Source organism: Telmatherina bonti (assembly GCF_933228915.1).
Source record: "Telmatherina bonti genome assembly, chromosome: 23".
Taxonomy (NCBI): domain Eukaryota; kingdom Metazoa; phylum Chordata; class Actinopteri; order Atheriniformes; family Telmatherinidae; genus Telmatherina; species Telmatherina bonti.
The window spans coordinates 6,885,800-6,957,704 of record NC_136632.1 but is presented as its reverse complement, the minus strand read 5'-3'; the positions used below and the strand labels follow the sequence as shown (position 1 = coordinate 6,957,704).

The 71,905-nt window shown below is 39.2% G+C and overlaps 6 protein-coding genes across 6 annotated transcripts in view; 1 reads left to right on the top strand and 5 right to left on the bottom strand.

The window, feature by feature from the left end:
* The window catches only part of mcat (malonyl CoA:ACP acyltransferase (mitochondrial)), a 4,414-nt gene extending 893 nt beyond the window's left edge, over positions 1-3,521 (bottom strand). Inside the window, exons 1-4 of the mRNA XM_079263559.1 lie at positions 2,959-3,521; positions 1,437-1,524; positions 1,144-1,361; positions 933-1,070 (exon numbers count right to left, since the gene is read on the bottom strand). Of these exons, the coding sequence (XP_079119685.1) occupies positions 933-1,070; positions 1,144-1,361; positions 1,437-1,524; positions 2,959-3,369 (855 nt within the window). The 5' untranslated portion in view covers positions 3,370-3,521. The remainder of the gene's footprint in view (positions 1-932; positions 1,071-1,143; positions 1,362-1,436; positions 1,525-2,958) is intronic.
* Positions 3,522-5,068: 1,547 nt separating this feature from the next.
* LOC306773419 (differentially expressed in FDCP 6 homolog) lies at positions 5,069-21,704 on the bottom strand (the record flags this gene model as incomplete). The annotated part of the gene is made up of 12 exons (XM_079263221.1): positions 5,069-5,360; positions 6,663-6,753; positions 6,827-7,016; positions 7,107-7,273; positions 8,094-8,201; positions 8,286-8,536; positions 13,020-13,128; positions 13,225-13,371; positions 13,475-13,705; positions 16,852-17,034; positions 20,779-20,919; positions 21,609-21,704. The coding sequence occupies 12 exons, from the start codon at positions 21,702-21,704 to the stop codon at positions 5,149-5,151; spliced, it is 1,926 nt and encodes a 641-aa protein (XP_079119347.1). The 3' UTR covers positions 5,069-5,148.
* Positions 21,705-25,058: 3,354 nt separating this feature from the next.
* On the bottom strand, positions 25,059-26,144 carry LOC306773191 (tetraspanin-7-like; the record flags this gene model as incomplete). The annotated part of the gene is made up of 1 exon (XM_079262936.1): positions 25,059-26,144. One exon carries the CDS (start codon positions 26,142-26,144, stop codon positions 25,059-25,061), a length of 1,086 nt encoding a protein of 361 aa, XP_079119062.1.
* Positions 26,145-29,850: 3,706 nt separating this feature from the next.
* On the bottom strand, positions 29,851-35,470 carry LOC306773328 (uncharacterized protein; the record flags this gene model as incomplete). The annotated part of the gene is made up of 9 exons (XM_079263118.1): positions 35,334-35,470; positions 34,645-34,847; positions 34,454-34,555; positions 34,268-34,363; positions 34,078-34,188; positions 33,890-34,007; positions 33,021-33,759; positions 31,435-31,493; positions 29,851-31,355 (listed from the first exon to the last, which is right to left on the bottom strand). The coding sequence occupies exons 1-9, from the start codon at positions 35,365-35,367 to the stop codon at positions 29,851-29,853; spliced, it is 2,967 nt and encodes a 988-aa protein (XP_079119244.1). The 5' UTR covers positions 35,368-35,470.
* A 68-nt stretch (positions 35,471-35,538) lies between these two features.
* Positions 35,539-60,366, top strand: washc3 (WASH complex subunit 3). Its single transcript, XM_079262966.1, has 7 exons — positions 35,539-35,717; positions 36,780-36,878; positions 37,580-37,645; positions 37,753-37,890; positions 58,617-58,727; positions 58,811-58,875; positions 58,969-60,366. The coding sequence occupies exons 1-7, from the start codon at positions 35,667-35,669 to the stop codon at positions 59,066-59,068; spliced, it is 630 nt and encodes a 209-aa protein (XP_079119092.1). The 5' UTR covers positions 35,539-35,666; the 3' UTR covers positions 59,069-60,366.
* Positions 60,367-62,822: 2,456 nt separating this feature from the next.
* dram1 (DNA-damage regulated autophagy modulator 1) lies at positions 62,823-67,331 on the bottom strand (the record flags this gene model as incomplete). Its single annotated transcript, XM_079263117.1, has 7 exons — positions 62,823-62,867; positions 62,951-63,043; positions 65,499-65,557; positions 65,674-65,851; positions 65,950-66,092; positions 66,278-66,345; positions 67,204-67,331. 7 exons carry the CDS (start codon positions 67,329-67,331, stop codon positions 62,823-62,825), a joined length of 714 nt encoding a protein of 237 aa, XP_079119243.1.
* Between the last annotated feature and the right edge of the window lie 4,574 nt (positions 67,332-71,905).

Sequence of the window (71,905 nt, the reverse complement as noted above, 5' to 3'; positions counted from 1 at the left end):
AGCTTTTTACCTTCATATATATATATATATATATATATATATATATATATTAGGAGTGGGAAACTTGAATCGAAAAATCAAAAATCGGGATTTTTTGTTTCACAATTTTAAAATCGATTTTTCTAATTCAATTAAATACAATGAATCCACTATAATAGTTTTGTCATATTTATTGGTTTTATTTATCTTTTTTACTTGTCTTCTTGGGTATTGTAGCTGCAGAATGATGGTCTGGCTACTGTGTTGTTTTTTTTAACTGAAATCAAGAAAAATTACTAGCAAAAAAAGTTTATAATTTTTCTTTGTTTGTATCCACAAAACTCAGCAAAATCGAAGAATTTTGAGAATCACAATTTAAAAAGAATGGGCACCCAAAAAATCGAGACAAAAGCCTATCGTCACAGCCCTAATATTTATATATATATATCTATATATATATATAGATATATATAGATAGATAGATAGATAAATAAAAGTAGAAATGAAACCTACATGGACAAATAACTTATTTATCGAGAAAATTGCCATTTATATTTGAGGATAAATAAAGTTTAAATTAAATTAAATTAAATCGAATTAAATTAAAAAATTAAATCAAAATAAAATTTTTGCTCATGAAATTAAATAAAAAAAAAACAAATTATTAATTTGCCAATAAATAAATTATTATTAATTTTTGAGAGAAATTTGAAAGTTTTGGAACTGTTTTTATGCCATTTAATTGAGTCATTTTTCAAAAATTTTAATAACCTTTTTTTCCCCCCCACAGATTTTTCTTTCCTTTTATTTCTGGTGCATTTTCAACTGTGTTTATTATTATGAACTATTTCTGTGAAATGAACAAGATGAAAACTAAATCTCATTTATCTTATTCATTTAAATTGCTGTCTTGAAGAGTAAACACTCCCCGTCTGATGTGGCGTTGGACTGACCTCCACCTGCCTGAGAACTTCTCTGAGAGGCTCGGCAGCTGATGCCATCAGCTCGGTGTGGAAAGCCCCGCTGACAGGGAGAGGTTTGGTCCTAATGAAATGTAGACGTCGTGAGTTCTGCTGGAGGAAGTCCAAAGCCTGAGAACAAGACACAGCTAGATCATTGAACTTGTAAATGGGATGAATGAGCCGATGTGGCCATGCTCTGTACCTGCTGGTGCCCTGCGATGACTCTGCCATCAGGGAACAGGTAGTTGGCCACAGAACAAACAGGATCTTGCACCCCCAGACTTTTGCAGTGCTCTTTGGCCTGCACACATGCATGTTTGTACTGAGCCTGAGGTTTACCGATCACCGACAGCATCCCACTGGGAACCAGCTCGGACGCCTTCTGCATGGCTTCTGCACGCACCTTTACTGCATACAGAGCTTGGACATAAAGTAAAGACCATTAAACCCCTCTGTCCACCCAGGGACTCCCAGCATAAAACAATTCATCTTTACCTTCAGCAAAGTTTATGGCACCAGAAAAGACGAGAGCTGCAAATTCTCCAACACTAAAACCTGCAGCAGCCACACAAGTCTCGATGGCCTGCGGAGAGGAGTTAAACAAGTCAGAGTTAATGCATCAGCCATGACTGCATTCTAGCAACCAAATAAAACTAAAATACTTCAAGATCTACATTGGAGCAACTAAATATCTGTGCTCTATTATATCCAAAAAGGTCAGTTTACTACGAGTCAACATTTAATAGTGCTATAGACTATGTTATGGGCTGCAAATGAGAGCATATTGAACTAATACAAAGTAATAAGAGGTAAAAATTAGATTTGGGAAAATCGAATAAGTAAAACAAAAATCAGGATTTTTTTGTTTCACAATTTTAAAATTGATTTTTTTGTATTAAAAAAAAACTCTTTTTTTTCCCCCAAGCAAATAAATATAATCCATGATAAAATCTTTGTCATTTTTATTGTTTTTATTGATCTTTTTTACTTGTCTTCTTGGGCATTATAGCAGTAGAATGATGGTCTGGCTACTGGGTTGTTTTTTCGGAATCGGGACAAAAGCATTTCGTCACAGCCCTAGTAAAAATTGCTACTCAGAAAGGCTTAAATAGCAGGGGTGGGAAAATCAAATCGAAAAATTGAGTATCGGGATTTTTTGCTTCACAATTTTAAATTAGATTTTTTTTTTTTTTTTTGTTAATAAAAAAAAACAAAAACAAAAAAAAAAAAAACAACGATTTCCCCCCCCCCAAATATATAAAAATAATCCATGATCCAATTTTAGTCATTTTTATTGTTTTTTTACTCGTCTCATTGGACATTATAGCAGCAAAATGATTGTCTGACCGCTGTTTTGTTTTTTTCCTAATTAAAAGGAAAAAAAAAACCAAAAAAAAACAAAACGAACAAAATAAGTTTTGTACAGTTTTTTTCTTTTATTTTTAATCTACAAACATTAGCAATATCGAAAAATCGTGAGAATTGCAATTTAAATCGAATCGGTCCCCCCAAAAATCAGAATCGAACCGGGAGAAAAGCGTATCGTTACAGCCCTAATCTCTGTTATAACTACCATCATGAGAGTCAATATCTGAACTTCACACAAAAGGTTAAGATGCAAAACTATGAAGACAGAAAAACAACACATCTTCATGTTGTGAAAAATGCAATCTAGCGTCAAAGATCAAGCTAACATTTCCCCCTTTTGGGATAGTTAGTGTTCTATATTTGGCCTTTTATGACTCAAAAAGGCTTAAACAGCTTTTGTTCAGCAGGATGTCCAGCTTGTGAAGTTTGGTAAATTTAAAATGCCTAAATATTAGGAAACTGTCCAGTGGAGAAGCTGGAATAACAAATTATTTGCGCCTTGTCTCAATGTAGCCTTCACACGCTGTTGTGTTTGTTTTTATCATAGACTGTATGTATGTTTGTGTTTGTATGTTTGTATGTGTGTGCGTTCGTATGTTTGTGTATTTGTGTTTGTATGTTTGTATGTGTGTGTGTTTGTGTGGGCAACCTTCGGGTTTTCATGGTGCAGCTTCTCCACCGCAGCCAGCGACGTGACGAACACCGCCGGCTGACAGTGAACCGTCTTCTGCAGCTCCTCCTCTGGACCCTCCAGACACAGAGACAGCAGGTCGTAACCCAGGATCTTCTGCGCCACGGAGAACATTTCCTTCACGTTGGGATATTTCCACAGTCCTCTCCCCATGCCCACAAACTGGCTCCCCTGTCCGGGGAAGAGGAGCACAGAGAAGCCGCTAGGCTCCTTCCTGGTTCTCCGAGCCCGCACCACAGGAGACTGGATGCCAGAAGAGGACTCCGGCTCGCCGAACTGGGTGGTGGACAGTCTCCGGCTCGGAGTGACCAGAGACCTAACCTTCCTGCACGCGGCTGCTGCCATGTTAACTATCTGTGATGCTAGCATGGGCTAGCTCCTGTTAGCAATGCCGTAACGGGTTACAACAAACACGCAACCTGCCTGGAAAAAGACTTGGAAGAAAGGAGGAAAATAGTCAGTTAATGTCAGGATGAATGACTCTCTCCAGTCGGCATGACAGCCGAACGGGTGCCGCCATGATGCGTGACGTATTCCGTTTGTTTTGTTTTACTTCCGGTTGACGTCATGGTGCTGCCATGCTACAGCGCCACCTCTGACCAGCATGATTTAATTTCGAAAGTTTCTTTTTACTGGTTTCTTTTTATTTAGGAAGCAACTACAATGAATTAATGAATGGTTAATATAATATTTTAATATGCTATTCCATGCCAAATCAAAGAATAGAAAATATGAGGAAGGCATAAGCTGATACACGTTGGTGTAATTTTATGATTCTTGCCAATTTTTAATAAAGGCTTTTTATTCAGTCCACTTTGAGTGCCTGGACCTGGATTTTCTCCATCTTTTGGATTCAGTCCTTTCTCTATGCTAATAGAAAACAAATTTTTATTTTTTCTAAATAAATAAATGAATAAATCCTGTGATGGCCTGGCGAGCTGTCCAGGGTGTACCCTGCCTGCCGGGATAGGGTCCATCTTCCCCGCGACCCTTCATCAAAATAATTGTTTAGGAAAATGGATGAATGAATATATGAATGAATGAACGAATAAATAAATAAAACAAAAAAATCCAAAACGTAATTTTTAGACACATTGAAACATTGGCATATCTTAAGAAAAATCTATATTCTAAAAATGTTCCATATATATCGGCAAACTCATAAAATTTGATATAACCATTTGATCATTTTCCTGATATTTTTATTTCTAAACTATTTAAGCTCAATAATTGAAAGAAGGTAAATAAATAGTCTCTTTAATTTTTGTTTACATAAGATTGTTAATGGATTTCCAAAAATATCACAGACTAAATAAATGTGATGTGAATAAACAATCTATATATTTAAAAGTTCCAGTGAAAGACATTTATTGCTCTATAATTACTCATAAGCTTTATTAATTATCAGTTGTTATCAGATCAGATTATGTCGTCAGATCTAAAATAAATGTTAGCATTTCTCAGCTGGATAAAAATAACTTTGTTTTTAAATTATTTCAACTAGTTATTATTGCTGATCTACGTAGATATACATGTGAAAAGTTAATACCAATATCTGTCTTCATATTAACTGCTCTGTCTTTACTTCACATTATGCATCAAAAGGAAAGTTTGGAACAAATTACGTATCTCATAACATTCGTCATGTTATTTCCTGTTTGCTTGATCATCAGTGAACAATAGAAACCCTACAATAAAACACAGCTAAATATCAACTCTGAGTTGATATTTAAGTAACTATTTTTGATCACTTCGTTTTCCTTCATATTGAGCATGAAACTATTTTATTTTGTTAAAGTAATAACAGAATGGAGGTCTTGGTACACACCAGAAGGACAATTTTTTTCTAATTTCAAGATATTTCATAGAGTGCGCTATAAAGGGTTAACTGTATAACAACAAAAATAACAAACATCATGCACAAAGTTTAAACCAGTAAACTTTATTAACAAAACTGTAAATCTCAGTGGATCTTGGATGTGTTTTCATTAAATCCTGATCTCTTTCCAACTTAGCGTGCAGCTTAAAATATAAATATGATAAATGTTTTACGTCAAATTGTCTTATTTTTCCCTGCTTCATTCTTAGTCATCCATCAACAAATGATTTCCTCTATCTCTTTTATACATCTAACTATCGTCATGGTGATCAGATTTGTCCGTTGGGTTTTCCATGTGATTCATCTGAGTCGTCTGACAGGTGGGTGGCCTCCATCTGCTCCTCCAGTCTCTCATGTTCGTGTCTTTGTATCTGGCTGTCCTCATCCACTTTAATCTTAAATCTGGAGATGAATTCGTTGCTGGCCAAAGCCCCCTCCTTTTTTGGACATGTGGTTTTTGACGTCAGTCTTTCTACACGGTCTACAAAGGAAACAAACAGAAACAAATAACCAAAAAAATAAAAACAATGCAAATATTATTAAGTTTTGTTTATGGGTCAGTTTGTGAGCAGAAAATAAGGAGAAAACAAAAACCATGAATAAGTTCAGAAGCATTTTAAATAGGTTTAGGATTCAGACACTTAAAAAAAGTGATTATTAAAGAGTCTTTCCCTTTTTATTACTGTTAAAATATCTTTGCTTAAAAAAAAAGCAAAAAAAAAAAAAAAAAAAGACTAGTTCTTTACAAAGTTATAAAATCAATATTTTTTCAGATTATAGAAAAATAATAAATTATTAATTTGATTGCTTCATAAACAGTGACATCTTGGTCTTAAAAGTTTGAAATAGAAAGAAAAGTAAATATTATTAAAAAGAAACAGATGGAGAACATGTTCAAACTTATTTGTAATTTTAGTTACATGACTGGGTTTGAAAAGAGCACCTTGGAGAAGAAGAGTCTCTCAGAAGTAAAAATCTGAGCTTCAAAAATCATAAATAAATACATAAATAAATTACTTAATTAAAATAGGTAACAAACAAGAACCAGCTAATCATCAGTTGTTGTTACTTTATGTTGGATCATTGTTAATATGGTCCAACAAGGATGGTGGTAGCTCAAGAGGAAGAGGAGTCATCTTTCAACCAGAAGGTCTGGAGACCTTCCAGGCTTCCCCCTGAAGTCCATTTATCACCATAATGCAGGTGCTTAGTTTAATTACGAATGAAAAGGAAAATGCAGCATTATTATTATTATTATTATTATTATTATTATTATTTTTATTTTTTTATCACCAGTGATTTCTGTGTCCTGACGTACAAAAGATATTCTTATCTAAACTATTTTATGGTCTGATCTTATAGTTCAACTTTTCTTATTTTCTTTTTCATTATTATTTTTGCAAGTATTTTTTTTTCATCATTTTATATTATCAAAAAATTAAAATAAAAAATATTTTTAAAAATTAACTTAAAAAATGTATACTCTGTATATTTGCAAGTTGAAGAAATTTTAACCTTTTTACTGAGTTTTCTGTAACAATTTCAGACATAAAACATTCTTGATGCTTTCCTTGTGGTGTTTTCCTAACACTAATCATGAATTTCAGAGTATCAAAGAGAATGCAGTGAAGGAGAAATTTCATTGCTTTTCTGAGGAAATAGCAAGAATTTGTTTTATCGTTGATATATCTGACATATGGCAACCTTGGCAAGGTCTCCATGATAAAAGTTTTAAACTCAATAGACTTCCTGCTTAAATAAAGGTGAATAAATAAATCAGCACCTCCAGGAGTTATAGGTGTCATCAGGCGGTTCAGCTGGACGTTCCAGTGCCGAACATACTGACTGGCATTCCTAAGCCTCTCCTGCACCTCCTGGAAAATCAAACAATTAGTGTCATTTTATTAGAAAAAACCTAAATGTCAAGCTGCACAGTTTCTCTGTCACCTCAAGGTGCTGATGACTCCTCTGGCGCGATGCCTGCAGATCCTGCAGCTCCTGAGAGGCTGAGTGGAGAGCTGAAGGAGCTTCCTCATCTGTGGAGACCTCCTGTGGAGGACTGAGTCTCTGCAGGACCCTCTGCTGCTCCTGGAGAAACTGAAACTGCTTCCTCTTCTCCTCTTCAGCTTCCAGCAACCTGGAGAAGGGATAAAAAAAAACAAAAAAAACAAAACTCAACTAAATTTAAATTCCTCAAATAAAATGAGCTTAAACCGTCTCGTGTTACCTCTCCAGCTCCTGTCTGGCTCTCTCCTCCTCCAGCCGAGCCTGGATCTCCATATTGAGTGCAGCTTCCAGTTTCTCCTGTGTCAGCTCCAGCTCCTGGATCCTTCTCTTCTGCTGCTCAGCTTTCCTTTCCTTCTCCTGCATCTCTGCCTCCATGCTCTCTCTCAACTGAACACGTACAAACACACACCGAGTAGAAAGAAGGAGCCATTTCTCCAACTTGTTTTATTTCAAAACACGTTGTCAGAGATCAGAGTTCATGAGATGGACGCCAAAAACCAATATCACAAGAGTTAGGAACACATGTTGCCATTTGTTCGTAGACTGCAGGCTTACTTGTGGTTCCTAGAGTCTCAAAGAGCCGAGCAGGAGGCAGAGCCTTTGGTTATCAGGCCCCTCTCTTTAAGCTCCCAGTTAGTGTTAGGGAAGCAGACACCCTCCCCACCTTTAAGACTAGGCTGAAGACTGTCCTATAGCTAGGGATGGTTAGCATCCCTTAGTTATGCTGCTATAGGTTTAGACTGCTGAGGGACATTTCCTGATACACTGAGCTTCTTTCTTTTTCTCTTTATCTCTTTCTTTTACACCCCCCCCAATAACAGTGTTGCATCATTAACATGTATGTCTCCTGTCTCAGCAGGTCTCCCTGGCCGGGAGTAGCAGTTCCTGTTGTCTGTTGTCTTTCTGTCCTCTTCCCCCCCACACAGCAGAGGCAGATGGCTGCCTGTCCTTGAGCCGGGTTCTGCCGGAGGTTAAAAGGAAGTTTTTTCCTTCCCACTGTCGCCAGTGTGCTTGCTCAGGATGGGAGATTGAGTTGGACTCAACTCAATCTGTTGGTTTCCTTATATAGGCTGTTATGAATTGGCCTTCATTATGTTTTCCCCCTCTGTCTGTAAAGCGTCTTGAGATGGCATTGCCGTGATTTGACGCTATATACATAAAGTTGAATTGAATTGAATTGAATTGAATTTCACAAACTTTTCCATACCATCTCAGCCTCTTTCAGCTGTCTCTCAAGCTTCATCTGCACCTCCTTCTGTTTCTTCCTCTCCTTCTCCTCTGCCTCCCTCCGGCGAGTTTCTAGTTCCCGAGCGTGCTGCGAAAAAGCAGATGTTTTATGCACAACACATTAATATTAATGTATAGTAACTGCCACTCAACCTGCTGACCCATATCCTACCTGAATGATGCTTTCAATCTCTAAATCCTGTTTGTCTTTCTCCATCTTTTCCATCCTCTCCATCTCTTGGGTGTTGATGTCATCTGATTGGCTGCTCCGGCTGCTCCGGCTGCTTCGGCTGCTGCAGCTGCTGCGGGCACTCTGGCTGCGCTCCCGGTGGACGCGTTCCCGCTGGACCCGCCTTTTCAGTTTGAGTTCATGGTGAAGAGACGACTTGCCCTCGCTGAGGAGACGGAGGGCTGTTTGAATGGCTGTAGTGGTGACGAGAACACATATACCTCTGTAAGCTCTGGGTAGTCAGAGCAACCGGAGGAGCTGACATACCCCACAAAGAAGTCACACTATGATATTTAGTTAGACCGACTTTAACTGTGATTATAGCTGCATTCGCTGCAGGATTATGTAGATATGCTTCTGTAACATTCATTTATTTGCTGATTTTTTCTCCAGGATCTTGTACTGATGATGGGAGAGCCCAACGGCTGCACAAACCCTTCTCCAGCACGTCCCAAATGACGTCTCCTGTTCCCTGAACCACTCCTTCACAATCTGAGCCCCATGAATCCTGGTGATGTCATCCTGAAATATGGCCGTGCCATCAGGAAAATGGAATAACCTGCTCAGTCAGTATATTGACGACCTCATTCTTTGGACTCATAATGTTTCTGAACCTCGACATGATCCTAGACCTGATCCTAGACCTGAACCTGGACCTGAACCTGGACCTGACCAACAGCAGAAACACCCAGAGCCCTCACCAAGCATGATGTCTGTATCTCTTCATCTACCTCTCTTCTTCCCCTGATGCTCTGGAACCGTGTCAATCTGGACTCATCAGGCTGTCCTCTAGTTCCAGATCAAGGCCTTCATAACCAACGCCCACTACTCCCAGTACCCCCCTACGCTCCCTCAGATGCAGCCAACCTGGCTCCTCCCAGAGCCAGCAGCACCCTCCCTCAGCCAAGCCAGCGCAAGTCCAGGTCTACTGGACAGCACCTCCCCCCTGCCCAAACCCCCTGACAAAGCCCTGGAAATAGAGGTGTGGGAAGACCCACTCGCCACTCCTCCCCTGCTAACGAATGATTGTAAGGTGTCTGTTAATTGCAATTAAAATTGAGGGGGGTAACCCCAAGGACCGCCCCCCAAAACTTGTCCATGGGTTGTCAGTGTTGTGAGGACTAAGTGTGATTAAAACTGATAGGTGAGTCGATACCTGGTACAGTGATCAAGACACCCTAGATGGCCTTTCTCACCACCGAGCACAATGTGCCCACCTCCCAACGCCCTGCCAGTGTGTGACAGAGAGAGGGGAAGGAGAGGGGTCCGGGGATTTTGGTCCAGAGGGAAGTGAGCTTCCCTCCAGAAGGTGAGCCGCCAGCGGTGTAGGAATCGCTGCACATTCCTGGAGCCCCAGAGGACCAGGACAAGCATCCACATCTTTACACATACAAGCCCACACACAAATTTTTAGCCCATCCTCCAAAATCATCCTCCAGATGTCTACATCCCACCCATACCCCTGTCACTCAAAAGTACCCCTACCCCCAAGCCCGCATCCCTGCCCCTCTCCTCTCTCCATTCTATCTCCACTATGTATCCCTCCCATAGACTGTATATAGAAAGATAAATGTAGCCTCTGTGACGTCACCCATAGGTTTCTAGAGAACTGAATTGAAGCTCAGTGGGTGGTTCTTACCATCGCCATCTTGGCAGGGGCATGCGCGGCGTCTCACCCGGAAAATACAAATATGGGCAAAGAGGTTGGGCTGAGGAGGGGGGCTGTGAGCATCATGGTGGATGATTGACATCTAGCGAACGCCGAGACTTCTGTAGCTAAGAGCTAACCGAGCTAACCAGAAGATAACAGGAGCTAACCATCTAACAGAGGTAAGCGGGCTAAAGCTAAGTCCCGTTGTTAACCGACTAAAAACTGCGGTTGTTCTATGTTCTTCTGACTTGAAGCAGGACATCGGGGAACCTGTCAATCAAAAGGACACGCCCCTAAATATGCCGAACTTCGAGATTAAATTACTGTTAAACGGGCGAGTTAGAAAAAAGTTCCCTCCCCCCACAGTTGTCATGAAGGTAAACCTGACCTATAAAGTTAAAATGGATTTTTGAAGCAAGCTGTAAACATGTTTATTTCTGCTGTGAAGTTGGTCTTTTTAACATGGGAGTCTATGAGGATTTGCTCTGTTTTGCAGCCCCTAGTGGATGAAGGAGGAAATGCAGTTTTATGCACTTCCGCATAGGCTTCACTTTTAACCACCGGAGGTTGTCGCTTGGTCCTCCACAACTCCTCACCTCTCTCTTCCCTTCCTAACCACTACCCCTCCACCCCGCCATACACACTTATCTCATACACACACCCCTATCCCCCACATGTGTCTACACACTCCCACACACCCCACCATACATGCACCACCACATTCTCCCATACACTCATGCTCCACCACACTCTCATACACACACTCCTACCAAGCCACACACTCATGCACCATCACACTCCCCTATAACACACACACACACACACACACACACACACACACACACACACACACACACACACACACACACACACACACACACACACAGGGGACCAGAAAGAACAAAATTCATCCAGCTGATGTTTTGAGGAGGCAGACATCATCTCATTACTGATGTGGTCTAAAAGGAAGTTTCTAAACTGAGTGATGCTTAAATTCTTTTTTTCCTTCCAGTTCATGAGAATATTTTTCTTTGCGATACAAAAGGCAGTCAGGCCTGAGGCAGGTATACTGTATTTTCTAAGCCCGTTAGCATTATTAAGAGGCTTGATCCAGAGAAGGTCCAACATGTCCTGTTTGTTTAGACTAATTCACTTTCACTTTGTTTTGGGATTGAAACATTGGGAAATACTTTTGTCTCGGGCTCGTTATTACTTTGTCCACGTTGCGAAGACACCTGCAGACTTTGTGCTTGTTCAGACATAAAAACCCCATCTGATATTCTGGACGTGCACGCCACGTTTCTTCAAGATCAGTTAGTTTTATACAGCCTGCTCCATGTTGAGTCAGAAAAACAAAACTTTTTTATTTTTTCCAGGTGAATGCAAGACGCTTCCGTATCAACTTGGTGCTGCGAATACAAACAGATTTTTTTTATTTTTGGGTACATACACGGTCAGCAAAGCACCGTCACATGTGATCACCTGAGTTGAGAATTTCTTGCATCATGAAGCATCTCTGGATGGAGGTGGAACTTCCTGTCATATCTTATTCATAAAATGATTGTCACCCATGCAGTAATTACCTAACGGGAGGCATTTACTATTTGCTTAGTGAAATCCAGACGTTGGCTTTACTTTGGATGGGTAGTTTACCCTTAATTAACAATAATAGGAGACATTCCTTCATAATCCAAGCAAATACTTCTTTTTTAAGCTTGAAGCGCAAACTCTTGTTAAAACAATAACACTGACCTCAGTTATCTATAACTGTTATTAAAAAATGTGTAAGTGAAACCACATAATGTGCTGCCTTCATATATCACCTGTGGGAGTGGAAAAGTTATCTCTGCTTTACACAACAGAACACATTTCTCCTTGAAGAAGCGCTGAATCATCTCACTGTCAAAAGACTCCCATTGTTGCAGTCTGTTAAAACCAAACGCAGGTAGAAGTAAATACATATTTATGAGCAGAAACAGTGGCTACAGTTACATGATGTTTTTTAATTCCGAATTAACATATTCTCCTTCGAGTTTACATGAAAATAATAATTCCAAATGAAGGTTTACATGAAACATGTCCTCACTTAATTCCTCTTTAAAGGCGAGTTGTGAAGGGTTCTGATTGGACAGAGGGTGACGTGACGTATGACGTAAACCGGAAATAAACAAAATTGGCTCCCTACTTCTCGTCTTTTTAGTAATAACTTGTAAAAACTACATAATAAGTACTAGTTTTGCTGCTATTTTTTATTATAAATGTGAAGTAGCAGCTCAACACGAGCATACTACTTCACTTTTTCATCAACTGAGAAGGAGAAGAAAAATAGACCACCGAAGAGGCAAAACAATGCGTGTCATCGGGACAGGACAAGGTAACGAGCATGCTCAGAACGACCCGAATTAACTTAGAGCGGAATGAAGGTTTACATGACAGAGGAAATAAATAGTTCAGAATTAAAATGCGAACAAACCAGCCACTTACATCGGAAATTGAAATTTGCAATAGGAATTAAGTGTTTACATAGTCGTTTTTCATCAGTTTAAGGCAGAATTAACTTTTATTCTGAATCAAACAGGAATTAAAACTCCCATGTAAACGTAGCAACTGTAGGTTGCATCTCAATCTCAACTCCTTTCATGCATCCGCACATAAAGAAGATAAAGATCGTTGCCATCTGACTGCAAACCCTAATTAAGTCTCTTTTTTAGCTTTAATGGCGCCATAATTCACCACGTAAATCTCATGCTTATAATCTTCTTTCAACCTCCCACTAAAAAGTACAGAAATGACTTCAGACTGATGCCAATGGACTTGTTGAAACTACCTTTCTGTTTGATAAGAGGGTGCATGGGGGGGCTTTGGCTTTCAAACTGAATATCATTCAACAAAACAGGAAATAACTGCTTGACAGAACAGAGATAGCAAAGCCGTAGAGCTGAGGTCACACACTGACACGCACTTCAAATGAGAAACTTTTATACTCAGTCACAGTTGTGTTGTTCCACTCGTGCACGCTAACGCACCTTGAGTCCACTCCACCTTCTGCCTCTGGTCAGACGCGCTCATCTCATAGGTTTTGTTGTGGGTTTTCACACATAACAGACAGCGCTTGCCCTCCTTATCTGGAAGAGGCTTAAAACAGAAGAAAGAGAGGAGTTAGAGGCTGAAGATGTGCTCAGCACACAGATGGGTGGATCAAAGGCCTGCCAAGGATGTTTCCTCACCAACCTCTATGACACAGCTCTTATCCAGCTGGATCTCCCCTCTTTTGTCTTTTAAGTCCTCGCTGACGTAGTATGACATGGAGGAAGGCTTCAACACAAACCAGCGCTCAGTCCAGTTCCTGCGCAGGTGCCCCTTCTTCCACATGTAACCCTGCAAAATTAGAAATACGTTTCAGACTAAAAAAAATAAAATAAAATTTAAAAAAAAAGTACAAGAGCCAGGAAACTTCCTGCGAGGATGCAAAGGGACTCACCCTCTTTAAGACATTGTGATACATCTCCAGAAACACCTCATCCAAAGCCAGGCTGAAAGCCTCGGCGCTGGTGACCCTCAGCAGTCGACCTGAGCTCATGTGCTCCAGGAAAGTCCACACAGAAATGCCCTCTTCCTGCACTACGGGGTCCTGGGATAATAAGTCCTCAATGGGCTTTCCATCCCACTCTTGGCTCATCGCTGTGGAGATTTTCTTGAGGAGATACTCCACCTTGAAGCATTAAAATATTTCCAGACAACATTACAAAAGGAGAAATAACAGAAGCAGATTAGTGCATGCATTGGGCTAACACGGGACTCTAGAAAGGGACGAGTGCAACTTTTCCTTGGTCGTACCGGAGCGCCTGACATATCCTAGGTCTGGTTAAAGGACTTTAATTATCTATCTGTGTGTTGTAAGTTTCCTCCTCCTTGGAGCCCAGAGAAAGTCGGGTCTGATCCATAATTGTACACTGTATCGTGTTTTAGTATGAAATTAAGACAGGCACATTTTAAACCGCCCGTTTGGTGACGAACGCAATCATGAGAATCACAGAAATTGGAATCAACTGTAAAACGTGAAACATGGTGGAATTTGCTCGTATGTGATTGTTAACTATTAACCCTCATTTTAGAGTTTTTCACCGTATCTGAGCCAAATGAAGCAGAAAACCTGGAGGAAAGCTGAAAGCTGGGTTTTGATCCTGTCTGTGGAACATCACCTAGTTCCAGAGTCTCCTCCAGACATTCAGCGGTAGCTTGGTTATAAAACTACAACACTGTGATGCAGCTGTGGAAAAACTGAAAGAGCTGCACCCGGTGAAGCATTAGAGAGAGAATATACTGACAAACGTTGTCAGAAAATGAGAGCAGTCTCTACCAAATTGTGGTGGAGCTGCAGCTGGAGAAGATCCTATGACATGTGATTGCAAAAGTACCAATATGAGAGGAGGCCGTGCATTTAAAAAAGAAGAGAAACAAGAAACAGGAGAATAAGAAACACCCCGTGTGTTTCTGGCTGTGTGTGCAGCTGTAAATCTGATGTAAATTCATTTATTTACTCATTTTCTGAACTGCTGAATCCCATTAAGGGTTGTGGGGAACTGGAGCCTATCCCAGCAAGAGTGCTGGTACACCCTCGACAGGCCACCAGTGCATTGCAGGGCTGGGGTACCCAGAGAGAACCCACACACACACACACACACACACACACACACACACACACACACACACACACACACACACACACACACACACACAGAACAGCAAAGGCCACTGTTGGAAACTCCCCCCAGTTGAGGCTCAAACTGGGGACGTTCGTACTGTGCTGTGCAACCCAAAAGGAGATATCGTCCACAAAATTCAGTCAAACTGGGTATTACTGGGAAAAGGATTAAATGTGAATCCAGGGAATAAAAAATGTCCAGAAGCTGCTGAACCTCAGGAGTCATTTTACTTCGAAATGTTTCGTTACATTCAGTTCAGTGAAGCTGCATTTTAAGTTTCTTTTTTTTTTTAAATATTATTTTCTTCTTTACAGCTTCAAGTAAAGAAATATAATTATATTTCACTATAATTTAAATAAGCATTAATGTATGTGTGTAATGATCAAAAAAGGATCCATAAAACGTATTTAAATGTCTCCCATTAATATTTAACCCGACAGTTTTTGGTGCTCCTGTCACTTAATAGCTCAGTCGTCTGCAGGGGGAGCATGAAGCGAAGATTGGCCTGTTCGTGTATATGTGTGTGAATGCGTATGTACATGCGTTTATATAAATGAATACATATGGGTGTATAAGTATATGTTTATGCAAATGTATGTTTTTTTTTTCTTTCTTTCTCTATCTCTCTCTTTTCCTCTCTCTCTATGAGGTGTTTTCTTTCTCTTTCCCTTTGTCTTTCTGTCTCTCTTCTGTCTTCTCCGGTCTGGTCCAGCAGTAGAAACTCTGTATTACAATTATACAAAATAAATAAAGATATAACCATAGACTGTATATAAAGAGATGGACGGAGCCTCCGTGACGTCACCCATAGGTTTCTGAAGAGCTGAATTGAAGCTCGGTGGGCGGTTCCTACCGTCGCCATCTTTTCAGCGTCATGCGTGTCGTCTCGCCCGGAAAATACAAATATGGGCAAAGAGGCGGAGCTGAGAGGGGGGCTGTCAGCGTTATGGTGGATGATTGACATTGAGCAAACTCCGAGATTTCTGTAGCTAAGAGCTAACCGAGCTAACCCAGAGATAACAGGAGCTAACCAGCTAACGGAGGTAAGCGGGCTAAAGCTAAGTCAAGTTATAAACCGGCTAAAAACCGCGGTTGTTCTGACCTTCGTTCTTCTGACTTGAAGCAGGAGATCAGTACCTGTCAATCAAAAGGACCCGCCCCTAAATATGCCGAACTCGGAGATTAAACTACTTTTAAATGGGCGACTTTGAAAAAAATTCCCTCCCCCCACAGTTGTCATGAAGGTAAACCTGACCGATTAAACCTAAAATGGATTTTTGAACCAGGCTGTAAACATGTTTATTTCTGCCGCGAAGTTGGTCTTTTTAACATGGGAGTCTATGGGGGTTCGCTCTGTTTTGGAGCCCCTAGTGGAGGAAGGGGGGACTGCAGTTTTATAAACTTCCGCATAGGCTTTACTTTTAACCGCCGGAGGTCGCCACTTGGATATAACATAAGAATCCAGAAAATCAAGGGGATCATCATAACAGTAATGCTCCCCTTGGCAAAGTAAATTTGCTCAGCAGAACACAGCATCCAGACCATCATTCTGCTTGCTTAAATGCTGGACAAAACACGAATTTAAAAAAAAAAAAAAAGTATTCAAATGAGCTGCTGAAAAAATTGCCAAAATTTGTAGTGCACCTAATTTTTTTGCTGGTGCATGCATATTAAAAAGTTAGGCACACCAGTGCAACCAGTGCTAAAAGTTAGCGTTGAACGCTGTGAACAAACTGAACTGGATCATACTCACACAGGAAAGTTACTGCGTTGATTGCATAGAAGTTTATTTTCGTCTCTGACTTACAGGAAACCAAGAGTATTATGGAGGAAATGCAGGAAGGAAACGCCTCATTAACTTGCGGATGATTTTTTATGCTGTGATAAAATTTAAAGCCACCTCACTTTGTCAGAACACTCACTTTCCAAAGCAAGATAACATTTAATCTTTGCTGTGTTGTAAAGACAGTCACATGTTCCAGCGACTGTCTTTATTAGTCTGAAAATATGTTTTGGTGAATTATTTACCTAATTTTTGTACCAATTTTAAATTTGACCCCTTTCTCTTGCCATATTCTTTCAAAGTGATGACTGTTTTTACATTTATAACAAAAGTCCCATGAATTAATTTCCTCCACAGGCTCCAGCTTACCTCGTCTACGATCATCACCAGTGGATAGCGGTCCTCAGACAGGAGGTTGAATAAACAGAAGAGCTTGAAACAGTTTTTCTCTGATAGCTGCGCTCCCCGCGGCACCCCCTTGAAGTTCTTTTTCATGGTCATCATCCAGCACAGGTCATCAAACTTCTCTTTGTCAAACATGCCCTCTTTCACCTGGAAACACAGCAGAATGCTCCTGTTCAGCCTGAAGCTACACCACAGTTAACTAAAACCACATTACAGGTGTTAAAAGTTAGACTATTTCTTTAGTTAAATTCATATTCTGACTCATGGAGACATTTATCTCATGCCGAGGTTAAACCTAAATGAACTTTTGTTCACATTATACCAAGAAAATGTTTGGAACTTTTCATGTTTAAAAAAAACTAGACAGAAACTGTGAATAAACCAGTAAATACTTGTAAAAACGCTACTCAACATACACATATTAAAAGTAATGGGTTTCCATGAAGCAAATTAATGGGTAATTTTGCAGAATTTAACAAAAAGCTGTGGGATATGCTGAATTTAATTTGGGTGTTATGGGGCAGGAAAACACCTGAAACCTGCAGGACACTTGAGATTCCTGCCATGAAGGAAGAAAAAAACTCTCTCTCAGTCCAAACATGATCTGCAGGATCATGAGAACCAGGAGGTTTTGATATAATGATTTAACACCAGGAGACAGATGTGCTAAAAAGAGCAAAAAGAGGAAGGTGGATTTTTTTATTAAGTTTCTTATTAGAAATTTAAAGAATTATTTGCCGCCTTTCTCTCGGGGCCTCACATTATCAAGCAGATTTAATTAAATGTATTATCTGGATGAGCTGCATTCGCACAGGCAAGATAAAAAAAAAAAAAAAAAAAGTAAAACTAAATAAAAAGAGAAAAAAAACACATTTCATTACAAGTTCACTGGATGGTACAATTAATGAATGTACCATTTGTGTTATAATGATGCTACAAAGGCTTAGCTTCATGCTAATTATGCATCAAGATGGCAAAAGGAAAAGTTCTGTTTTCAGAAACACACATTTGATTCATTGATTGGTGTGAAGAAGCAGCAGATATCTACATCATCTGATGGAGGAAAATAGATTCCTGATCTGATTTTACTGAGCTGTAAAATGAACACAAATAATGGTAAAAGCTCCATGTATCTCCAAACCGTCTTCATTTATCTGATAAAGTCTTGGGCTTCATGCTGGGCTGGACACGAGGACAACATGTACATGAGCGCGATGCCACCCAGAAGAATGATGAGAAATCTCAATTTGGGCATATCTCTGCGATAGAATAAGCGACTGAACTTGCTACATGAACTGTGCAAACAGGAGCAGCACACAAACACTCCTACTTTCACATGTGGGACTTTAGCGAAGCCCATAGCTGGAATTTTTAAAAACCAGAAGTTCTGGAGGAAAGATATGGCTTCAGTCTTCCTAGCAGACCAGATGCAGACCTCTGCCCGGCAGGAGAGGCTCATTGTGGGATGAGAATCGTCACACCAGTGGACCACCGCCTCTCCTGATGAAGATAATTAGGGCAAAAACCACCTGATCCTCCTCATTTATGATGTCTGAGCGTTTTCTTCATCTCAACTTTAGGCGACAGAGTGACATAAAACTAAAATCAAATAAAAAACCTGACATTAATTTAGATTTATCTTCCAACCTGATTACACTTCAATATACACACATAATTAGAAGATTAATACCCTGGTTTCACTTCCACATTTACAAACGGAGATATATGTTTTTTTTAAAGGGTAGAGAAGCAAATCACCATCATCATCAGGGAACTCATCCTCTTTATGGATATTCACTCATGATTACAAATTGTAATCACACCATCACCGTCTGATGGAAAATGGCACAGTGAATTATTTTACATTGGATCTTTACAGTTATTGTAGTGACATTACATTTTGTTTATTAATCTAAAGGGGAATTGGAGCGTGCAGCAGCAGCTATATAAGTACTAGAGGCGGGATGAAAAAAAAATGATTCACATAAAAATCGTGATTTTTCTTTGTTTTACAATTTTTAAACTTATTTTTTTTCTTTTGGCTTATAAATATTTTTTTTTCCAATTTCAAATGTTTACATGTTTTTATGCCAGATGGGAAAAAAAGTTGCAGCTTTTCTCCAGCAGAGGGCAAAATGTTTCTCTTCGGCTGTCTCATAACGTGACGTTATATCCGCGTTGGAAAAGTCGTAAACAGAAGATGGAGAATGGCGAACAACAAATCCTCCACCATCACATTTTAAGTCTGAAGTGTGGAAACACGTCACAATTAGCCCTGCTTCTTTCCACTTTGCTGCTAAGCCACACCCCTCATTGGTTACCTGGCCTCACCTGCCACCTGTTCATCATCAGTTCAGCCTGTATACCTGCAGCGTCCACCATCACTCACTGCCAGATTGTCGTTGCCTTCATGCCTGACCTTCCAGCACTCTTTCCGGTGCTGCCGACCTTATCTGCTCCTGACTACTGCCTTTTGTCTTGCCTTTGGAATCTGCACCCCACCATCTTCTGGACTCTATTCTGGAGGACCAGCACCTTTAAGTTCATGGTTTTCTTCTCCGACACCACCTATACTTCTCAGCTGCTCAGTTGACCTGGAGGACGTTACTCTGCTTGGTACGCTGGGAACCAGAGTTCAGCTCCAACACTAAACAGTCTCCTCAAAGTGATTCTAAAAAAGATTGTTGATTTGCCTGGATCTCCTGTGCTGCTTTCAAGAACTGTTTACCCAAGTCTCTGGTGCTGCTTTTGGTTCCATTTGCTACCCATTACAGACACATTTTGGGTTTTTTTTTTTTGCTTTGAAGGGAAAATCAGAGCACATATTGAAGGGGCATAGGGGCAGGAAAATCGAATTGAAAAATCAAAAATCTGGATTTTTTGTTTCACAATTTTAAAATTGATTTTTTTTTTTTTTTGTTGAAAAATTGATTTTTTAAATTCAATTAAATAAAATGAATCCACTATGATAATTTTGTCATTTTTATTGGTTTCATTGATATTCTTACTTTTCTTGCAAGCTGCAGAATGATGGTCTGGCTACTGTGCTGTTTTTTCTAAATGAAATCAAGAAAAATTACTAGCAAAAAAAGTTTTATAATTTTTTTTGTTTGTTTGTTTGTTTGTTTTAAATTAAAAAAAATCAGCAAAATCAAAGCATTTTGAGAATCGCAATTTAAATCGAATCGGCAACCAAAAAAATCGGAATTAAATCGAGACAAAAGCGTATCATCACAGCCCTAGTAATGCACATGTTGCGTACTGCAGCAACACGACTAACGTTACTGTCAGGATGGCAAGACGCCATCCTGACGTAAACGCAGAGCTAACAGCCAAACGTAGCGCAGCAGCAAGCCAACAGGAAATCTGGCTCGTGATATTGTCTGTAAACCTGGTCTTCATGTTCATCATGTGTTTAAAAAGCAAACTAAACATCAGCAATGCTGAGGAATCGCAATTTAAATCAAATCGGCACCCAAAAAAATCTAATGGAGAGAAAAGCAAATCATCCCAGCCCTAATAAATACAAAACCAAAAAGGCATGCTAGAATAAAAATCTTACAAAAACATGTCGTCATGGCACACAACAGCTGGTAAAAAATGTGTCTAATGTAAACAGAACAAAGATGCCATCATGTCTACAGATTTCAACTGAAGGGAAAGTGAGTGAACTTGTCATCTGGATGTAGGAGAAACATGCAGATTACCTGATTTAAAAAGATAATAGGTCAGTAAGTGGTGTGATAAACTATCGTAGCGGGTTGGGGGACTGCAGGAGAAACTGAAAATCTTTGTAATTCTAGTGTTAAATCTCTCAAAAAGACTGCTTTAGAGCAAAACTGTGGTTATTTATTGCTACTAAAGTGTGGGGCATCTTTACGTCAGCTGTACCTTATCCAGTATATATTTGTTGAGATAGGGCATGTAGCCATGATTGGACACTGGCCCATCATCATCATCCTGGAAGTGCTCCTCCAGGGCCACTGGATCATGTGGGATGTTCAGCACTGTGTACAGGTTGTGAGAAAGCACCTGTGGAGGAAACACAGACACACATTGGTCATTTTTAAAAGGTTAAACCTACTTATTTATAGTCTCACGGAAGCTTCGGCACACTCCCTTGTTTCTTCATATGGCCACAAACACACACACACACACACACACTGACACACACACACGAGCAGGCTTTTTCTCCTCAGCATGTCAAGACAGCTTTCTGCCATTTCCCTGGATTCCTCTGAAGGAAGGAGGCATGTAGGGACTGGCTGGATATGCAACATCACAAACTTACAGAAGTTAACTAAGGGAGAAAGATGACAGAACAAGATGCCGTCTTTAACTTTACAACCCTAAAAGCAGTGCTGGGTTATGTTTCTGGCCCACATGACAAAGTTGGACTTTGAGCTTGGAGCAGAAATTGATCTAAAACCTGACTTCAGTCTGAGAAGCCCGGTGAGAGAAGACTTTAAGCGTCTGAAATATGTGGATTTCTGTGCAAGCTTTCAAGACTTCTGGGTGTTAACTCCTCCAGACGTTGCTTCATAAAGCAGAACACAAAATTAAGCAAGCCCTACTTATCATCTCCGATTTGTTTTCTGTTATTTAAATATGAAAAATAAAGAAAAGTAAGTGACAAACCCATAAATCCACGGTTTCAGGCTGTCTCTGTGTCCCCTGTGAGGCTCTGTCTCAGTTTCCTGACCTGAAAACGGCTCGCTTACCTTCAGCTGCGACTTGGACACTTTTCCGCACTGCTCCACGTCCAGCGATGTGAAAGCGTACCAGATGGATTTGAGGAGTTCGGATTTTAGGTCCATTTTGGAGACCGCCTTGCGCTCAACAGAGCTACATTTCCAAGCGACGCGCAGCGGCTTTTACGCAGCGACGGGCGAGCGAGCAGTGGTGGGAAGAATTACCAAACACAATGTGGGGCAGAGCACAAAGTACAGTGGAAACCAAAGGGCCTAAAGCAGTCCTAAGTAGGGCAGACTTAAAGAGGCGGAGAGTGGAGATAGGCATGGAATTCCTTTCATGAACACACGACTCTCTGTCAATTTTACAATTTCAAGATAAAAGACATCCCAGACATTTTTAAACATGTTTTCCCCCCTTTTTTTGTCTGTTCATGTACTTTCACGAACTTGCAGATGACCAAATGTGGACCAAATGTGGAGGATTTATGGAAAATTACAATCACGTTCCAAGTTAATCTCCAAGTTTAAGACTTTCTTCCAGACAGCAGGATGGTTAAATAAAGTTCTACATGTGAAAATAAAAAAAGAAGTTTTTTTTTTCTGTTTTCAGAAAGACAGTTTGGTTAGAGCGCAGAGACACACCCATTCAGCCTAAGGCAATGTTTCATTATGCAGACTCAAACTAGAAGTTCAAGGACGCCACAACATGGTGCATTTTGATATTTACACAAAAAATAAATATTGTATTCATCTTATTCTTGTTCATATTCATACTGGTATTATTATTCTTATTATTATTATTTATATAGACATGACATATATTAATGTTCAGTGATTAGAAATAAAATTTAGAATTATGTTTATTTTATCTACTATATATTTAGTCCAACTACATTACATGTTTTGTCTGTGCCAAAATACTTTTCAAGCACACAATAAGCCCCTTTGTGGTCTCCTTTCCTTCATAAAGGGTTGCTCAGGTGGCTTTTTAATCTGTCATGAAGCGACTGGAAACTGGACATGTGGCCTCACCTCTGGAAAACGAGGTCAAACATTGACAGGGTAAGGCTGTAATACATAATGTAGGCTAATCAATAGTCTGATGAGATCATGAAAGAGATTTTCTTTGTTTTGAGGTCACGGCACAAAATCTGTATCTCTACACATCAATAAATGTAGAGTTTGTTTAGATTGCCTATATTTGCTTTTATATGTGTATAAAATTTTGAATGAAAATATGAAATGTTTGTTCTTGTTGTCCAGTAGTTCAACGCTCCTTCCCAGAGCTAATCACAGTGGTCTCAGGTGGAAGGTAGAAATGAGGTGTCATTCAGTGGGTTGTAATTCTGATTTACCAGGCCGCATGTCTGGACGAGGCTTGACTTCTGATTACAATTCAAACTTACACCACACTTTACTTAGAAATAAAACATAAAGTTGTTTCAGAAGGTCTACAATATACCAGAATGGTAAAACCTGACACTTTTTGGGATGAGGGAATTATTTTTTTATTTAAAAGACAGGCAGTAAAATCCCAGAAATGCATCACAAGATATTTATTAGACATTTGCCTAAAACCAAAGTGGCCTAGTAGGAGTTGTTTCCCTGTTTGCATGGACAAACTAACCTTGGATTATAAGGATAATGCCGCCATTCATGCATTTAATATATTCAAGGGCAGCAGACCGTGACATTTGCAGTCTCAGTGTCTAATCAATAACCTGAATTAAAGCAAAGATTTTTCTGTTATAGCTGACAGATATAGTTTACAATCTCAGTCATGCTGATACACAATGACGATAGATTATACACCACTGAATGTGCAATGTATTATATTATACAGGAGCAATTTACAATAAAAATGGAAGGAGAGCTGTTTAATATGTGGATGAAAGGAAGGCTAATACTAATGGCTTCTTATCATTTCACATGTTCATATGAAAAAGATTTCTCCAACTTTCCAGGTTTCTCTGGTCATGGGGTGTAAACAATCTGCATCATGCAGTATATACCTAAAATCCAGATATGTGCTTCAGAACATGAACATCTGTAAAAAAAAAAAATAGTTTGAAAGTTGGCCAGTAAAAGTTACTGCTGTCTGCCAGCTTTCCAAACAGAACTAAATACCAGACAGTGATATTTTAAGCTCTTTTTAAAAGCACCATTATTGGAAACCATCGTTTCTGTGATGGGAAAAGTTTATAATGGAGACGGAAACATCAGCCAGACTAAATAACCCAAACTGCTGGTGGACTACAGTGCATTCGGTGCTACCTTAAAGGGGAAAAGCCTACACATCACTAACTATTAACATATTCACTCATGCTTTCATTTAAAACAAACTTTAAACAATTCATACAGTTAAATAAGACAGGAAGTCTTGTCGTACGGGTACCTATTCACAAAAGCTGTTCAGTCTGTTGACGTGGTACGCATGCAAGTCGCAGTAACCATTTATACAGGTTAAGACCTGTGAGTGTATACAGCTGCAAGTCGTAAGCTGCCCAAAGTTGTATTGTTCTTAAGGGTTTTCAAAATAAAATTCACATCTTTGTAGTTTAATATCAAGTCATCAAAATGTTTTGGCATTATAATGACTCAACTCCAGCAGACCAGAAGAGATAATTTGGGCCATGTATGGTACTATCTCATTTTCAGGTGCATAAACTTACCAGATTTGTATCTTTCTCACCAGAAATGAGTACATTTTGTTCCCAATATGGCTGAAACTTACCTGTTCTCAGTTTGGATTGTTCCAAATTCACATAATCAACACCTGACTGAATACTACAGTCTATCAAAGCTGGCCAAAGGTGCGCCATTTGTACCAAAACTCTGTCTCAGTTGGCTCAATTTACCATGAAAATAAGCTGTTTCTCATTAAATAAACTTAAAATTTCCTCTCGGTCCTCTTGTTTTATATACAGACATGGAGCTTGTACTGTTCTCTTCAAGAACCTGACATCTAAATGGCTGTCATTCATGTGAAAGTAGCTCTAGGTAACTTTCTGACCTTAAAAACATGCATCTCTGACTTGTTGTGATGGTGCAGAGACATTTTTCATGTACCTTCCTGGAGCTGTTACATGATAGGAATGTACAGCAAATTGTACAGGAATGTGCAGCGTCACAAGGCTAACAAACATACAATAGAAACTAAATGTCAGTGCATTTTGAACGTACACCGTGGCTGATTCATTGAAAAGAACACATTATCAGAGGAAGAGAGGAAAGGAGAGAGAGACAGAGCAATAAATAAAGCAAAACATCAGACTGCTGGAGCGAGCGCAGGGAAGAGACAGGATGCAAGATGGATGCTAAATTTGCAATCGTTAAGGTTCTGTAGTGCATCTTTAAATTAATATAAACCCCTATTTGCAACTAAATTACACTCAGATAGCCTCAATTATTCCAAATTATTTTTGTCAATGAATCCCTAATCTCTTGAGTAGCTACACTAAATGTTCAGATTGACTCTTAATGCGCCACGACTCGTCCATGTTGTCTTGGTGCCAGCTTATTGGCCAATAGACAAGCGAGGGCAATGCCTCCGATCTGTGTGAAGGCTAACCCCAACACAGTGGCAGCGATGTGGAAGACATTGTCGTTGACCAAGCTGAAGACTTTTCGGAAGCAGCCGTGGGGATGGATTCCTGCGGCAGCTACTCCTTCAATGTCATCTGACAGAAGCGGCCGATTCCGGCAACCTTTCCGCCTCACACAGCAGCTGTCTGGAAGAGACACCGAAGTCCCGTTCTCAATGGGAAGGAAGGTCATGTGTTGGATAGCCCAGTCCGAGGAGAGCCAGTCACGCCAACCCTCAGCTCCACAACACTCCAAGGCCCTCTGCAGGCTGTCTAGGGCATCGGCACGGCCTTCGTCCTCTGTGTAGCCTGCCACCGCCCGCTGTAGACCGCTACGAAATCCTCCTGCTATGTCTTCACGGTAGAAGAGACCAGAGAGTCCAGCTGCTAAACCGGCTACAAGCGCAGCAAGCTGAAAGAACCCATAAGCCCTCAACAAACACGGCAGGTTGGCAGCCACTCCAAGACAACCCAGAAAGCCCCAGGCGGTGACAGCGGCACCTGTGGACAGGAGGATCAGCGGGGCATTGGGGTAGCGATTGGCAGATAGCATCATGTAGTCTGCCAGGGAGATCTGAGCCCAAACGCCAAGGGTAAAGAGAGCTAAGCCAGCTGCCCAGAACAGGCAGCTGAAAGCCAGTAGACACAGACGTAGCAGGTGCATGACTCCCACTGGGCGACAGCAGCGTGGGGTAGCACCCACAGGTGGAGGAGCAGGGGGAGCCAGGGAGGCCTCTGAGCACACCGACAAGGAAAGACACTGCTGCAGCTGGAGCTGCTCGTCCTGCTCCTGATATGGAGATAGCAGGTACCCAGGGATGGCAGAAGGTCGTCGAGGAAGCGGAGGAGGAGTGAGCAGGTTGATCCCCCTTGGAGAAGAAAGTCGTCGCACAGCTAGCTGTTCACGCTCCCAGTCCAAAGCTTGTCTGCTGGGACTTGGCCTGGCAGACAATGAGTCGTAAGGCAATGCAGAGCTCATGGTCCCGGCTCAGGGTTTATCTACTCCCCTCTCCCTCTTTTACACTCTTCCCCCTTTGTCTTCCCTCCTCTATCAGAGCCTTCACTTCTGTCTTCCTGCAACACACACTCCTCCTCCCTCTTCTTTATGACTGGTTATTAATCCGCCACCAAGAACAGCAATGCCAACTGGACTGTAAATCACATTAATGGCCTCGCATTTGTTGTTATCTGGATCCACAGATGCCGTATTTATCCATTTATTTGGGAAGTTATTTCCACCTGCATGGTCACCAATGCTCCGAAGTCTTCCGCTAAGAGTTGCATCCCGACATCTGTCTGCTCGGCGCTGCCCGTCACTCCGGTCAGGTGACTGCAGAGGGAGAATCCACCAATGCACACCCTCCCTCGGTGTGGAGGAGGCATCCCTTTCAGCTTTACTAGTTTCCATTTGTAGAATAAATGAGCCAAGGGAAAATAACCATGTCGGCACAACCCTGAGCTGAAAAAGAGCAACACAACACAAAACACAAGCGGTTACAAATAAAATATTTTTTTGCTTGTATTTTCTGGATTCTTTTTTTTTTTTTTTTTTTTTTTTTTTAATGATCTTTAGTTTGGTAAATTGTTTTTTTTTTTTTCTTGTTTGTCCTCCTTTAAAACTGTGTTTTTGACTCATTTTGCCACCATGATTTGCCTTGCAGCATCTCCATGTTGTAAACCACATTTCACAACTCTCTGAAACCTAGCGGATCACCTGACAGCTGCTATTTGCTTTATCGCACAGGAACATGTGATAGCAACTGGGCATCAACACTTTGGATGCACATCGTGACTGATTTTGCAAAAGAAATCAAAAAGGACTTCATGGGAGGAAGAGGTAAAAAAAAAAAAAGGGAGAAAGTAACAGAGCAAGCACAAGTCAGCTTTATTGTGACTTTTACTGGCTGGATGGAGCCCAGAGAAGATGCAGGATGCAAGATGGAAGCTGATTTAGCCTTGTTAAGGGGAGCCAAAATGCACATATCTGCCAAAGTTGAGTGGTGTCACTTTAAATTTGTAGCTTAACAAGAGATTAATACTTAAATTAGCATCATGCACATGAGACAAAAACCTAGACCAGTTGAGGCATATCCTCCTGACTACCAGGAAAAAATATGTGTAACTACAAATGTCCAGTACAGAGGACAATGCTTAAACATTTAAATATTGTGGTAAAATATAGTTATATTTGTCTAAGAAACGATTTAATGTGTTTATAAGATATTTAATGAAAACATAACTACAAAATTTCAAGTAAAAATCAGCACAAAGAAAAGTATTCTGCACTTTAGCTCTTCCCATAAAACATGCTTGCTGCAATGGAGGCCATTTTTCTTGAAGAGAGAAAGAAAGTTCACAAAGCCCCCCCCCCCCCTTTCCATTTGGTACCTCAAATGAGGTACCATTTAAAAGCACTAAATGTCCTCTTTAAAAACCAAAAGGTGTTAGTTCAGTAGCATTCAGGGAGATGAAAATATTTAGGTTTACAAAGGTCCTCCATAGAGGACAAATTGAACTACTGGTTGTCAGGATATGACAGCCCTTCCTAAGTCAGGCTCTGCTAGAGGTATTTCCTTCCCACCACCGTTCGCCCACATGTAAATGCTCATGGAGGATGGAATCAAAGACAAGATTTGATGCAACCCATTGCTTGGCTTAGGTAGGTATGAATACAGTGTTTTTAAGGACTCTAGTGGCCCTTTATATACAAAAGCAAAAGGGGGGGTGGCATGCAGCAAAGGCCCGGACTACAACCAGAATCGGCTGCACGGAGGAATTGATTGAGTTGGGCTGTGGATATAAAAGTGGTTGGCATTACTTTGTCATGAATTGGCAATATACAAATAAATCTGGGGTTTAACTGGTTCTGTGTTTCAATAATGTCTTAAATGCTTTACAGAAAAAATATAATTTTAATGGTGATGTTAGAGCAAATAATAGGTCAAGGTCATTCATATTACAATAGTTTAGGGCAAGAATACAGATAAAGAGCATCAGCAGAACAGTTCTATCACAAGATTTGATTTAAAATTAATAAATTATATGAACAAAAATGAACAATGCTTTAGATAACCATGCAAGTTTAGGTTTTTTGTTTTTTTTTTCAGGGGAAACACCTCTGTACTCCTGATTTGGTCGTCCTCCTAAAAAAAAATGATTTGCCTATTAACCAGATTCTTCACTTTTTTCTTTTATTATCTTTTACTTTAGTTTAGAAGCAAGTGAATTTTCAAGAAGTAACACAATTGCAAGTTTCTTGATAAATTAAACAATAAGTAAATCGTGTTTAAAGGCCAGTTTAGTAATGTTTTAAACCAAAAGAATAACTAAGTTAATGAATTTAAAAATGGCACCACATCTACGGCTTTAGCACCGAGTTATGATTTGTCTACATTTCCTCACAATAAAATATTTTTAGCAACTCCATTAGCACACATAGAAACGAGTCATTTCACCCCCAATGGAGCATTTTATACATATATTAACCATTATGACCCCCATTCTAACCCAGCTATGGTATAATCACCTCTGCAGTTTGGGATACACTCAAATCCCAATGTAAGCTAAAAATAGGAAACCAATTTCAAATCAGTGAACCCTCTCCCATTTAAGGGCACCATTATTGCACCCTTTTGGTTCAATAGGCTAGACAGTCCCACGTTGGTATCGAATTAAAACTGCTCGGCCAGTTTTATGCTGGTCATTCCCACTTAGCGCTGGCTTCCCTCCAATCAGCTACTCACCCACTCGGAGCTAATTAAAGCCTCTCAGTTAATTAAAGACATTTAAATGCTGTCTTTTTTATAAGGATAGCTGTAATACTGACATAATGACAGAGTGGGGATTACAAAGATAAACTGGCTGGAAAGGGGTAAACTGTGCAGGAGAAGATTTATTAGAACTGAACATAGAGACCAGAAGGTCTACGCTCCCTAGTGTTTCCCTTTTCATACCAACATTTCAGCTGCTTCATGTCAATATGATCAGGTAATGTTCACGTCATATTGGTGCCTTTCCAGGAAGTAAACAAACCTTGTTCCATTACGAATCATCCGATGACTTAAACAAGATTGATGTGTAATCACTTTATAGCTGCTCTAAAGTCCCACACATTTCAATAAGCACAAAAACATGTTCTCAGCAAAAACTAAACTTTATATGATTCATAAAAGCTGAATTTATTGCACACCTCCTGTTTTAGACTGGATAGAATCAGTTTTCAGTCATCTGACTCCTAGTAATGACACATCCCGGTCAACCTTCACAGTCTCGTTGCAGCTGCTGGATCAGACTGGGGCGGTGATTTGGTTTTTATTAAAACTCCAAACTGGTGAACATTACAGCTGCAGCACAGAGGATGAAATATCAGCGATGGTACATGGGGGAAACATTTGTCTTTAATGAAGTTTTTAACCATGTGCGTTTTTATTTATGACCATTTTAAAACACATCCATGTTTCTAAGTGAGAAATGGATAAAACGTGTCAAGTCAGAGCGATCTGGGTCTAACATCTTAAAAAAAACAAGTATCCCAGCATTATTTAGTTAAAGGCTGAAGACTGCACTACTACTGCATAAATCTAGGTGGTTTGATCCCAATCCCAAATAAAATATTTAAACTACATTATGAAACACATTATTTTCCATGATTCTGCGATAATCTGGGAAATTGTCCTGTAATTTATTTAATCCGTTGATTCCTTGGACTGTGCAGCCTCAGCGGGGTCTCCATGCGTCTCCATGTGTTTCTGCAGTTTGGCCTTGGAGGTGAAGACTTTCATGCATTGCTCACAGAACGGATTGGCCCTCTTCAACCCCGAATGGCTGCGTTTGTGTCGCGCCAGCTCCGACGAGCTCTTAAACTTCAGCTCGCACGTGTTGCATGGATACGGCCTTTCCCCCGTGTGGATCCTCTGGTGCAGCTGAGCCTCGCTCAGCGTGAGGAAGGACTTCTCACAGTGTCCACAGGGAAACGGCCTCTCCCCTGTGTGGATAAGGTTGTGTCTGGTCAGTGCGTATGGTTTGGTGAAGCCCTTCCCACAGTAGGCGCATGGGTACGGGCGGGCGCCCGTGTGAGAGACGATGTGCTCCTGTTGGGTTTTCTTGCTCTTGAAACGTTTGCTGCACTGCGGGCAGGAGTAGGGCCTGTCATCCACATGAGACCTGTGATGTTTGGAGAGCTCTCCCTGTGACAAAAAACCTTTTCCACATTGCGAACAGAGGAACGGTTTCTCTCCTGTGTGCATCCTTTCATGCCTGGCCAGCACAGACACCAATGTGAACCTCTTAGGACAGTGGGCACACTGGAAAGGTCTCTCTCCTGTGTGGACGCGGAGGTGTTTGATGAGCATGAAGCGCAGCGAGAATCTTTTGCTGCACTGGTTACACTGGTAAGGCCGCTCCCCTGTGTGCGTGGACAGATGTCTCTTCACGTCAGACCTGCGAGTGTATGTTTTGTCGCAATGCGGGCATTTAAACTGACGCTTAACTTGATGCACCTGTCGGTGCTGGGAGCGTGCGAGCAGGGTGTCGAAGCCTTCGCCACACTGCTGGCAGATGTAGCCTTTAGCGGTGACGTGACGCTTCCTGTGCTCCAGCAGCTCGGCAGCAGTTGGGAAGCTGTGGCTGCAGATGGAGCAGATCTGAGGGAGCTGGCTCTCGTGCGAGTGGGAGGTCTTGTGATGGACGGTCAGCGTCCGCAGATTAGCGAAGGAACTCCCGCAGAGCTGGCAGGAGAAAGAAATGGCCACTCCGTGGTGTTTGCTTTCGTGCTTGGCCAGATCCCAGGAGTGCTGGAAGGTCCGTTCGCACTGCGAGCAGTGAAACGGCCTTTCTCCGGTGTGAATGAGCTGGTGTCTCCTGACATCAGACGTCCGCGTGAACGTCTTTCCACACGTATCACAAGTGAGAGATTTCCGTCTGCTGAGACTCTGAGAGACGTCAACTTGGCTCTGATCGTCTGATTCTTCCGCTCTCCTCTGCGTCTGGTTTCCTTTAGGGAACAGTTTAATGGATGTGAATATTTCATCAGTTCTGGAGGGAGACGGTGTAAACTTGGATCCCGAGAGGCTCTTGTATACTTCTGTGGGGACACTTTGCATGTGGAAGTGAGGTGGGTTGTTTTCATCGCATCTATGGAAAGGACACTGCGAGCAGGTGAAGATGATGGACGTCATCTCATCCGAATCACCTGGATATCAACAAAAGTGCGTAAATTAAATATCAGTGGATTTCATTTGAACATAATTCTCCTTTCCTTGTGACATTACCTCTGTCGGACCCTTTGATGGCGATCACAGACGGGGCAGCTGAAACATCAGCCGGGCTCCTGGGAAAATAAAAACCGTACCATTAACTCTTACAGAAAATAGTTGGAAATCACACACTGCTTGGCTGAAAAATAGAAGTCTACACCTGAATTTAACAAGCCTCCTATTGGATAATTCCTGCATGGGTAATTATCTTTCATGTGGCAACAAGTCATTTAACCCCAACTGATGCAATGAGTAACTTCTCATTTCTTAACCACGTGGAAAGACGCGGAAAAGACGTCAATCTGCTTAACAAAGGTCAAAGTATTTGCTTCAAGCAGAGAAACATCGAAGCAGCTGCTGAAACTTCTCAAACTGCGTTAAAAGCCGTCTAATGCATTATTAAAAACTGCAGGGATGGTGGGAAAACATCATTTTCCAGGAACTAAATGTGGTCTGAAAAAGCATTCTGAACGATGGTGATTGGTGACGTCTGTACCAGCCTGTGAGGGCAGTCTATGATCTGGTGTAGCTGCGGTTGGTCAGGTCTAGCTTCAGGTCTAGGAGCAGATCTAGGATCGGCTCTAGGAGCAGATCTAGGTTCAACAGCATTATGTGTCCAAAGAATGAAATTAGCTGACTATCTCAATATACAACCATCTTCCTAGATGACATCACCAGGATTCATGAGGATTGAGAAGGACTGGTTCAGGGAACAGGAGACTTTCACACACAGACTGGTCACCACAGAGTCCAGACCTGAACCCTAATGAAAGTCCCTGTGATGTGCTGGAGAAGACTTACGGAAATGGTTGGACTCTCCACCATCAGTACAAGATCTTGGAGAAAAATGAACGTAACAGCGAATGGAAATAAATCGCACCCACTGTTACAGACACACTCTGCTATCTTTCACCGCCTTCTCCGGACCTCACCCCTCCCTCCACTCTCGGATGGGCGCGCTGCTTGGCTGGCTGCGACCTCACCGGCGGTCTGGGAGACCCCACCCACCACCCCTCCCATATTGTGTGTTGTATGTTGTCTGAATTTGTGCTGATGCTTAGAGGTGTGTTTTTTTTGTTGCATCTTTATCCTTCCCCCTTTAGGTGAAGTGTAGAGATACTTCTTTTTTCCCCCCAACACCCATCCATCCTTCCTCATGTCATCTTTTCCGCATTTCAAGGCAGCGCCGGTAAAACTGGCTGCAGGGCCGAAGTATCAGCTCGTTCTGTAAACTTGTCAAATGTAAATGTCTGTATGTCTAACCTTGGACGAGCTGGCTTGAAACTTGAATTTCCCCTCGGGGATAAATAAAGTACCTTTGATTTGATTTGTGTGACACTGCAGAAGCTTATAAAAACATGGCATTATCTAAACTATTTGTGGTCCAGTGGAATATCTGAACGTGACTTTTTGTCTGGTGGCAACTTTTTTTTTTTGGCGAGGCAGTCTCTTCTTTTTATGCAACAAAACATAACGTTTTGGTGATTTCTACAAATTACACATCCCTGCTATTAACTCATACTTTTGGCTAAATAAACTTTTAAAACACTAAAAATAGGAATATTTTAAAGTAGGGAATGATAGTGAAAAATTCTCTGTACATGTTTAGTTCTTCATTCACTTGTTGAATCCTCTTGACTTTACACGTCTCCCGCCAACTTGGCAAAGTCTTCGTTTGTAGACGTGAGGATCGGCGTACGTTAGCAGCTGATTCAGACGTCGGAGGTTCTGACACTTTGCTGGAGACATCCGGCGGTTCTTGGACAGAAGCCGATTCTCCATTATCTCTGACATGGGTACAAGAGTCTGCATCGACGTCTACCTGCTCATCTAGAAACTCGTGCGGTACGTCTGACGTGTGCGGTCGTTTTTCTTGTTCACTAGTTTCCTGTTTTTCATTTGTCTGTTCTTCATCTGGTGCATTTTCCGTCGCTGCTTCTTGAGCCAAGTTCTCCTTCCGTAACGCAAAAGTTTTGGTCAAAGTCTCCAAAGCTCTTGCAACATCCACAGCTTCACTGGTTTCCTCAGCCTTTAAGCTGGTAGCCTCCTCATCGCCAGCGTCACTCACACTTATAGCCACTATCTCTTCTTCATAAAAGTCTGTTTGAACTTGAACCTCAGCAGACTCCACCTCGTCCTGATGCACCTCAGATTCCCCAACTTCCGCTTCGGTGTAAATGGCCACGACGCTGTACTGATTTGCCTCGGCAAGTATAACAGAGTTCAGTGGGTTGTTATAGTTGTAGACAGAGTCTAGTTCAACTGATATATGGGTCTTTTGTGAGGGAGGAACCGATAAAGCAGACATGATGCAGCTACCGATGGTGGAAGAGGGTCCATCTGCAAACACAAGAAAACAAATCATTTTTTTTAAATATGTCGTAAAGCATCATTTAAAAAATGTTTATAATTTAAGTTGGATTAAAAATCTGATGATAAAAATAAACAGATGTATTTAGCTTGTACTCACATTGCATTTTCAGCAGCCCGGAGCTTTTATAGTGCTTGAAGATTAAACTCAGCTCCTCAGCAGATGACTGAACACATTCGTCCAGAACAGAAGGAGCGGAGGAGAGCCAGGTAGCAGTCTGTAATGAAAGAGCAGCTGTGCTCAAAGCTGCAGAATCTGTAAGACATCTGGATGGACTGAATGAATACCTGTTTGAGGTCTGGTACAGGAAGCAGTTTTTCCAGCTTTGAAAGGAGTTCCCATAATAACACGTGTACTGCTGCATCATACTGCGGACCATACTGAACTGGGAAAACCTCCTGTAATAGAAAATTTAAGTATACCACTTATAAGGACTTGCTTTCAAACTAAGATATTAATGTTTAAAGTAGATCTCACCTGAAAGAAATACGCCCTCTCAACTGGATTTTTTAGCAGGCTCTGAACAAGTGCAATGAAAGTAGACTCAGTTGTTTTCACTTCTGCATCCATGTACTGCAAAAATAAAAAGAAATCAAAGGCATGCCATTAGAGAGAGTCCTTTTTACCTGGTTTATCTGTGCCTTTTTCTCCCCATATACTTACGTCTGTGTTTGTAGACGTCACTGGAAGTCTCTCCAAGTAGCTCTGGATCATCTGAGAATCAACATCTCCTCGAACAGAGCCCTTGCACAGCTCTAAAATCAGCTAAAAATATCAACAGGTGAATTACTGTCATTTTTAAAACTGCTAAATAAAACACATCTGCAAACTATGTGACAAAAACTGCTGCTCACCCTGGCTCTCAGACCCAGAATGAGCTGGGCTTTCTGCTTGTGGTCGATTAGTCCAGGAACTGCTTCCGTCACCATCGACACAAACTCCTGCAGCTTCTCATAATTTAGCACATCTTTCTCCTTGGCCAGATGCCACATAGCAGCAGACAGAAGCTGCAAAGGGGGTACCAGGAGGCGAAGGGATGACAGAGGCAAGCTTTGGTCTGAAACATAAATGTGCAATGTGAGAAGAGGTTTCTGGAGTCCAGTAACACAGGGCTTACTTGCAGATGGATCATAAGGAGATTTAAACTATTAAAAAATATAGTAATTCATTTTAAAATACGTCACAGAAGACATATAAAAGAAATGATTACTCAATTAAAAAAAATAAATAAATAAATAAATAAAATATAAAGTGTGCCCAATAATTTAAACAACCAGTTACAGCCTCATGAATCAGAGTAATTGATGCGCACACCTAAAGCATTTTAAACTTGTAATTTTGTAACATAGCCACAGCTATGGATAAAGTATGTAATTTAATTTCACACTGTAACGATTAATTTCTATAAAACTTTTATAAAGTTAACTTCAAATGTATAACATCTCAATAAACCAATGTAGACATGGCATGCTCTGCATCATTAGACGACATAAACATTGTCTGTCTTCAGGTCTGTCAAGAGATTATTTTTTAAAATACATACCTTTTATTTTCTCTGTTACGCCCAGAACATCCATTTGCACAATATGCCTCTAAAAGTGCAGGCAAATTAATCTAAATTGTTGATTTGCGTGGAAGCTAACATGTGCTAACATCGTTTCGTTAAGTTTCCTCCTTACGTCCGGCTTTAGAGATGAACGTCAACACCGATTGGCTGCTTTTAAGCGGAAGTATCCGCCCCTATTTCATGGCACCGAGTCACATGAATGATTTCACAGCGCATACTTTATATGTCGCTTTATGTTAATAATGTGAATATACTCGCACAAGACAACAATTAAACTACTATCCCCAAGAAGTCAAAAGAAAATCCAACATGGACGAGGACGGACTGCCAATTGTGGGGTCTGGGGTTGATCTGACCAAGGTTTGTGTTTCCCATGTTAGCTATAATTGCTAACTTGGCTAATCCCAAACAGTGCAGCTAAGAGTTGCTATCTCGTTGATGATCCAATAAAACTTTATAAATTATTTTATTTTTAGCGTATATCTGCTTGTCAGTGCGGAAACACTCGTTAGTCTTATTTCCTTCCTGTAGTTAAACTCATAAACAGACATAAAAGCAACAGACATTTGTGTTCAGCATCATTGCTTCATAACTATTTCTTTTATTTTTTTTTTGTTTGAAAGGATATCCCGATATTTTAACTGTAAACTATATTATTATTATTATTATTATTATTATCATCATAATATTTTAACGTTTACCTTGATTTTGGAAGCTGTGATAAAACCAGATGTTGTCGCCAAAGTAGAAAACATCCAATAGTTGTTTTTTTATTTGTTTGTTTTTTAGCCAAAGTTTTTAAATATTTGTACACATATATGACTGATTTAATTTCAAACCTTTAATAGACAGACAGCATATTATAAGATAAAAGCCAGTGATGGTACATTTCACTGCTATTGTAAATCACTTTCCTATATTTTATGCTTAGTTGTTTCTGTTTCTGTCAATGTCATGAAATATTAGTTCACAATCAGCTGTTGTGCCAATAATAGTGATTTTGTGTTGCAGCCAGTTTAAGATTAGAAATAGTTTAGATGGCTACCCTTTTGATCCAGACATTTCGTTTGATTTGAAACAGTAATGGTGAAATGGCATTTCTGCTTGTTTTATGTACTTATTTTCTTTAAAATGAATGGAAATTATATTGATTCGGTGGTCCTGTAATATTTAAGCCAGGCCTTGGGAGGATAGATTGCTTTTTTAAAAAAAAAAAAATTGCCTAATTTTGAAATGAAATTAAAAATACTATATTAATCCCCAATTAAATATTGTAGTAGATAACTGTTGTTAATTAGAGGAGGCGTTGTTCTGGAGGCTGCTGGCAGGAACAAACCTTTTATTTTCCTTGCTTTAATAATCTCTGGGTTCTTTCTCTTATTACCTTTGTAATTTAATTTACTTTATTTTCCCTTTCTTTAGGTTCCAGCTATACAGCAAAGAAGAGTTGTTGCCTACCTCAATCAGTTTGTTGTACACACAGTCCGCTTCCTAAACCAATTTTCCACAGTCTGCGAAGAGGTTTGTGTATTTCCCTTTGCTCTTAAATGCCCACTAAAAATAATTTTTCATCTTACCAAGTCCATATGATGTTTTACAAGATGCATGATAAGGAAAATCAGCCTTGAGTGCAATATTTCTGCTCTGAATCTGCAAAGCTTTGCAGAAAATTTGGAGGAGCAACAAACACCAACAAATCCTGACTTTTGTATTTTTTGCTTGAGGCTCTTGTAAATGATAAGAGAAGGTAATGCAAGCAACACGTAGATGCAAATTAGTTGCAAAAAATACCAAACATGACATGTTCTGGATGTAATTATGATCAGATTCTGTAAGATGTAATCTCTCGCAGTGTCCATTCAAAATGACCAGAAAGAGCTGGTCTGCAGTTTGAAGCCAATTCATAAACCAGTTGTTTTTTCATTTATCTGAGAGGCACAACAAGTACAAACAGGCAAGTCTGATAAGTCCATCTTTGTTTACATGTTTTTCCTCAAAAAGATGTGACTGATGGCTCTCTGTAGGTCTCTCTGATGTCTCTCTCTACTGCAGCTGCTGAATTTTTACTATCGCTTTCACTGCCACACTGCGGTCCAACAAAATCAGTTTTCTGTTCATAACGTAATGACCAAACAGACTTCAAGTCTTTTCTCACAATCAAGTCTCTTAAACAACCCCTATAATGTCCTTATCATCTTTTATTTTTAAACCTCTTCTGACAGAAACTAGCAAACATATCTCTGCGCATACAGCAGATTGAAACAACCCTGTGCATCTTGGAGGCCAAGGTGAGTTCTGAAGCCTCTTCATTTATTCTTTGTTCAGATGATACTAAATATGTACACTTTATGGTATTTTACTAGTTATCTATGGAGTAATGTTGTTCTCGGAACAGCTGTCTTCCATCCCTGGACTGGAAGATGTCACCGTAGATGGGCTCAGTCAGCAGCAGACTGCACAGACAAATGGACCCGTTACCACCAACCAGAGCCAAACAGACGGTCCAGCAGCAGGATCGCTTCCTCCCACAGAGGTGGGTGTTCAGACTTGTATGCAAGCAGCGATATAGATCTATTAGGTCATATTGAAAGGCAGAACAGACACGAACAAAGTGGGATTTATAGACATTTAATATGAATTTGATCTTGTGCAGATTGCTAGCCCAAAATAAATTCGTGGCACATCTAGTTTGTATTTGAATTTATTGCAGAATTTTTTTAATATTAAAATTAGATTCAGGCTACATTCAGAAATTCATAAAGAAGTGATTGTTACTGAGCTTTCCTCCGTTCATGATGTTTAACAACATCAGTGACTAATGCAGAGTCCAGTCGGTGCAGCTACTAGAATTACATATTTTTCCAAACATTAATAGAGCCAAAGTTTACAATATTTATGTATTTGTCTATTATTTGATTTAATCACCCCCCAAAATTCATTTAAATGAACAAAAATATTGCTTTTTGGGGCACTTATTCTTATGCAATTCAATGTGATTAATTGTGATCAATTAATTAGTTCGATTAATTTTTACAATTGAGTCCCACTTCAAAATATACTGTAACTCCAGTCTAAAATCTCAAATAATAAAAAAGTTTTCTGTCAGAATTCAGCAGCTAAAGGAATAAAAGACCTTGAAAAAGCTATTTATTTTGCTCAAGGGAGCACGGTAGCAGCGATGAGCATAATCACAAACTCATCAGCCGTGTTGTGACGGCGGCTGCCGGATGGTTGTGATGTCTTTCTTCTTAACCTGAGACTCCCAGACTGAACTCAAGTCTCTCAGTTTCTTTGAACAGATTCTTACAATGTTATTCAGGCTGTTCCTGTCCTTAACACTAAGACCTTAAAACTAAGAGATAATAGAATAAGTTAAGAGTTGCTGTGAATTAGCAGTAAAAAGTGCATAAAATAGACTTAGAAACATGAAGAGTCCAAATTCCTCAGTCAGTAAATTCTTTCCTGATTCCTTTTGACCAGAGGCTCAGTGTTAACATCAAATTTATATTCCAAATGAAACATCATTTCCAGGTGTCCTAGACGTCCTCATCATGAGTCACGCTTACTTTGTGATCACAGCTGCGAATAAAGAAGGGACCCACTTTATGTCAAAAATGATTTATGACCCCTGTCATCCAATGAGAAGCTGCCACGTCACAAGTGGGCGTGGCTTAATGAACCGGAAGTCCCTCCCCTTTGTGATCCAATCAGCGTGTGCCACGTCACGAGTGGGCGTATCTTAATGAACCGGAAGTCCCGCCCCCTCAGTGATCCAATCAGCGTGTGCCACGTCATAAGTGGGCGTATCTTAATGAACCGGAAGTCCCTCCCCCTCTGTGACCCAATCAGCGTGTGCCACGTCATAAGTGGACGTAACTTGGGTGAGGGGCGGTCCCTGGACCACGTGATGTCCGGAAGTGACGTCCCTCCTCCCAGGCGTGGCTCTAAAGTGACGTCATCCGTGGGCGGTCCCTGGACCACGTGATGTCCGGAAGTGACGTCCCTCCTCCCAGGCGTGGCTCTAAAAGTGACGTCATCCGTGCACAGTCCCTGGACCACGTGATGTCCGGAAGTGACGTCCCTCCTCCCAGGCGTGGCTCTAAAAGTGACGTCATCCGTGGGCGGTCCCTGGACCACGTGATGTCCGGAAGTGACGTCATCCGGTGGCGGTCCATGGACCACGTGATGTCCGGAAATGACGTATGTCCGTACGTCATACCTGGGCGGCATGTCCGGACATGTCTTCTGGACGTACGTCATGCCTGGGCGGTGTGCCTGGACATGTTAGGGGCATGTCCGAACGAGTCTAGAGGTATAAAGAGGGGTCCCGGGGGGGGGGGGGGGGGGAGAAAATTTAAAAAACGTCTAAGAGAAAGAGTAATAAAATAAGGTAAAGAAAGTTTTGGGGGGAAAAAAAAAAAAAATCCCTTACCTTCTCCATATGCGTGTCACTCTGATGCAATCAGTATTTCTTCGGCGATGAGACGTGGTTTTTCGCCTTTGAGTCTTTTGGGTCTACTGGAAAAGAGCAAACTTATCATGGGAAATGCAAAAAGTAGTATAAACAGAGTTTACTGGGTGGGAAGAGTGAAAAAAGTTTTTTTGCTGGCTGCAAAAATCCTCTCTGAGTCTGTTTGTATTTACACCCCCGCCCTTCTACTGGCCCGTGTGACAAGCACCCCCTCTTGTCTGCAGCAGGCTTTTTACGACCCTCTGTTTGTGTGTTTTTGTGTTTTTGTGTGTTTTCAGTGACTTTCGCGTTGATAAACTGTTGGAAAAAAGAAGAAGAATTAAACTATTATGATAAATGCAAAAAGAGAAGTAAAAAAATAGAAGTGTTAGCAAAAAAAAAAAAAAAAAGTGCTAATAAATGGATGGGAAAAAAAAAAAAAAAGTTGTTTTTTTTTTTTTTGCTCCTGCAGTCTGCAAAATCCTTTTTCCCCTCGGTGGTGGGACATGTGTTCTCTTGTTGGTCTGAAAAAAAGAGCAAAAAAAGCTAACTTATTATGATATTTGTAGAGTTTTAACTGATAAAACGAGTACCTTTTTTCTACACGTCTATCTGCTGCTCATGCGTTTTGAGTCTGTTTTTTACTGAAGGAAGAGAAAAAAAGTTCCTTTAACTGTCCCTGTTTAAATCCTCTAACACCTGGGTTAACTTGCAGAGAAGTGGCAACAAGTTGTTAGCTGAGATAATACAAACAGAACATTCTTTCTGTCTCAAAGTAAGCTTTTATTGCTTAATGACCCCCCCTAGCCGGAAGAAAAAATGTTATGTTTAAGAGAAAAAGTTTCTTTAACCTATGGATGCTCATATATTTAACAGAAAATGTCTGGTAAATGTCGGTTAACTTACAGAGAAGTGGCAGGAAGCTGTTAGTTGAGATAATACAAACAAAACATTCTCTGTGTCAAAAATGAGTTTTTATTGCTTAATGACCCCGTAACAGTCAAGAAACCTGTCAACAACGGTTGCTTCTTGTCTGAAAGTTAAGTTAACCACACGTACTTTGGTTCAGTTGACAATGTTGGGTCAGTTTTGTCCTGCAGGTTTTGCTCTGGCCTTATTCTCAAGTACTTTGTGCCTTTGTCCGAAAGCCAACTTCAGTACATCAACTTTCCCGCCGATCTGAACGAGCTGAAAATAGTTCGCATTCCTCTAGTTGGGACAAGTGTCATCGCAGGTACTTCTCACATGGTTTCATAAAGTTATCAATTTTATACAAACTTTGTGAGGTGTTTAGTTTACCTGATTCCATATTTTCTACTCGCAAGTCTTCTCAGCACAATGTGTGGACCTTTTAAATGTAACCTGTGGTCCTGTTCACAGAACAATGCTGACGGCCGACACGCTGCATAACAGTAGCATAGAATGACCTTGTTAGCAGACTGATGTCGTAACATTTTAACAGAGAAGTTTTTATATTAGCTAATATTAGTCACTGTGAGGCGCTTCATTCTGTTCACACAGAATTAAGGAATTAAAAAAAGAACTGTTTATGTTGTTCCAGAGAATTTGCTTCGTCAGTTGGACTTTTTAGGACAGTTAATGTCTTTATCAGGCTGGGGAAGAGTCTTTCTTGTATTTTCAAAACAGGTAAGAAGAATTCAATTCAATTCAATTCAATTCAACTTTATTTATATAGCGTCAAATCACGGCAATGCCATCTCAAGACGCTTTACAGACAGAGGGGAAAACATAATGAAGGCCAATTCATAACAGCCTATATAAGGAAACCAACAGATTGAGTTGAGTCCAACTCAATCTCCCATCCTGAGCAAGCACACTGGCAACAGTGGGAAGGAAAAAACTCCCTTTTAACAGGAAGGAAACCTCCGGCAGAACCCGGCTCAGGACAGGCAGCCATCTGCCTCTGCTGTGTGGGGGGAAGAGGACAGAAAGACAACAGACAACAGGAACTGCTACTCCCGGCCAGGGAGACCTGCTGAGACAGGAGACATACATGTTAATGATGCAACACTGTTATGGGGGGGGGGTAAAAGAAAGAGATAAAGAGAAAAAGAAAGAAGCTCAGTGTATCAGGAAATGTCCCTCAGCAGTCTAAACCTATAGCAGCATAACTAAGGGATGCTAACCATCCCTAGCTATAGGACTTATCAAAAAGATAAGTCTTCAGCCTAGTCTTAAAGGTGGGGAGGGTGTCTGCTTCCCTAACACTAACTGGGAGCTTATTCCATAAGAGAGGGGCCTGATAACCAAAGGCTCTGCCTCCTGCTCGGCTCTTTGAGACTCTAGGAACCACAAGTAAGCCTGCAGTCTGCGAACGAAGTACTCTGCTTGGTATATAAGGAACAATGAGGTCTTTGATATATAGTGGTGCCTGGTTGTGGAGGGCTTTATATGTAAGGAGAAGGATTTTAAATTATATTCTAGATTCAACAGGCAGCCAATGAAGAGAGGCTAAAGCTGGAGAAATATGATCTCTCCTGCTGGTTCTGGTCAGGACTCTGGCTGCAGAATTCTGGATCAGCTGAAGGGTTTTCAGGGCATATTTAGGACAGCCCAGTAATAGAGAGTTACAGTAATCTAGTCTCGAAGTAACAAAAGCGTGAACCAGTTTTTCTGCATCACTCCGAGACAGAATGTCCCTAATTTTGGCTATATTACGTAAATGAAAGAAGGCTGTTTTAGTAACCTGCTTAATATGTGGGCCAAAGGACAGGTCAGGGTCAAATATTACTCCAAGGTTTCTCACTGTCGCACTGGAAGCTAAAGTAATGCCATCCAGGTTCATTACAAAACCGGAAAATTTAGCTCTGAGTTTTTCAGATCCAACGAGAATTACTTCAGTCTTATCTGAGTTTAAGAGGGGAAAATTTCTAGACATCCAAGTCTTTATGTCTATGAGACAATTTTGTAGCCTATTGGGCTGATTTGTTTCATCTGGTTTAAAGGATAAGTATAGTTGAGTATCATCTGCATAACAATGAAAGTTTATTCCATGCTGTCTAATAATTTTGCCTAAAGGGAGCATATATAGTGTGAAGAGTATTGGTCCAAGTACAGAACCTTGAGGAACTCCATGACTTACTGTAGTTTGGGAGGAGGACTTGTCATTTACATGAACAAACTGAAGTCTATCAGATAAATATGATTTAAACCAGCTTAACGCTGTACCTGTAATTCCAATCACCTGTTCTAGTCTCTGTAACAGAATGTTATGATCGACTGTATCAAATGCAGCACTAAGATCAAGCAGGATAAGTACGGACACAAGTCCTTAAATCCACAAGGCCATAAGAAGGTCATTAGTAACTTTCACCAATGCTGTCTCAGTGCTATGATGAGCTCTAAATCCTGACTGAAACTCCTCGCATAAATTATTTCTGCTCAGGTGGGCATGTAGCTGAGCGGAAACTATTTTCTCCAGAATTTTGGACATAAACGGGAGGTTAGATATAGGTCTATAATTTGCTATCACCTCTGGATCCAGAGATTGCTTTTTAAGTAAAGCCTTGATTACAGCAGTTTTAAATGATTGTGGTACATATCCTGTCACTAAAGACATATTGATAAGATTTAGTAGTGATGTATTAATTAAAGGGAAAATGTCCTTAAAGAGGCTCGTTGGGAGAGGGTCTAAGATACAGGTGGATGGTTTAGATGAAGCTATTATTTTAGTTAATTCAGAGGGTTGGACAGGACAGAAACTATTTAGACACAAGTCAGATCCTGGTTCTAAGGATGCTTCGGAGACCACAACAGGCTCAACATTATAGGTAGAAGGAAGAGTATTGTCAATTTGATCTCTAATAGTGTCAGTTTTATTCCTGAAAAAATACATGAAATCATCACAGCTAAGTAAGAAAGGAATACATGGCTCCACAGCGCTCCGGCTCCTAGTAAGCCTAGCTACAGTGCTGAAAAGAAACCGAGGGTTGTTTTTGTTTTCCTCTATCAATGATGAATAATAAGCTGTTCTTGCCGTACGTAAGGCTTTTTTGTATACGCTTAAACTTTCTTTCCAGGTTAAGTGAGACTCCTCTAGTCCTGATGAACGCTATCTGTTTTCCAAACGTCTTGATGCCTGTTTTAGAGCTCGAAGCTGGGAATTAAACCAGGGAGCCTTCATAATCTTACCTAATTTCTTCTTCTTTAGGGGAGCAACATTATCCAAGGTTGTACGCATTGAAGCTGTTATAGTATCAGCATGTTGATCAATCTGAGCAGGAGTAAGGCTTAAAGGGGGACTCTCAGTCATGCTAACACATGGTAGATGTGAAAAAAGAAAATTAAAGAAATTTCTCAATTATCTTCTCTACTTATACCGTCTCCATTTGTGATTGTTGCTGTTGGAACAAGCAAATCTTTCTGTCTCACACTGATTGAACAGCTATCAGTGATGAAACTATTAGCCTTTGGTTTACAGGTTATAACACCTGGGTTGTGGTTCGATTTCATCAGGTGTTAAGTGTGGAGCCCTCCAGGAACATTGCAATACAAACACTTTTGTACGTAACACTTTTCTGGCTAAAAAACTTTTGAACAATGATGGTAAAGCTTTTTGGAAGGAAGTGAAATTTCTCAATAACTGTAAACCATGTCTTCCTCATACTGTAGATGGAATTACTGGGCAAAATCTGATAGTTGATCTTTGGCATCATCACTATTGTTCTCTCTTCAATTGTGTTCCTAGTGACTTGTATTGTGTGGAGCATGTTGATTATGTTGAAACGATCGCATCCCATGAAGTGTATCAAGCTATTAATAACTTGTTAGATAATAAATCCACTGGAGTAGATCAGATCTCTGCTGAACATCTCAAACTTGCCAGTGGGAGGTTGGCTCCTCTTCTTTCTTTATGTTTCACTGCATTTGTTGTGCATGGGTTTATCCCTAACCCCATGATGACAGTTCTTCTAGTGCCTGTGATAAAAGATAAAGCTGGAAAAGTGGGTAGTTCAACTAACTATAGACCCATTGCACTTGCCAATATATTGTCCAAAGTTGTGGAACGTATCTTTTTGAATAGGATTCAAAAATTTATTACTGCTACAGACAATCAGTTTGGCTTTAAAGCTAACCATGGCACGGATATGTGTATTTTCTCCTTGAAAGAATTGCTGAGTACTTATAGAAAGAAAAACTCAACAGTATTTATGTGCTTTCTGGATGCCTCTAAGGCTTTTGATCGTGTAAATCATAGAAAACTGTTTACAAAACTGTATCAGGCAGATGTGCCTAAGTATCTCATCAGATGCCTTTCTTACTGGTACGCCCATCAGACCATGCAGGTTAAATGGGACTCCTGTGTATCTGCTCCCTTTAATGTCTGTAATGGTGTAAGACAGGGCAGTATTTTATCTCCTGCTCTTTTTAATTTTTATATGAATGATCTGTCTAATCAGTTGAGTATGTGCAGAACTGGATGTATGGTTGGAGGTGCTTTAATTAATCACCTCATGTACGCTGATGACCTGGTGGTGTTCAGCCCTAGCTCAGCCGGACTCCAGCAGTTGCTGAATGTGTGTTCTGTGTATGGAGAACAACATGATATACAATACAACCCTGCTAAAAGTGTCATCATGTTTTGTCGAACTAAGGAGGACAAGACATTAAAGTTCCCTGTTTTTACATTGTCTGGGGCTACTGTAAAAGAATGTGATACTGTCAAATACCTCGGTCACATCATAACAGACTGTCTGTCGGATGATGAGGACATGTATCGCCAGTGCCGGCTTCTATATGCTCAAGCAAACATTCTTGTTCGGAAATTCTCCTGTTGCTCTGTAGAGTGACTCTGTTTAAAGCATTTTGTTCATCTCTGTACACGGCACATCTTTGGGTGAGCTATAAAAAGGCCAGCTATAAAAGACTTGTGGTGGCATACAATGATGCACTGAGGCTTTTCCTAAAAAAGCCAAGATGGACCAGTGCTAGTGACCTTTTTGTGTCTAGCCGGGTAAATACTCTGCCTGCTATCCTGAGGAATTTGATGTTCAAATTCATAAATCGTTTGAATGACTCTGTTAATAATGTGATTTTGTATTGTTCCAGTCCTGTATACAGTGATGTTAGATACTCATCTGTGTTTTGGAAGCACTGGTATGACTGCCTCTTAAAAGTTTAGAGGCCTTTAGTTGTCTGTGTATTTGTTTTTAGTTTCTTAGAGTGGACCATGAGTCTGTAATAAAGTTTAAGTAAGTTTAAGTAATGGTATCCGCTCTCCTGTCCCTGGCTGTTGGTAAGACTTGGTTTTATCACAAAACCTGTAAATAGACACGTTATTAAGGCAGCTATCAATCATATTTAGTTTGCTTCATGTTGTAGGACTAGTTTAGTGGCCGTCTTGTAGGTAACTATGATCAAATCAAAGATACTTTAATTAAAACCGTGTCAGTCTTATGATCCGTTCTTCTGCTGAAACATTTTAAACCTGGAATCTTTGCAAACTACTTCAGGTGAGAGGAGTTTTCCATGCTTTAGTAAAATAACTTTGCTATATATGATAGTTGGATAGAAAGTAACCTGCAGGCTTTTCTTTGTGTCGAGGATGAAAAGTACCCAAGCGGTGGTGGTGCAACTTGTTTGGCTTCAAAATATTAGATAATATTTAGGTACATGCAAAAGACTGTGGACTCATTGTTACCCACCATTAATTATTACTATTACTGGTCAAGCAGGGACAGATATGCTCCATCATAGTTTGTTCTGGTTTTTCTGTAAATGACTTGAAGTTTCTCTTCTTGTTTTATCATCATCTCCTATCAGTACTTTTACTAATTTGTCAAAAAACTGCCAAGTTTTATGTAGCCGTGCCGCGCTGTGATAACTCTGGCCTCTGAGATGAGGGATGTTCCAGCACCAGGAGATGGAGAAACTCCCGGGATGACAACGGTAAATATAGTCTCTTCCTCTCTGTATCGAGTTTGCTAATATTATTTGTGAAGTGTAGAAGTGTGATGAAAATACGACAGTCACTGTGTATCTCGGAAAAAAGAAGCCGGTGGACGGTTATGTTGAAGGATCCAACGTTCTGGACCTGCATCTTGCTTGCTCCTTAATACTGAAGTAAAAAAAAAAAAAAAATCCTTTTACTCCACGTTGTGAAAGTTTAGAAAAAGCAGACGATTTTATTTGGTAACTATTTTTACTCAAATAATTTAAAAAAGAGTTAATATTTTATCCCTGTAAATTTCTGGGGTTTTTCAAAGGCTACCGAGCTGCACCTGAATTCTTACTGGGAACGACACTTTCTCAGCAGTTGCATGAGCTTTGATAAACTCTATATGCACGTACTTTCTATTCCAGCTACCTTCCAGTCGGAGCGGTGTTCCTGATTGCAGCCACGTGCTGGAGGTCAGCGACTGGGATTCCGTCAGAAAACTGGGACACTTTGCAGGAGCTGTTTGGCTCAGGTAGGTTTTACCACCAGGACCAGAATCCCACTCCTCCTGCAGCAGGACATACTATGCACACGCACTCTGGTTAAAGTTACAAGACAAGAACTCAGACATGCTCACACATTGGCTCCAATTACAATCATTTGTCAATCTAACAAGCTTTTTTTTCTCTGCGCTGTGGAAGCCGGACTATCAGAAGAAAACCTTTCATCATGTAGCAAAACAGAAATCATTTTCATGAGAGAAACATGATTCATTATGATTCATATCTATATCTGCTTTTTTTTTTGTTTTTATTCCTGGACTTCCGGATTGCTTACGACAGCTAGGGCCTGAAAAAAGTGCATTGTAGCACAAATATATCTCCATCCGCCGTGCCAAGAAGCTTGGAATGGAAAATAGTGAAGAAAAGCTGAAAGAAAGCAAGAAATTACTTCAGAAGAAAATTATCATTCCAACTCAATAAAAGTTGTTTTCACAAAGAAAATTATATTTTTACAGTGTTAAAATTTTTTGATTAACGTAAATTAGATAAACTACAAATTAGATGTATTAATTACATCTAGTAAAGTGATATAACATAAACCCCTTTTTAGCTGCACGGACAAAAGAATCCTTCATTCAATCAAGTTATGAAATGGAAATGAAGCCATATCTGTTATGCATTTTGGAGAAGATGCACTGGACTTAGACACACATTTTCCCATTTACCACAAAAAAAAGAACCTCATATCTAAATATTACAAATGTCGAGATCACAAAAAACTATTTACAAAACCAGCCAATGTGTAAACATAAGATATGAAAACATGATAAAAACAAGTGCTACTGAGTTGCATGGCGGTGGTGATGGGTGTTCCAACGCGGTGTGGTGAGAGTCAGACCCCTGGCTGGTGGTGTGGAGCCGGATCTCCTCCTGGGAAAGGCCCAGGTCACTTTCAGACATGCTTATTGGACAAAGAGAACAACATAGTTTGAATGATCCCAGACAAACTGTTAAAAAAGAAGCGTGTTTCATTTCTCAATGACAAACAAACAGGTAAGTACAAGTTTCCTCATTCTGGATTTTACAATATTGATATCAGATCTACATTTACAAACCTTAATCCGATTATAAATCTTATACTTGAAACCTAAAAATGCCGCATATAGAATTAGTTTAGCATTTCCTCTTAGTATATTTTTGTAGCTCAGAGAAAATCCAAAACGGCTTCATGTATTTTTCATCCAGGTGAGCGCTCTACTCTGCCCAACCCAACAGTTACTATCATCACAAGTAAACTGCAACAAGCAGAACCTCGCTATGCTAACTGAAACCAGACAAAAGAAAAAAATTATAACTGGTGTGTCATCTTATTGTGTAAACAATTGAAAAAATATAAAAATAAGTACACATACTTATTGGGCAGTAGACTTTGCTAAAAAAACATTTAAAGGGGTGTCATCAGTTAAAAAGTACGTTATGTTGATGAGAAGGACGTGAGACAGTATTCTTGTTGGATCAATGCACCTGTTATTTGTAGCATTATTGAGATAAACCGGTGCGTTTTGTAGAGAAAAATTGATGTGTTTATTGTTATTTACCACTTGATCCAGATGACGACACAGCGGTTTAAAGCGTGGCTGATTTTGTTTCGCTCCATTTTCTTAAAATGGACATAATGCAACATCTTTATTTAGTCACATAATTAAATCACATAACATACAACACATTTATTTGATACAAACATAACATTGTTGCGTAGTGACTGAAAGGTACTTTTTCCCTAAAAAGGATATTATTCATCAGTTTGGGCAACAATTTCGGCTTTGTTTCTAAATCAGTCTTAGTTGCATTATATCAACATGTATGTGCCTGAATTGCTCAACATCTTACTAGGTTTTTGAAACACAAATTGCTGCTTTACAACATTTGCACTGCTGCTCAGAAATGGGAAATTAGAAGTTGAAATTGCAATATAAAAAGATGGATAAAACATTTCTCATAAACAAATTGTAATCATCAGCATTTATCTATTTAGCTTCACTGGTAACACCTCAAAGATTCAAGACAGTTTTGATGCTTCGCTCCACTGAGGGGCAACATCCACTAAAGGGCAGGAAGAAGCAACCGCTTCTCTAAAATGAATGAATAACTTCTTAAACGATATTACTGATCATCTTACTGTATTTGGAATATTAATTTTCAGCCAGGAAAAGTGAGCCAATTTACAAACTGGTGAGAATAGGAACTCCCAAAAAAATGTAAGTTTTAAAAGTGGATCTTGCAAAGTGTACTTGGGAAGACGGGGATGTTGAGGTTGGGAATTTGGTCTTTGATGCATTTTTGTTCACATTCACCGAGCTATATAAGAAGCATTGCCCTGTTAGAAAAAACTGTCAGACTGAGGAAACATATAAGAGGGGAACCTTGGATGACCAAGAATCTACAAAAGGCCGGCAAAAAGAAAAAAAATGTTATACAAGAAATATTTACAAATGCAAACCAATGAAAGTGAAAATATATAAGCAGTATTACAATGTTCTGACTTCTGTTATGAGAAGTAAAATGAAGGAGCACTAGAATGCATTATTTAAGAAACTTGGACTTTTATCAGTGATTTTATTCAGAAGAAGAGCAGCAACAAAGAATTTCCTATTTTTTAAACAAGTCTGGTGACACAGTGCACAATAGTGCTAAAGAGTTCAACTATTATTCTGTAGGTGTTAATCACGATATGGCCAAAACAATTCCAACATGTGATACTAATTTGAATAAGTTTACTTATACGATCAGGGATAATAAAACTTCAATCTTCCTTTGAGGGAATAATGAGAAAGATATAATAGTTCTAAATAGTTATAATAGTTCAGCACAGGCTGAAGCTAATGTAAGCCTGTCCTATTGAATAAGTTAAGTTACCTTTCAACATGTATAAATATTACAAAAATAGAAAAACAAGAAAAGAGACAAGATAAAAATAAACAACCTGAAAACACGTTATCAATAAACAGTCAAATGGAAGAGTGATGAAGCCGACTCATAAGTTGTATAATTCACAAATAACTCTCGTAGCCCTCAAAAATCACCAGGAGAACCTTCTTTCTTTTTGAAAACCAAAAATGTACCACTGGTTCTTAAACTTAGTCAGCATCAGTCCAAAATGAAATCCCAACAACAGATATACAGCTCTTTTTCATTTATTTTTTGGCCTTTGTTACCGTGAATTTGCAAGTGTCTCAATTCATATTTAGTCTCAGAATTGTATACTTGCTGGGAGTGACTTTGTCTTAGCTTTACACGAAATTTTTATTCTTTTGAAATACACCAAATAATTGAATTTTAAAACATGTAATTTCATAAACAGTGGATGACTATGTGCATCTGCCTTGTTAATCCCTATAACTCATTTTTGTAAAAAGAATTATTGCATTTAAAGTTGTTTTATATGTCCAGACTTCCACACAGTAAGATATATCAGGAAGACTGAGTGAACAATAAATATTATATAAAGCTTTACAGTTTCATTTATTTCTTGATTTGTACAAGATTGCTATCATCTTAGAAATCTTTCCTTTGATATAATAAACATGTAGTTTACCTATTCATTTAAAATCAGTAACTACCCTCAAAAATTTATTCTAATTTACACTTTCAATGTTACGTATTTTAAATTTAATCTCCTTATTCATTTAATTTCCATTTCCAAAAACCATGAATTTGTAAATTATTTCCAGAACTGTACATGTTTGTATCATCTGCAAATATAATGAAGTTCAACAGACTTGTAACATTACAAATATCATTATTATCAAGTAAGAAAAGATTTGGACCGATTACAGAACCCTGAAGTTCGCCACAAGTCTACACATTGTCTGCTTTCTAAGTATCTCCTCAACCAAAAAAAAAATCATTAGGTCAATACGACGATCAATGGTATCAAACGACTTCTGCATATCAATAAAAATATCAGCAGCATGCTTATCACTTACATTTGCTTTTGTTATTTTCTTCTTCTATCTCCATAACCACATAAGTGCTTGTTCTGTTTCTCCTGAACCCGTGCTGCAAACAGCCAGTTGTTTAACACATAAACTTTCCAGTATTTTTGGTCTGGTCTATAGTTCTGGCCTATAATTGTCATGACAATATTTGTCTCCATTTTTAAATATCGGTATTACCATTGTTGTTTTCATATTATTTGGAAAGATACCCTTTTGAAAGGACAGGTTGAAATTATGAGTAAGAGGTTTTACAGTAACATTAATAACTTCTTGAATATAAGCATATCAATTAAGTTAATGTCTGTTGAGGTATTATTTTTAAATTTTGAGACTATTATATCTTTCTCATTATTCCCTCAAAGGAAGATTGAAGTTTTATTATCCCTGATCGTATAAGTAAACTTATTCAAATTAGTACCACATGTTGGAATTGTTTTGGCCATATCGTGATTAACACCTACAGAATAATAGTTGAACTCTTTAGCACTATCCCGTCTATTGTGCACTGTGTCACCAGACTTGTTTAAAAAATAGGAAATTCTTTGTTGCTGCTCTTCTTCTGAATAAAATCACTGATAAAAGTCCAAGTTTCTTAAATAATGCATTCTAGTGCTCCTTCATTTTACTTCTCATAACAGAAGTCAGAACATTGTTATACTGCTTATATATTTTCACTTTCATTGGTTTGCATTTGTAAATATTTCTTGTGTAACATTTTTTTTTCTTTTTGCCGGCCTTTTGTAGATTCTTGGTCATCCAAGGTTCCCCTCTTATATGTTTCCTCAGTCTGACAGTTTTTTCTAACAGGGCAATGCTTCTTATATAGCTCGGTGAATGTGAACAAAAATGCATCAAAGACCAAATTCCCAACCTCAACATCCCCGTCTTCCCAAGTACACTTTGCAAGATCCACTTTTAAAACTTACATTTTTTTGGGAGTTCCTATTCTCACCAGTTTGTAAATTGGCTCACTTTTCCTGGCTGAAAATTAATATTCCAAATACAGTAAGATGATCAGTAATATCGTTTAAGAAGTTATTCATTCATTTTAGAGAAGCGGTTGCTTCTTCCTGCCCTTTGGTGGATGTTGCCCCTCAGTGGAGCGAAGCATCAAAACTGTCTTGAATCTTTGAGGTGTTACCAGTGAAGCTAAATAGATAAATGCTGATGATTACAATTTGTTTATGAGAAATGTTTTATCCATCTTTTTATATTGCAATTTCAACTTCTAATTTCCCATTTCTGAGCAGCAGTGCAAATGTTGTAAAGCAGCAATTTGTGTTTCAAAAACCCAGTAAGATGTTGAGCAATTCAGGCACATACATGTTGATATAATGCAACTAAGACTGATTTAGAAACAAAGCCGAAATTGTTGCCCAAACTGATGAATAATATCCTTTTTAGGGAAAAAGTACCTTTCAGTCACTACGCAACAATGTTATGTTTGTATCAAATAAATGTGTTGTATGTTATGTGATTTAATTATGTGACTAAATAAAGATGTTGCATTATGTCCATTTTAAGAAAATGGAGCGAAACAAAATCAGCCACGCTTTAAACCGCTGTGTCGTCATCTGGATCAAGTGGTAAATAACAATAAACACATCAATTTTTCTCTACAAAACGCACCGGTTTATCTCAATAATGCTACAAATAACAGGTGCATTGATCCAACAAGAATACTGTCTCACGTCCTTCTCATCAACATAACGTACTTTTTAACTGATGACACCCCTTTAAATGTTTTTTTAGCAAAGTCTACTGCCCAATAAGTATGTGTACTTATTTTTATATTTTTTCAATTGTTTACACAATAAGATGACACACCAGTTATAATTTTTTTCTTTTGTCTGGTTTCAGTTAGCATAGCGAGGTTCTGCTTGTTGCAGTTTACTTGTGATGATAGTAACTGTCGGGTTGGGCAGAGTAGAGCGCTCACCTGGATGAAAAATACATGAAGCCGTTTTGGATTTTCTCTGAGCTACAAAAATATACTAAGAGGAAATGCTAAACTAATTCTATATGCGGCATTTTTAGGTTTCAAGTATAAGATTTATAATCGGATTAAGGTTTGTAAATGTAGATCTGATATCAATATTGTAAAATCCAGAATGAGGAAACTTGTACTTACCTGTTTGTTTGTCATTGAGAAATGAAACACGCTTCTTTTTTAACAGTTTGTCTGGGATCATTCAAACTATGTTGTTCTCTTTGTCCAATAAGCATGTCTGAAAGTGACCTGGGCCTTTCCCCGGAGGAGATCCGGCTCCACACCACCAGCCAGGGGTCTGACTCTCACCACACCGCGTTGGAACACCCATCACCACCGCCATGCAACTCAGTAGCACTTGTTTTTATCATGTTTTCATATCTTATGTTTACACATTGGCTGGTTTTGTAAATAGTTTTTTGTGATCTCGACATTTGTAATATTTAGATATGAGGTTCTTTTTTTTGTGGTAAATGGGAAAATGTGTGTCTAAGTCCAGTGCATCTTCTCCAAAATGCATAACAGATATGGCTTCATTTCCATTTCATAACTTGATTGAATGAAGGATTCTTTTGTCCGTGCAGCTAAAAAGGGGTTTATGTTATATCACTTTACTAGATGTAATTAATACATCTAATTTGTAGTTTATCTAATTTACGTTAATCAAAAAATTTTAACACTGTAAAAATATAATTTTCTTTGTGAAAACAACTTTTATTGAGTTGGAATTATATTTTTCTTCTGAAGTAATTTCTTGCTTTCTTTCAGCTTTTCTTCACTATTTTCCATTCCAAGCTTCTTGGCACGGCGGATGGGGATATATTTGTGCTACAATGCACTTTTTTCAGGCCCTAGCTGTCGTAAGCAATCCGGAAGTCCAGGAATAAAAACAAAAAAAAAAAGCAGATATAGATATGAATCATAATGAATCATGTTTCTCTCATGAAAATGATTTCTGTTTTGCTACATGATGAAAGGTTTTCTTCTGATAGTCCGGCTTCCACAGTGCAGAGAAAAAAAAGCTTGTTAGATTGACAAATGATTGTAATTGGAGCCAATGTGTGAGCATGTCTGAGTTCTTGTCTTGTAACTTTAACCAGAGTGCGTGTGCATAGTATGTCCTGCTGCAGGAGGAGTGGGATTCTGGTCCTGGTGGTAAAACCTACCTGAGCAACACAGCTCCTGCAAAGTGTCCCAGTTTTCTGACGGAATCCCAGTCGCTGACCTCCAGCACGTGGCTGCAATCAGGAACACCGCTCCGACTGGAAGGTAGCTGGAATAGAAAGTACGTGCATATAGAGTTTATCAAAGCTCATGCAACTGCTGAGAAAGTGTCGTTCCCAGTAAGAATTCAGGTGCAGCTCGGTAGCCTTTGAAAAACCCCAGAAATTTACAGGGATAAAATATTAACTCTTTTTTAAATTATTTGAGTAAAAATAGTTACCAAATAAAATCGTCTGCTTTTTCTAAACTTTCACAACGTGGAGTAAAAGGATTTTTTTTTTTTTTTTTACTTCAGTATTAAGGAGCAAGCAAGATGCAGGTCCAGAACGTTGGATCCTTGAACATAACCGTCCACCGGCTTCTTTTTTCCGAGATACACAGTGACTGTCGTATTTTCATCACACTTCTACACTTCACAAATAATATTAGCAAACTGGATACAGAGAGGAAGAGACTATATTTACCGTTGTCATCCCGGGAGTTTCTCCATCTCCTGGTGCTGGAACATCCCTCATCTCAGAGGCCAGAGTTATCACAGCGCGGCGCGGCTACATAAAACTTGGCAGTTTTTTGACAAATTAGTAAAAGTACTGATAGGAGATGATGATAAAACAAGAAGAGAAACTTCAAGTCATTTACAGAAAAACCAGAACAAACTATGATGGAGCATATCTGTCCCTGCTTGACCAGTAATAGTAATAATTAATGGTGGGTAACAATGAGTCCACAGTCTTTTGCATGTACCTAAATATTATCTAATATTTTGAAGCCAAACAAGTTGCACCACCACCGCTTGGGTACTTTTCATCCTCGACACAAAGAAAAGCCTGCAGGTTACTTTCTATCCAACTATCATATATAGCAAAGTTATTTTACTAAAGCATGGAAAACTCCTCTCACCTGAAGTAGTTTGCAAAGATTCCAGGTTTAAAATGTTTCAGCAGAAGAACGGATCATAAGACTGACACGGTTTTAATTAAAGTATCTTTGATTTGATCATAGTTACCTACAAGACGGCCACTAAACTAGTCCTACAACATGAAGCAAACTAAATATGATTGATAGCTGCCTTAATAACGTGTCTATTTACAGGTTTTGTGATAAAACCAAGTCTTACCAACAGCCAGGGACAGGAGAGCGGATACCATTACGTACAAAAGTGTTTGTATTGCAATGTTCCTGGAGGGCTCCACACTTAACACCTGATGAAATCGAACCACAACCCAGGTGTTATAACCTGTAAACCAAAGGCTAATAGTTTCATCACTGATAGCTGTTCAATCAGTGTGAGACAGAAAGATTTGCTTGTTCCAACAGCAACAATCACAAATGGAGACGGTATAAGTAGAGAAGATAATTGAGAAATTTCTTTAATTTTCTTCTTATCTGTTTTTAAAATACAAGAAAGACTCTTCCCCAGCCTGATAAAGACGTTAATTGTCCTAAAAAGTCCAACTGACGAAGCAAATTCTCTGGAACAACATAAACAGTTCTTTTTTTAATTCCTTAATTCTGTGTGAACAGAATGAAGCGCCTCACAGTGACTAATATTAGCTAATATAAAAACTTCTCTGTTAAAATGTTACGACATCAGTCTGCTAACAAGGTCATTCTATGCTACTGTTATGCAGCGTGTCGGCCGTCAGCATTGTTCTGTGAACAGGACCACAGGTTACATTTAAAAGGTCCACACATTGTGCTGAGAAGACTTGCGAGTAGAAAATATGGAATCAGGTAAACTAAACACCTCACAAAGTTAGTATAAAATTGATAACTTTATGAAACCATGTGAGAAGTACCTGCGATGACACTTGTCCCAACTAGAGGAATGCGAACTATTTTCAGCTCGTTCAGATCGGCGGGAAAGTTGATGTACTGAAGTTGGCTTTCGGACAAAGGCACAAAGTACTTGAGAATAAGGCCAGAGCAAAACCTGCAGGACAAAACTGACCCAACATTGTCAACTGAACCAAAGTACGTGTGGTTAACTTAACTTTCAGACAAGAAGCAACCGTTGTTGACAGGTTTCTTGACTGTTACGGGGTCATTAAGCAATAAAAACTCATTTTTGACACAGAGAATGTTTTGTTTGTATTATCTCAACTAACAGCTTCCTGCCACTTCTCTGTAAGTTAACCGACATTTACCAGACATTTTCTGTTAAATATATGAGCATCCATAGGTTAAAGAAACTTTTTCTCTTAAACATAACATTTTTTCTTCCGGCTAGGGGGGGTCATTAAGCAATAAAAGCTCACTTTGAGAGAGAGAGAGAATGTTTTGTTTGTATTATCTCAGCTAACAGCTTGCTGACACTTCTCTGTAAGTTATGTATGTTTACCACACGTTTGTTAAATATATGAGCATCCATATTTTTTTTTTTTTTTTTTGCTAACACTTCTATTTTTTTACTTCTCTTTTTGCATTTATCATAATAGTTTAATTCTTCTTCTTTTTTCCAACAGTTTATCAACGCGAAAGTCACTGAAAACACACAGAGGGTCGTAAAAAGCCTGCTGCAGACAAGAGGGGGTGCTTGTCACACGGGCCAGTAGAAGGGCGGGGGTGTAAATACAAACAGACTCAGAGAGGATTTTTGCAGCCAGCAAAAAAACTTTTTTCACTCTTCCCACCCAGTAAACTCTGTTTATACTACTTTTTGCATTTCCCATGATAAGTTTGCTCTTTTCCAGTAGACCCAAAAGACTCAAAGGCGAAAAACCACGTCTCATCGCCGAAGAAATACTGATTGCATCAGAGTGACACGCATATGGAGAAGGTAAGGGATTTTTTTTTTTTTTTCCCCCAAAACTTTCTTTACCTTATTTTATTACTCTTTCTTTTAGACGTTTTTTTAATTTTCTGGGAGGTCCCTCCTCCACGCCTGGGAGGAGGGACGTCACATCCGGACATCACGTGGTCCAGGGACCGCCCCTCACCCAAGTTACGCCCACTTATGACGTGGCACACGCTGATTGGGTCACAGAGGGGGAGGGACTTCCGGTTAATTAAGATACGCCCACTTATGACGTAGCGCACGCTGATTGGATCACTGAGGGGGCGGGACTTCCGGTTCATTAAGAGACGCCCACTCGTGACGTGGCACACGCTGCTTGGATCACAAAGGGGAGGGACTTCCGGTTAATTAAGCCACGCCCACTTCTGACATGGCAGCTTCTCATTGGATGACAGGGGTCATAAATCATCAAGTGGGTCCCTTCTTTATTGCTGCTTCTGAAATCAGTCGTCACATCCTTTCATGTTAATATCCAGACAGGTTTCATCACACCTGCTAACATATCCGTTCAAAGCAGGACTCAGACATCAGAAAATTTCACCTTTTCCTGGGAAGATCTGCATGTTTGTGAACATAAGTTTTTTACTTTTCAAGCATCACTGCAACCCAAATATCTTCACCAAAGCAATGCAGAGGAGGAGGAGAATAAGATTAAAGTATTAAAAGTAGTGTAAGGGAAAGTCTGACGATGAAAGCAGATGATAAACTGTGAAAGACAAGGTGGAGCCAGTTTGTGATGAGAAGAATTAGTGTGTGTGGTTAAGGTGTGAGAAGCAGGATGTGGTGGAAACTGTGCGTGTGCAACTTTTATTATTATTATTATTATTATTATTATTATTATTATCATTATTATTGTTATTATTATTATAACTGCAATTTATGGCTCAATAAAACTGCCTATAAAAACTGAACCAGTAAACAGTTTAAAGGTCCATTTAAAAGAAGTTTCCGGGAAATTAAAAGGATAAATAAAATGTTTTAGGTGGATTTTAAAGTATCTTCACTGCAAAAACTCAGCCTTAAAAAACAGAAAAAAAAACCCAAAAATCATGTAAATGTTGCTTAAAATAAGATATATTAAATTTAGCTTGTCAAGACTTCCCAAAACAAGTAGAATATTCTTAAAACAAGAGGAATTCTCTGGCATAAAAACTAAGAATTATCTTACCTTTAAAAAAAATAAAAAAATAAGCATATGTGTACTCAATTTAAGATTTTTAATCTTACTTAGATTTCAATTCTTGCAGTGTTGGATCCATTCTTCCACCCTAGCTACTCCATGTGCTGTTTGCACTGAGGAAAAACACAGCACTTGTTGCTAAGGTTACATAAATAACACAGCCTTACTGAATTTATACATGTTTTGTTTTTTTGTTTTTTTTATTATTATTATTTCCAGCCTGCTCAGAGTTCAGCAGAAGCCGCACCAAAAGCAGAAGTTCCTGCGGAGAATGTCATGACGGTGGCCAAGGACCCGCGTTACGCCCGATACTTGAAAATGGTTCAAGTGGTGAGTCATGATGTCACATACAGAATCTTCTCAAAGTGTGCGTTTTACTTTCTATCCTGCTCTCACATTTCGCTCTGCTGCAGGGAGTTCCGGTTATGGCCATTAAGAATAAAATGATCATGGAGGGTTTGGATCCCAGCCTGCTTGAGTGAGTGTTTTGTTGTTAAATTCCTGCTGGATGAGTTTTTTCTGACGCGTTTGAGCCTGAACAGTGAGCATCTTTGCTTTTTGCTGCTGACAGCTCACCTGATGCCCCTGTGCCTGATGCAGCGACGAAGACAGCAGAGAATGAAGATGTTGCCGCCACCAGTTCTGACAGCGAATCATCTTTCAGTGACTAACTTCTCTTTATTGTCTGTGTCACTGTGTCATTTGTCAAACCCCGCTTTGGGTTGCAGACGACGAGGCTTCACCGTACAGGTGAACGGCGACGACAGTGCCTGAATGATTGTAATATCCTTCACATGGTTCTGCAACTATTACTCTGAACAGTTATTTGTATATTTTGGACTTCTGATTATTATATTAAAATAAGAAAGAATGGGTTTTTTTTTCCTTCTAATGGCTGTAAACAAGCAAAACAGAATCAGTGTGTAGCAGTCACGACATCATCACTACTCGCCTCTTCGTTGTTCAGGATGTGTGACCTGTGGGATGTCATGTGGTGTTCGGTAGCAACATATTAGATCCTGCAGGTAGATGGGGTTGTAGGTGTGGGCCATTCAGGCCTCCGTAGATGGGATTTGTTCACCAGCATCTCATGGATCCTCGATTGGACTGGGATCTGGGGTTTTTGGGAGTAATTTCAGTGCTTCATCTCCTTGTTTGATGTGAGGCGCATTGTCAAGCAGAACTTTAACATGTGCAGAAATGAAGTGGTTTTAATGTTGTGGCTGTTCAAAAGACACAAGCATTTTTTCATTTCTTTTACAGGCTCCACATTTTATGAAAATGTAAAATATGTAATCATTCTATTTCTGACAGGTTAGAGTCATTTTACTGAAATGTTTTCACATTATTCTATCGAATGTCCCCTTTTTTCTGTTTTTAAGCAGCATTTGTGTTTGAAAATGAAAAATATTTGAATGGTTTCTGTCACTGCATGATGCTGGAATGTGGTGGCAGTGTTTACATCAAGCTTATCATGGAAACAGCCATGATTTTACACTCTTATTAATGTTATTTTTTCTTTTAAAAAACGAATGAACACTTTTTGAAGCAATCTTAAATCCAGAAATAATATTTAGACTCTAATTCATCGGTGAATCTGCTGCCTGGCAATATTTCGAGTATATCCACGATTAACATTTTCCCCATTTTTATTTTTCCTCTTTCCTCCCTAATTATGTTTTTGAATGTTTTGACTGAAATGAACAGATTTTCCACACTAAGCCTGCAGTTATGTGGAGCAGACAAGCTTGCACTAAACCTAAAATGTCAGATGATCAGCAAGCCGTAAACTAAAGGTTTTTGTGTCGACTGTCGCTTAAATGATCAATGTGAAGATCACACATTGAACAAAATGTCAACTGGATGTTTTGGAAAACATCCAAAACCTTTGAGTGGATGCCTGAAAATGTCATGAAGCGATGAATGATTTATGTGTGTAAATGAACTTTGGAAAGCTCTTTGTTTACATGAACGGTCAGATCTGTGATTTTCCTTCTAATAAAAACTAATACAGCAGTTAAGAAAAAGTACAATTTAATATTTTTTTTAGCAGATGTTGATAATACAGTACATCAAATTACAAGAAAAAGTGAAGATTAAAAAAAAAAACATCCCTTGTAAATACAGCTGTCAGTGAACAGGGGTGAGTCTAGAAATAATGTGATGGGGGGGGCCAGGCACGGACTGGGAAAAAGGTGGCGCGTGAATAAAACGTTTTTCTAATAAAATGGTTATTTAAACTAAATCCACACAATGTGACAAGCAAAATGGAAAAAAAAAACCAAAACATAACACTGTGAGCACACAGTTAATTTGTTTTAAGCCAAATCACAACCATTTTTCTCAGTTCTTCTTCAGCATCCTTTAACTTTGCAGAGTTGTTCAATCTGGTGCCTTTGTTACCTTTACATGCTCCAGATCAAATGTAAACAGTACAGACTGAAATATTATTAAGGCATATCGGTGAGATGAGGCTGCATTAAAAACACAATAAGTGCGTTTCCATTACACCTGGAATTGCGGAAAAACTATCGCAATAAAAAAAAATGATAATAGACACACCTACATATTGAAAAAAAAGTCAAATATTGCTAAAAAGTTTTTACACTCAGGAGGTGGTTTTTCAGACGTTTTGATATAGAAACATATCACAAAAGTGCAATGGAAACACTTTTCTTTGCATTTACGTGTCCCTGGGTGTGACGTTGGGGTCATGACCAATTTCATTATCGGTTAAAGGTGGCGCGGTGCGGAGCAAACAACAGCGAATTTCAGAGTTTTAGAAAAGAAAATTAGGGGGAAAAGCTTCGAAAATCCGTAGTAAATTCTCCACAGCAAGTAGAAAACTCCAAAATAACCCCACGTAGCTACCTTAAATAAGCCACAATTTTCCTAAAATCTCGCAAGAGTAACAAGATTTTACTAGACTCTAGGCTAATACGCCAAACACTGTTCAATAACACGCGCAAATTGCAATTGTGGTTTGTTGAAACTTACAAATATCGCTTTTATTTTGTATAAAAAAAAAAAAATTTGCTTTTATTTTGTTAAAAAAAAAAAAAAAAAAAGTATAATGGAAACGCAGCTTGTGTTGCCATAGAACATTTCATCTATGAATAAGATTTTTAACGTTGATCATTTCAACACTAGTAACACTTAACGCACACCATCAACTTGCTGTCGCTCATATATCTCAAACAAAACATGTTCAGTCTCTTTTTCCTCTTAGGAAAAAAATTCTGACAATATTTAATTATGTTCCCTTGTGTCAAGTGATTTAAATTAAACAAACTCCTCTCAGAGGACTGCACAGCTTCTTCCTTTGAGGCTTTAGCTGTAAAATCAGCAGCGTAAATAAAAGGGTAACCAAGTGCATTCTGGGACTATTTTCTGCGAACTAATGGCTCTATTAAAGGCTCATTATTGCCTTCCTGTAAGCCCTTCTAGATCACCTTGGAGTTCCGCATCATAGCCATTTAGCAGCTGCAGCTCTGCTCCTATGATCTTGTCCAGTGGGTTGATAGACCATAAACATTTAAGTATATTTAGCATGTGTTTAGATAATTATGAGAATTAAGGTGCTGTTTTACACCTTGTACCTTTTCAGGACTAGTCATCACTGGAAACTGGAAACTTGATTTAAAGTCATGTGATACTTGGTTGCAAGTAGATGGTTTGCCCATAAGGGTCAAAGTTAATTTGGATTAAGAGACAGAGGATGTCTAAAGCATACAACTCAAACTGCCTTCAATGCTAGTTTATTTCGTTAGTGAAATTAAATTAGACTGTTGTGCTGAAAAGCTTTACTCCTGCGAGCCTAATGACCATTGCAGGAGCTGAGGAACACAAGAAAATTCCCATGTGTGTAGCTGCGCGGTAAAACCCCACGCTGAGGTCAGCTGGTACCATTTAGGACATGAGCAGCAGGCAGCAAGTACCAGAAAACGTTTTTCTCCCTCATTTGTTAACACAGAGTTGATGTAAATGCAACCAATCTGGAAGGTGAAAACTTCCATTAATGAGCTGCAAGCACCTGAATAATGAAAGGAAAGTTTGTCTTCTTGTCTGCATGACGTAAGCACCAACACAAAACCCTTTTGGACAGCGATCATGTGTTCACTTTTTGATGAACTTCTCTTATTAGTGGTCACAGGTTTTACAGAATGTGTGACGCTGGTGTGGCAATAGTCGGCCAAAGTGCAAAGTGACGTTTGAACACAGCAAACACTTGTAAATAGTTGGTATAAAACATAACAGGCTGCGGTCAGCTTTTTCGTCAAATACTCACACTCGACAGCGAGTTGTACAAAAGGCATAAATATGCATATAAAAAAATCTGTATTCAAATTTGATGTATAAAAAAAGCTTGTGTGATAAATATTTAGCAAATGGAATTTACATCTTCCCAAATTTGCTGGTGAAGGTTCAGCGCTGCTCGGCACATTCTGTTGTCACTTTCAAGGTAAACATCTGTGGGAAATGAAAATGGAAGATTTTAGTAAAATAAAAATAAAATAAGAAGATTACAGCGATTTAAGGGGTTTGATACTCACTTTAAAGTCATCAATGTAGGTGAGAAAGAAGCACACAAAGCTGAAGGCAACGATCCACTCAGAGACGGCGCTGGCTACGTAGAAGGGGTAGTCCTGGATGAGGGAAACAAATACGACTGCATGTGTTCACATGCGACTTTTGCAGCTTTCTGGTGAACAAAGTGATGAGCGAACACACCAAAACAATAAATGTTGTACAAAGTAGATTAGAAAAGGGCAACTCCAGTCGTCGATGGCCACTTTCCTTCAGATTTCAGATGTTTCTGTGTGCAGAACTTCACAATAAGCTGCTGGATCCATTTAATTTGAATCAGGTGTGTTGGAGCAGGGAAACATCCCATATCTGCAGAATAATGGCCATTAAGGACTGGAGTTGCCTGTTCCTCATTATGATGGAAGTCAAGACACTAGTTACTTAAAAAAAAGTTGAGCTACAGATTAAATCTTTGAATTATAGAAAAAAATAACTTGACATGTAAAACTATCTGTTGGGTCAGCTGAGCTTTAAGTCGATGAAAACAAGGAAAAACTACATCCCAAATTACATGTAACATCTATAACATCATTGTGCATGAATGGATGAAGACAGATCTTCAAATCTGCTCCTGGAAGTATGCATTTTGTTGTATTTAAAGCATCGATGCTATTTGTGGTTTGTGCAAACAGACTACAACTGGTTGTTTTGCTCCGTCAGGACATTAAGTCTAGTAGTCTAGTAGTCTAGTAGGAGCCCACCCTGTGAGGTTGTGTGGCCATCCAGGTGAATTAAAAGAAAACAATCACTCCGGTTAAAATTAGCTGAGCTCAACAAATGTTGTTAGACTTTTGCTTAGAGAAGTAAAATAACAATTCTTATTCTCCCACAAAAAGCAGAAACTACCAGAAGGACTAAGAAACTGCAGGGAAGTAATTATGAGAAAGAATCTCTGACTCGAGCGAGTTGTGTCTTGGTTTCATTTCATCTTGATGAAAAGTTAACAAGCCAGTTTTCTCACCATCTTTCTGTAAAATCTTTGGCTTGTACTTCTTTTACCATCTCAACAAGACACCCTGGAGTACTTTGCAAATTCAACAATTACGACAACCAAAATAAAAGAAAACGCAACGCGTTTAAGCATTCATCAGCCTTTCTCTGATCTGAGCTAAGCTGACCACCACTTGATGTTAAGCCTGAATTCTGCTTCATGTTAAATGTACATATGGACAGAGCCTTCTGCTTAACTTCTACATTCTTTCCATACGTACTTTGGTCCATTTTCAGAGAATTTGTGAACACATGCTCTGTTGCAGCAAACAAAGCAGTACCATCGGATTCCACAGGGGGCAGTGTTTCACATTACGGCTCAAGTGCAGTCAGCGAAAGGAGAGAAGAAGGTGCAGAAACCACCCAAAGTGGCATCCAAGCAGCAATCTCTGGCAGTTAGAAGTGAAGCCTATGCTGAAGTGTATAAAACTGCAGTTCCCCCTTCATCCACTAGGGGCTCCAAAACAGAACAAATCCCCATAGACTCCCATGTTAAAACGACCAACTTCACAGCAGAAATAAACATGTTTACAGCAGAAATAAACGTATATATAGCCTGGTTCAGAAATCCATTTTAGGTTTATTGACAACTGTGGGGGGGGGAGTATTTTTTTTATATAACTAATCCATTTATACCCAATTTCATCTCAAAATTTAGCATAATTTGGGGCGTGTCCTTTTGATTGACAGGTAATCGATATCCCGCTGCAAGAAGGAAGAGTGTAGAAAAACCGCAGTTTTTAGACGACTAACATGACTTAGCTTTAGCCCGCCTACCTCCGCTAGCTGGTTATCACCAGGTTAGCTCAGTTAGCTCTTAGCTACAGCCTGGTCATAGTTTGACAGACGTCAAACATCCACCCCAACGTTCACAGCCCCCTCCCCAACTCTACCTCTTTTGTAACTTCCGGGAGAGATACCACATGTGATGCTGCCAAGATGGCGACAATGGAAACCGCCCACTGACCTTCAATTCAGCTCTTTAAAAACCTACAGGTGACATCACAGTGACTCCATCCATCTTTACACAGTCTGTGGAAAACCCCGTCTATTTCTGAAAATGTGCTTTGTCATTATTTCCTCTACTGTGGAGAACTCAGAAACGAACTCTGTGCTCTGCACTGCCCCCTAGTGGATGTGTTACCTAAACGATACTAAAGTAAAGCATGGGATGTGTTTGTACCTATTTATGTATGTAAAGAGAGTATAAATGATGCTTTACGTCTTTACTTATGAGGCAACTGTGACCTCATGTGAAGACAAGCAGTACAGTATTAGCTCTAAATGATGAAGGGGTTAAAGTGAAAAAGCTAACCAATAGTTATCCAAAACATGTTGGGCTATAGAGGAGATTCAGTTTGTGAAACTTTGTTGGAGTAATAGAGTTCTATTTCTCTCTATTCCCCTTTATTTTGAGTTCTCACTGGTGAAAAACTGAAAGAAAATTCCTAATATTACTACAAGGTGAAGACATTTTCAGCATGAAGAAGGCAGCCACTCAGAGAATATCAACATGGAGCTCACCTTGTCTTCCGCATGTCTATGCAGGGTGGTTTGTGTCACAAAAAAAGCACAGATGACAGCTGAGTTGTGAGTTAATAAAAATTTCTACCCTTTGATGTATTAATAACACAATAACATGAGATAAAATCACTGAGAAAAATCAGACTAAACAGGTTTGACCACTGGGAAAGGATACTGGGAAATAATGCAACAGCAGCAATGATAGCGACGACCAGACGGGCTTGACACACATACTTAGAGGACCCATATGGATATGCACGGAATGATATGACGGACTGGAAAATCATGTAGACGATGCCAGAGACAAAAAACATCAGAGCTCCCAAATCGTGGACTGGTGTCACCGCTGTTTCCTGTAGGCAAAAATACAGACAGCTTTTTTTTTAAAAAATCACAAAAAATGGTGTTTTATGTGATTTACATGTGCACAACTGGGTACGTGAGGACACACCTGGAAAGTAGCAACAATGCACATTCCCAAACAGGAGAGCATTCCAAAGCAAAGCGTGACTTTATTGAGACATGGTCTCACCAGGCCGGTTTCCTCTGTCAGCTTCTCCACAAACTTGTATCTGGCATAGATGGTGGCTGTGCCTGCACACAAGTCACAGTCAGTCGACCACAAACTTCAAGCACTCATGACTCTTTCTTTCTTCATTTTCTGTAAAGCATGCTTCCCTTTTCTTCATAAATGGGGAAACATGGGAAAGTTTCTGAAGGAGCAAAGTTGCATAAGAAAGCAGAGCTGATATTCCAAATGTCACTTCTGAGAAGTCTACCTGCACATGCAGAGATGAAGGTCATCAGCCCAAAAATGCAGCTTTCTGGGGGGTTTGCACCTGTGTCACTTGGAAAAAAAGAAAGATCAACGTGCTAGGACAGATATTCAGAAGATGTCACTGAAAATAATTCAGTAAATAATTCAACAAAATAATTTGTTCACATCTTTTGCCCCTATTCATTACAACACAAATGAAAAGGAGCAAGTAGAAGAAAAACCTCTCTTAATACATCACTTTTAGTGCCAAACATTACATCACAAACACACAAAACAGAGGGAAACAACAAAAGTTATGCTTTCTAGTCATGTTCTGAAAGATAGCAACTAAATTTCCCCTATTAAAAACATTTTCTCAAGCAAAATAAAACTTGTACAAGTTTTCAGATTCACATTCAATGAATTGCATAATTTAACGTCTGCAACAGAAGCACACATTTGTTTAATGGTTAAATGAGTTTGTGTTTAAAATCCAGCCATCATCTACAGCTCTCTCCTTCCACTTCAAACTACTTTTCTAACAACTAAATAAGGTTTTGTACTTTCCTTTATACCTTATATTGTTGTTTGTAACTCAACCAAATCCTTTATCTTTAATAAAGTAGACAAAAAAAATTTGTGTGTGTGTTCTCTGTAGCCTACTTTATACATTATTCTTAATATTCTTTCCTGTCAGAAAAACTTTCTATTAAAAGTTGGTTTATTTTAAAGTTGCAACGTCAGAACCAACCACTGAAAACATGAGTCTCATCAGTAAAGACAGAAGCGAGAAAAGTGTAGAAACAACTGGAGCGCAGCTGGAGTCCGACCAGCACAAGGTGAAGAGAAGAAAACGAAACTAAAAGAATCAGTCAGAAAAAAAAAACAAAAAAACACGCGGGTTTTTTTTTTTTTTTGTTTGTTTTTCCACGCGTGTCAACAACTTACCTGATGTATGGAACGATATCGACGTCATGTCTGAAAAGTGCTATCAGGTAGGAGATAATGAAAGTGCACGAGGACCAGATGACCAAAAAGACTGGCAGGAAACACACTCCCTGCCTCAACCAAAACATCTCAGCGTGGATTTTACACAGAACCCCCGGAAAACCTGTCGGATGTAAAGTAAAGATAAAGAAAATAAGTAAATCTAGTTTTGTCGCGCTGATCCAGGAACAGAGATGTCTCGTGCTGCTCTTTGATGTCTGAGCTCGTCGGTCACGTGGAAAAGTGTTAACCAGAATGAACTTGGCTTCTAGCAGCAAGCTGATACTGTATCCAGTCACCTCTTCCCCAAAAGCAACACCCCGTAGGCAGGCTTATGAAAAACAACAGTTAACATCCTGAGTTCCCTTTCTGTCTTCTGTCTGGGCTCATTTAGTCATTTAAAGGCTTAAACATGTGGATTTTTTTCTGTTTTGATCATAATAAACAGCAGTAAATAATTAGTTATGACTGATAATGTTTAATCCTTTTCAAACACGCCAGCAGTACAAAGTAAACCCGCGTTTAAATGGAAACATAATATTTTTTCAAGTACATTTTATTCCCTTTATTTATTGTAATGAGTTACCCTGAGGATCCTTAATACAGCCACACACAGGGAGTTCTGGACAAATGACCAGTTTATTGGTGGAGGAGTATGAACAGAAGATCAGTCCGGGGGAATGGTCTGCAGAAGAAACCAGGCAACAGCTGGGAGGTGAACAGGATGGCAAAATACTCGTCCAGGCAAAGACAAGGCTCAGAGATCCAAAGACAGGCAGGGTCGGTAACCAGAAGATCCGAAAAGTTGCGGTGTCCGTCGAGGGCAAGGCAAGGAGGGTAATCCAGGGGCATAAAGCAGAAGGTCGGCAACTGAGGAACAATCCGTAGACCGCTGGAACAAAACTAGACATAGGTCTGATTATTATCTGGCAGAAAAGGAAGGATTGGAGGGAGCTTAAGTAGGCAGTGAGAGAAAAGGAAACCAGGTGAACTGAATGAGGTAGCAGAGGCAATTAGGAAGCCAGCAGGTGGATCGAGTTACCAATGATGAGCGCCAGGAGATCAGGGTGGCAAAAACATGACATTTATCCTCTATTTTTATTATGAATTTATTATTTTTATCCTCTATTTTATTATCCTTTATTTATCCTCAAGTTAATTATTATTTACTACAATATTGAATTTCCCTTTGGGGATTAATAGAGTATTTTTAATTTAATTTTATTCCCTTTATTTAGCTAGAAAATTTCCTTTGAAATGCAAAGGGATCCTGGTCAAGATGGCAGCATGAAACTAAACTCAACTTAAAACTTACATTTACGTTTACAATACACTTGATTCACCATGTTCACAGCAGACACACACTTACAGGCTGTTTTTCTTTTATATTCATTTGGGGATGGTATATTTAAAATGTTGCCACTTCAGTGGACATTAGTAGAGTCAAGCAACACACTGCCACTCAATAAACTAATATAATATTTATACAAGCACATAATTACAAGTTTATCTAGATAAACAGGACGAGAAAATGATGATAGTCAGTTTATAGAATGTTTCTATTTTATAAGTATGACAATGTATTTTATCAATACTTCCATAGAATAGATTACATAAACAAACAAAACAAAAAGTCAGATAATATTAAAGAGAAAGGAAAGTTTCTGTACATGTCTGTAGAATATTTTTTATTAATAATTTATGTCTCAGACGGCTAAAGTGACTTCCTACTGATCAGGTTGGGAGTATTATTACATATTATTAATATGTAATAATAGTATTATTAAGTATTATTTTTCATACATAATAATACTAATAATAAAAAGACAGAAAACTCTCCAAGTACAGCCCAAAATGTAGCCAAGAATGTCACTTGTAATAGAATTTGTCGACCATGAAGGTGCTCTAACCTGGCATATCTGACACATGGTACTGTGTCCTTGAAAGATTTAGGAGACATAGAGGACAAGTGAAGGACAGAAGAAGAAATTTCCAGCATAAAGGACAACAGATATATGAAAATTATGCCCTTAAGAAAAGGAAAACAAAGTGAGGACCTGACACAAGATCTGGGAGATGCGTCCATGAAGCCATTCAGGCGGAAGGGAAACTAGGAGAAAATGCTGAGGTAAGTCACACCACACAAGCACTGGCCTGAAAATCTGTGGCAACAAGTCTTGTGGAGAAATTAAACCTCCTTTAGAGCCTGGACCTCAGTGTTCCTGAAGCAGTTTGGGATCATCTGGACAGAACAAAAAGCAGAAACATCCAAACAAAGAGCTTTGGAAAGTGCTTCAAAAAGTCTGGAGAGCAATTCCTGAAGGCAACTTACAAAAAGATACAAGAGGGTTTGTCAAAGATGGGGTCAAACTGTTGAAGAGTCAAGTTGTAGGTTTAATATTGACTTCTGAGAATCATAAAAACTCACCAAACTTCCACATAAGTCCATGGATGTTTCTTAAAAAATGTTTCTCCTTTTTCCTGGCAGTATATAAAGGAAATGAATGTTGGCTCAAAAACTTTGCTCAGTTCTGTAAATTAGATGTTTGTGGTGACAAAACCTCCAGCTTTTGAGATGGTCTCTTGTGGGCGTTTTGGCTCATTTTTCAGGTTATCCTTTAGTATTCCTCTTAACTACTGTTTCTTAATAATGGCATTATAGGATAATAACATGGGTTATATGACAACCTGATGCAGGTTTGAAGAGTCATCATCATCATCATCTCCTAATGTGGACTTTTAAAACCAAAGCTGTAACAAGGGAATTAAACTCAGGGAGCTGAAATTCCCCAGGAAGCGCAAACTTTGATGTTTTATTTTTTAAATGTAAAAATAAACAAAAATGTTCATGTTATGAAAACTTTTTTCATATTTTACTTGATATCTTTTTTAACTTCTGTTATGTTTACCTGAATAGAAGTGTTGAGCAGAGGGGCGTAAAGTTTTGGATACTGCCAGTACAAAATGTACAAACATAATTGATAGAAATATAACCTCATTCACTTGTTACGATTACACCAGGGCTGCTTTTCTCCTTTTTTATATGCACTGCTGTGTTTGCTCTTAAAGTATCTGAAATAACGTTTAATTAAGCATTTTAAGAGGTAGGGAGTGTAGAGCAATGGTGTAGTAGTTCATCAAATGGATATACTTTTATTTTTTTGTCCTTGTTTTAAAAATAGATAAAACAGTAGCACAGAAAAGTGATGTTTCAGAAAAAGTGAAATGTACTTAAAAAATCCATCAGTATATTTACTAATTGTCACATAAGTTTTGCTCTTCTGTTTCAGGGAGGAAGAGTTATGAAATGACTAAACCAATACTGGCACATAGACTAGTGAGAGACAGGCTCATAGACATATATACATATAGCTTTATTTTGTTTATGCTCAGGCTAATGTTAAAGCAGCTGATGACTAACTGCACCTTTGTAGCAAAGGTAACCTGAGCTTCTGGACAACGTAGATACGTGTGTATAGGGACGTTTGTAACTGTAAAAGCAGCACCTCAGGGGATCTAGAAGTGGGTATACTTAACACTGACTGAAAGAGAAGTGGGTATACTCTGTCTACCCGCGTATACTCTGGACTATACCCCTGGTGAAGTATGACATAAACAGGGTAAAATGCAAAGCTAGGGGATTTCTTTTTCCTATTCTGTCACAGCACATTTTTGACGTTACTGTGATCATGTATTTCTCATGCAGTCTCAATGGCAAATTCTAGATCCTCTAATGTTCCTTAAACAATCCTGTTAGTGCTGAAAGCAGCCTCTGGTGGCCCTATGTGGTCAAAAAAGGGAAAATGCAACTATGTACCTATTCTCATTCATTACTAACAATACAAATCCAAATAAATACTAACAACCTCCAGGGAGAAAAAAACATCATTTTACTACAAAGCCTGAAAATTTAAGTTCTCAAATGTTTTATTATTTATGGTCTGTTCTTCATTTGTGAACACAAACCAGTCTTTTAAAAAAAAACAAACAAACAAAAAAATCATTTATAATTTATCATTTTTAATTCATGTTTGAAAAGAAACATGAGCTGGTAAAAGATTAATAGTATTCACAAAACAAGTACAGTTTTTAAGCACTGAGCTAAATAGGTAACATGTTTACAGAAAACATGATGAGTCTAAGAAAAGGGTCTGCAAACAAAAGGATTTTAATGGCAGCATATTTTGACATAAATAAACAGTATTCTTGTTTATATATACTGTACCAACATAGCTATTATAATGTTGTAGAAAAAAAAGAATATTTCAATATTTAAGACGAGAGTTTTGTTTTTAGAGCCCAATAATCTGTGTGTAGAGATTACGATTAAAATGTGCTTATTAAACAGTTATTCTTGGTTCCGCTACACATTAAAGTGGAACTATTGTGTGCATTTCAGACTAATTTATTTTTATTTCTGAGACCAGAAGGGCTGGGATTGATGGAGTTATTGTCACAAATGGCTTTATTTACTTCAGACTGACCCTCTCCGTAGGCTGTCAGATCAGCCTGCGGGCAAAACGAGTGGATTGAGACTCTTCCACATTAAGCCCCGCCTCCCGCCACTGCACTACATCGGGAGCGCGCACCGCACCTGCTTTCGCCGTCATTGTAACATCTCATAAACAGAAGGATTAGGTTAATATGAACTCAATAAAAAAAC

Coding starts and splice junctions, on each gene's coding strand:
- washc3 (XM_079262966.1), top strand. CDS start 35,667: ATGGACGAGGACGGACTGCCAATTGTGGGGTCTGGGGTTGATCTGACC. Junction 35,718..36,779: donor CTGGGGTTGATCTGACCAAG/GTTTGTGTTTCC, acceptor CCCTTTCTTTAG/GTTCCAGCTATACAGCAAAG. Junction 37,891..58,616: donor GATCGCTTCCTCCCACAGAG/GTGGGTGTTCAG, acceptor TATTATTTCCAG/CCTGCTCAGAGTTCAGCAGA.